Source organism: Macrobrachium nipponense, chromosome 31 (genome assembly GCF_015104395.2).
Source record: "Macrobrachium nipponense isolate FS-2020 chromosome 31, ASM1510439v2, whole genome shotgun sequence".
NCBI lineage: Eukaryota > Metazoa > Arthropoda > Malacostraca > Decapoda > Palaemonidae > Macrobrachium > Macrobrachium nipponense.
The window spans coordinates 58,001,826-58,073,914 of NC_061093.1; the positions used below are offsets into that span (position 1 = coordinate 58,001,826).

The 72,089-nt window shown below is 38.0% G+C and overlaps 1 protein-coding gene across 8 annotated transcripts; it reads right to left on the reverse strand.

The window, feature by feature from the left end:
• Positions 1-24,314: 24,314 nt before the first annotated feature.
• On the reverse strand, positions 24,315-60,518 carry LOC135207011 (deoxynucleoside triphosphate triphosphohydrolase SAMHD1-like). 8 transcript variants are annotated; one of them, XM_064238642.1, is made up of 13 exons: positions 60,400-60,431; positions 55,565-55,655; positions 41,140-41,292; positions 36,203-36,277; positions 32,995-33,178; positions 32,448-32,639; positions 32,203-32,283; positions 30,173-30,351; positions 29,993-30,049; positions 29,300-29,495; positions 28,624-28,829; positions 27,950-28,064; positions 24,315-25,704 (listed from the first exon to the last, which is right to left on the reverse strand). In XM_064238642.1, exons 3-13 carry the CDS (start codon positions 41,289-41,291, stop codon positions 25,594-25,596), a joined length of 1,548 nt encoding a protein of 515 aa, XP_064094712.1. In that variant the 5' UTR covers position 41,292; positions 55,565-55,655; positions 60,400-60,431; the 3' UTR covers positions 24,315-25,593. The 8 variants fall into 8 exon arrangements, with proteins under 8 accessions (XP_064094712.1, XP_064094706.1, XP_064094710.1 ...); XM_064238636.1 differs by lacking the exons at positions 55,565-55,655; positions 60,400-60,431 and adding exons at positions 27,744-27,783; positions 42,406-42,584; XM_064238640.1 differs by lacking the exon at positions 55,565-55,655 and having other exon boundaries at positions 60,400-60,518.
• Positions 60,519-72,089: the final 11,571 nt, after the last annotated feature.

Consider the following 72,089-nt stretch of genomic DNA (forward strand, 5'->3'; position numbering starts at 1 on the left):
ATGACATTACAAGTATTATAATCACGTTATGCTAAATAAAAATCAGACCATAAACATTGGATTTAAACTAGAAACTGAAAAATTACGTATTCAGGCTACAGTAAGCATGGCCACGGGTTTTTTCTTGACTGTATAAAGTTGTAAGTAGTAAGACAAATGCAGTTTTGCAACCACGGGGATAATTCCAAATCCTTTTAACCATTCTAGACTGCTATGAGTTTCAGAGCCGATGAAACAAGGTGAATAAGTTTCTCTCTGGTGGATGGGCGGAGCAACATTTGGTAAAACGGTGTGTTTACCTTGCTTACGTAATGAATGTTTTTCGACTCTTGGCTCGTTATCATTGGCCATGGCGTCGGCTAGATAATTTTTACTCTATAAAAATCAAAACTATCGGGTTTAGGTTATTGATAATGGTGACAAAATTTGTGTGTGGTTGTACAATATACACATGTCAACTTTCAGCTACATCCGATGCTTTGATAAGGAGCAAAGTCCAAAAAACCGTGTTACAGAGGCCCTGAGTCTCATAGTAGGAGTTTATAACAACTAGCTACGGTAATATTTTAATTCACATTCCTTGTATGCTCGCTGTAAAACCACCAACGGACGCTAAATTTAACCTCCAACTCATTGTATCAAAATATGTGAAAAATACTTTGAAAACTGTGTACCAGGTATATCATGGGGCCACAATTTTCAACTATTTGAGGTACCAGGGGCCATAGCCCTCCCGCAGCAGGGCATGTCAGCCAAAGTTAGGTTAGGTTAGGCTAGGCTAGGAACGGTATTTATCAACTGCCACATTTTCAGGCTTCTATTTGACTGATTTCTCATCCTGTGATTTTTAGTACGTATATGATTAGTATACACATTTGCTTCTCCTATCATGAGCATATGTCACCACTGCTGTTAAAATATACAAAATGGCTTTATACAGTAGCAAATGAAATACAGCTCACGTGACAACATACACATATTTCTGTGCCTTTAGTGGGGCTGGACACAATAAGATAGCCAATCAAATTTCGTACAATTACCTAACTACGCTTTTAGGCCTAGTCGAGTATTACACTGCGTACTTCTTATCAAATAAATATGTTTAGGTACTCTTCTGAACGTTGTGCTTCAACAAGTTACAGGTACGTCATATGCATAGGCTAGTCTCATGAAAAAGAGAAAATTGCTGCATTCCAAACTCACAAATGAATACTCGTGCTATGAATGAGTCATACTCCGTTTTATGCATAAAATCAAGCAATAATTACTTAGACTTTCAGTAAGATAGGTCATTTGGCTTGAGCTGCTGCTAACTGGGATGGATGTATGATATTTAGGGTTAAAGCCCAGGCACTGGGGCCAAGAAGGCCATTCAGCAACGTAATGAAGGTTAAATAAGTTGAATTATGGTAAATGAATGAATGAATTAGTGAAAGAAATGATTCATAAAATTAGACGTGACTAATAAATAAATTAAAAATATGAATTTTAATGAATGGAGTAATATATATTAAAAATAGTTTAATGTCTTTAAAAATCTGTATATGATTTATAAAAATTTATCTAAATATTATTAAAAATTTCTATACACTTTAAAAAGGAGATGAGAGCAGAAATGTCTGCTTCTTCTCCCAAGATATTTGAGAGGGATTTACCCTGGAAATATCTTTCCCTTTGGTTAAAATATCTGGGGCAAACCATCGGAATGTGCTTCACTGTTTGTATCTCGTCACAGTAAGCACACAATGGTGGGCTGCTTCCTTCTAAAATAAACTGATGGGTTAAATAAGTGTGCCCAATCCTTATCCTCGTTAAAATAACCTCTGCTCGTCTGTCAAGCTGGAATGACGAAGGCCACGGCTGTATATTTTTCCTGATACTTCTGTACTTACTGTTATTGGCAAGAAGAGGAGAAGTCCACCTTTCTTGCCACTTACTTAATACAAAAGACCTAATAGGACCTTTTAGGTCTGTATGAGGCACTTTCCTGAAGGTTGTTTCTGGCAGAGCGCTAGCAGCTTTTGCTTCCCTGTCTGCAGTCTCGTTTCCGTGAATCCCCACGTGAGAAGGAACCCAACAGAAAGAGACCGACTTACGCAGACAATATATACGAAAAAGTGACTCCTGAAGTTTTTGGATTAATGGATGAAAGCTATTAAATCTTTTGATAGCTTCTAAAGTGCTTTTAGAATCAGAGTATATGACAAAATTAGTGTCACTACTTTGAAGAAGTAAGTCTAGGGCAGAGACTACGGCTGTTAATTCGGCGGTGAATATTGATGCAAAGTCAGGCAATTTAGCTGTATATGTTGTATCACCAAGGATAACAGCACACCCAACACCACTATCTGACTTTGATCCATCTGTATAAATCTTCACATAATTGGCATGGGTAACGTCGTGCTCTAAGAATTTTCCCCATATCTCTTCTTCAGTACAATCCTTCTTCTTAAATGATTTCTTGCATACTAATGCTTCAGGAATAAGCCATGGAGGATTTACAGGATGTTTTACTTCCAGGACTTTCTGGGATTTGAGATGGTTATCCCTAACATCCTCATTCAGTCGAATTTGGAATGGTTTAGAAGCTCTTGTACCAGAGAAATTCCGCGAGTCTGTTTCCTCAAGTACTTCAAAGGAGGGATTTTTGGGAGCACTTTTCATTCTAGCCACGTATCGCAACCCTAGCTCTTGCCTTCTTAGATCAAGGGGAAGATGATCTGTGTCTACATATATGCTTTCAACAGGAGAAGTTCTAAAAGCCCCTGAGCATATTCTCAACCCCATGTTCTGTACAACTTTTAATTCCTTTAGCTTGGTTTTACAAGCTGAGGAATAGATCTGACAGCCATAGTCTAGCTTGGAGCGACACAGTGAGTCATATAGCCTCAAAAGGGATTTTTTATCAGCCCCCCAACTAAAACCAGAAACAACCTTTAAAATATTAAAAGATTTTTTTCACATTAATCTTTAGGGCATTTATGTGGCTGGCCCATGTTAGTTTGTGGTCAATAATCATCCCCAGAAATTTTACTTCACTTTCAAAAGGAATGATAGATCTTCTTAAACTAAGTGTGGGAACTTCTTCCACACGCCGGCATCTGGTAAATCTTACTGCAACTGTTTTGGAAGAGGAGAATTTAAAACCATTCTCATCAGCCCACTTAGTAATTGCGTTAATAGACCTTTGCAGATGTTTACATACTGACAATGAATCATATCCTGTGCAGTATATTGCAAGGTCATCAACAAAAAGTGAGCATTTAACAGGAGGCAAGATTTTTTCAACCACACTATTTATTGCCACTGAAAAGAGTGTTACACTTAAAACGCTTCCTTGGGGAACTCCTTCCTCCTGCACAAAAGGTTGGGAGAAAGAGTTTCCCACTTTTACCTTAAAAAATCTGTCCGTTAAAAAGGAATATATAAATCTGATCATTCTTCCACATATGCCCATCTTGTGCAATTTTTTCATGATGCCAATTCTCCAGGCAGTGTCATATGCTTTTTCGAGGTCAAAAAATACTCCAATGGTCTGACATTGTTTGGCGAATCCTTGCTGGATTTGGTTGGTCAGCCTCAGCAACGGATCAAGGGTGGAACGGTTTTTCCTGAAACCAAATTGAAATGATGATATTAATCCTTTAGTTTCTAAGTGCCAAACTAGTCTAGTATTTATCATTTTCTCCATCAGCTTACACACACAGCTGGTTAGAGCTATTGGTCTATAGCTGGTGGCTAGGGAAGCATCTTTATTAGGCTTTTTAACTGGAACAACTATGGATATTTTCCAGTCGTTGGGTAAAATTCCAGTTTCCCATATTTTGTTTATAATCTTCAGTAAATATTTTTTGGCATCGTCTGGGAGGTGTTTAAGCATTTCATATATGATTGTATCCTCACCTGGAGTTGTGGATTCACTAGAGAGCGCCTCCCGTAATTCTCTCAAGGAAAACCTGTAGTTGTATGGTTCAGATTTTCCTGAATCGAATTCCAGAATCATTTCAGAATTCCTAATTTTTTGAAATTCTCGAGAATAATTCTTGGTGCTGGAAACTTCAGAAAAGTGTTTTCCTAGCTCATTGGCAACTTCAGTTGGCTCTGTGATCAGAGTGTCATTTATTTTTAATGAGGGTAATGGGGACGCAACAAATTTCCCACTCAGTTTCCTTATTTTGCGCCACACCACTTTAAGTGGAGTCTTTGAGTTTATTCCATTAATATAGTAAAGCCAACTTTCTCTTTTGGCTCTCTTATAAAAGCGGCGTTGCTTGGCTAAAGCACGTTTGTAGATTAATTTAGACTGAGGAGAACCACTAGTTTTGTAACGTCTGTAGCACTTCCTAGTAACTTTCCTCAGAATACCACAAGTCTTATTCCACCAGGGAACTGCAGGTCTAAGAGGTTTGCCTTTTGTTTTGGGAATCGAGCCTTCAGCACTCTTCAGAGTAGATTCAATAAAGTAATCATAAGCATCTAGATGAGATTGAAATGACTCAAACTCCCTATCTAGTATGACGCCCTTACTGAATTTATCCCAATCTGCCTCCTCTACCTTCCACTTCGGTAAAACTTCAGATGGACCATTCACAGCATATTTTAAATGGATCGGGTAATGATCGCTCCCATTTAAATTTTCGTTAACAGACCAACTAAAATCAAGGTGGATGCTTGTTGAAGAGATAATAAGGTCCAGGGCAGAGAAATGATGATCATGAATACTGTGGAAAGTCATTGACCCATTATTATATAGGATAACATCATTCCTATCAATAACGTCTTCAATTAATTTCCCTTTACTGTCTAGAAACCGACTTCCCCAAAGGGGGTTGTGGGCATTAAAATCTCCTAGGAGAAGTAAAGGAGCTGGAAGTTGGTTAATTAAGGACTGAATATCTTCACTGTTTAAAACAAGATCTGGTGGAAGGTATAAGGAGCAGACGGTTATCCTCTTTTCTAACTGGGGAGGTAGGATATAGGCTATGACATGCATTTTTTTTTTCGCTGCTACTAACGATGAACAAAGACTTACTAGGCAGGCAATTTCAGTTCAACCATCATTATTGTCTTCTTTTGCAAACTCTGGCGGCAAATACACAAGGATAGCCGTACCATATATTTGCCCTTGTAACATTATCTTTACCTGAGGGTCGGCCAAATCTTGTTTACAATTCAAGAGCCACTGTCACTTATCAAACGACAGAACTTGAACAATCACTGTAAGACCTTATCGGTTACTTAGTATTATGCGGTAACTTGAGTACCGAGTCTCTAACGACTGCGAAAACAATTATGGATTTCAGTAACACGCCCCGATAGAAGTCGTCTTCGTCAATATTTCTTGATAAACGACTAAATAAAGCACTTGTGACTGTGATAAGGTCACTACGGAAAACAATAACAACGCTTTTCAAGTACAATACAAAGATAAAGATAAAGACTTGACAGACCTTGACACCTACAAAGATTACGTACTTTGTAAAATACGTAGGTACCTAGATGCGTTTTTTGTGAATGCGATCAAATCAAATAGTATTTTCCTCTATAGTAAAAATTATTTACCAAAACCTATCATAGTTTATTACTGCTGGTATCCAAAAGGCAGATCCTCTGCCAACAGGTATCGGACACTGATAGTTCCCTAGATATACTATCCCATAGATACCTACTATTTTATGATTATTTTTTTTACAGATTTCCTTTTAAAATTAAAATTAATAAGTTACAAAATCTAACACCGCCTTCTTGAGTTTTTTAAAATCAAAACACTGGGTAGATGTTGACTTGACTGGCCTGCAAATATACGGAAGAATAGAAAGAAATGTCTCTCGTACTACATCAGGATGAACACTTGAGAGTTTGGTCATAGCTTGGTAAAGCCAAGGTATATTCTATATACCTTGGGTAAAGCGAAACATAGATTACACTGAGATGAATGTTCGTTAATTTCCGAAACCTTTAGGCACACACTTACCACAGTAGGCTACATAGTCGAAACTAATGATGTGTGGTATAGCCTGGCTGTTATTTCAGCTGTTCTGCTATTCACAAGTAACGGCGTTTTGAACATGAAGAGCAGGTAAAAGGGATGTATTCAACTTAGAACGTGGTTCTACTATGTAGTACTACTTTGGAAATCTTTAAGCATTGGTGTCTGGGGAAACTGATACGTTATGCAACTTAATTAGGATATCTGAAGCTACTTTACATTCCGAGAAATCATGACGAGTCTTGGCGTTTGAGAGATTCAAATCACTAATCCTAATGGAACTTTCATTATTGATCAGACCCGATATCTAGGTTATCTATCTTTCTATATAATATATATATATATATATATATATATATATATATATATATATATATATGTGTGTGTGTGTGTGTGTGTGTGCACTATACGTATATATATATATATATATATATATTATATAGATAAATAGATAGATAGATAGCTATGCCCGGGGGTGTACATATACATAATCCAACTCTAATTGGTGGTAAAGGGGCAATTATCATAACGAATTCAGTGGGCTACCAGGAGTTAGTGGGTTGCGATGGGTCACAAACGGGGCGAAAAAAGGCATAATGCTGCCAAACTCACGTTAAAGGGACTTCTTCTGTGAGCTAGATCATCTTACTTTTCTGAAGCCACGCCCCTGTAATATGAAAAAAAATGTATGGTGTTATATATACTATATATCCAATGACAAAGATATACATTTATACTCACTAATATTAAATATGGCAGTCTATTAAGAAAAGGTACATTTTTCTCTTCACAAATTTTTCTCTTCAAGAAATGTCTCTTTATTGTTCCTTTTAATTCCTCTTTATTGGTGTGAAACATCCAGAGCTGCAGTTGTTTTTTCTTCATCTTATACATAGTTGGAGATCTGTTTTTTTTTTTTTATGTAATCTCGTTACTGTACGCCTTCCAAAATTTAAGGGAGAGCAGTCTGCTAAGGATACAGTATGTAGGCCTATGAAACGACCACTTCATGGAGTGTAATAGATAAAGAAAGTCATATCATAAAAATTCTTCGTTGTAACTTTGTAAATCAGTTTGATTATTAAAATCTCAGCCCTTACATGTATGATTTGTACTCCTTTTTATGGTACCTATACTTCATGTATGAATTTTTAGCATATACTACTAGTAATATTTTGAGTTTCTCTTTGACTTTTATGCGTTTTCCACTTTCTCATTTGCACTAAATGGTATGCTCATACTATATGCAGAATACATATCTGTTGTTTATTTGCCACAGGTGCTGAGCGTGTGGGCGAAGGAGGTGAAGAAGTTAGCGGAAATTCTTCAATACCATTTCAGCATGTGAGCAGTAGCAGTAGTAGAGGGTTTCAAGCCACTTGAACTTTACAGCTGTGTAATAATAAGAAAGAATAACGTGACGCAAACTTAGAAATGGAACACTAAATGAGAGTCCTGGATTTACACGTCATTTCAGGAGGACTATTTTGTACACATATACCAAAGAAATTCGTTCGTTACTTACTTGATCAAACAGGGTAAAAAAAACAAACAAAATGATACTAATTGTGGAATCAGCAAGGCCAGGACTGTGGAGTTACGAACCCTCAACAACATTTCTGGTTTACCTCTACCTCCTGTTTTCATTCTTTCTCCTGAGCCTAGAAATAGCTCATGTCTTCCATTCTACAATGAGTTTCAGTCCACAGCCCCAAGAGAATAATTCAGTGGAGCAGCAACATGGTGTGCAACTAAACACGTCCGGAGCGACACTTCAACTGACATTTATGCCTGATGAACAAGAAAGAAGCACTCACCCGAATCAAGATGATGGTCACTACATAGAACGATCTGATGCTTACCCTTCAGTGGAGCACCGGTCGCCTCCTTTAGAAAATACTAGAACTTACATAAACTCTGACAGTAGGTTAATGTGTGATTCAAAGCGCATAGCGTCATCTGATGGAGATGAACATATAGTATATTCCTTTAGTGATGGTAATCACGAAATCTTACCAAACAGAGTGAATGTACGAAGGAGAGCTAATGCTAATTGTGAACCAGGTGATAACTGTGATGAAAGTCAGCGTGTAAATGATGATGAAATCCAGGCAAAGACTTTTTTATACATTGAGGGGTTGTGTGGTAACTCAGGTTATAAATGTATAGTGACCAATCAAGACTTTATTAACAACGACGCTACAGCTACCTGGAATTCTCTTAGATGACATCACTTTGCACTAGCAAACAAATGAGCCAGTACTGCTTATTTTAAGCTATATTGTAACTGATCTCATCTTTTTTGGTTTATTAACACGTTCCACAATGGACGGAAAGTCATGGGGAGGGAATTATTAAGGATTAAATGTTTAGGGTTTTAACTGATGAGTTTATGTAGTAGTTATCATTGTCATAATGTGTTTATACTATTTTATATCCTTGTCCTATAGAAAAATGCCATGTGGGTGTACTCATAAATGTGATTAAAAGTTGTGATTTACATAAACATTTCCAAAGCCTTGCAATGTGCAGAATGCACAATATTTTCGTATGGTGCTAGTACATTGCATGAAACCAATGGTTATTCAGCAACGGGACCAACGGCTTTACGTGACTTCCGAACCACGACGAGAGTGAACTTCTAACACCAGAAATACAAATCTCTCGCTCCTCAATGGAATGGCCGAGAATCGAACCCGTGACCACCGAATAGGACGCCAACACCATACCAACCACGCCACTGAGGCGCTTGCCCAATATTCTACCAAGTTTAAATTTCAAATAAGAAATGCAATGGGTCTGCCTGAATTGTTGCTTTTATTTATTTTTCGATTCCCTACATCTTGTTAGGTAGAGTGAAAACGTTTTTACTGAGGAAGTAAGCTACTACAATCGCGTTCCCATAATTAGATTAAATTTCTCTGAAACATAATTACAGTATGTTTTAACATTTTCCTCCATTTTTTTTTACCGCATTACTCATACTTATTGTAATTTGTTTATGAATAATTTAGCTTTCTTGCTTTGGAACTACATTTTTGAAAATTACGTTCCTTATTGAATTACTATATATATATCCTCACTATATAACTACTTTATACAAATTATATATTGAGCTTTTGACACTTAATCTGCCACTCTAAGTCAGTGGCTCCCAAATTCGACAATACCAGGGACCCCCCAGATATGTTGAATCCCAGCCGAGGACCCCAGCCAATCAAAAGATAACATTGCCATACCTGGATACCCAGCACAACGTAGTACATTCAACATTTGCATGCTCCTGTACAGAGTAATATAGGTAAATATATAAAATATTGCAATAATTTGTTTTAAATGCAATACAGGATAAATCTGGTGAAAACAGCCACAATTTTTTCCTGAAGTTGAATAAATTTGATTTTTTTCATTGTCTCAGAACCCAAGGTGGTTATAAGTACAGATACCTTGGCAGAACCCCTAGGGCCTTCTCCTCGACCCCAAGCAATCCGCGGACCCCAAATTGGGAACCACTGCGTTCAAGTAATTATATGCTTCTTGGACATTTTGAGACAAAACCTACAAAAACTTTCTGTACTTTGATGTAGCAAATATTTCTGGCCAAACCTCGTTTAATTATTTAATAATATATTGCATCATAAAAGTAACACTTATGAATGACAAACAATTTAAGTTACATATTCTTCCTTCAACTCTTCAGTCCGTAGTACATAGTATAATGTCACATCATACGAATCTATAATTCTGGTCTAGCTGTCTATAAAAAAAGAATAGCAGTGCGTAATTACATAATTGCTCTTTATATTTTGAAACTGTTTCCATCACAAAACTAGTTTTCAAGTGTTTTTCATTTAATTTTAAGTCAGCGCCCAACAATACTGCATGGAACCATTCTGTATCCACTTGACTTGTAGAACTTCAAAACAAGACAACAAATTACCAAAGTAAGATTGGGAATATTGGAAACTGCAGCAATATGTTCATTAAGTTCCCACATTATTAATGCCTATGATAATTTCTGACCACTGAAATTAGCACCAGAAAATTCAGTTCATTGTTGCTACATACAATAACTCCATCCCACATACATATACAGATTGTAGTTTTTTCATCAACCAGACTAACTACTGGGTAGTCTGATCGAAACATTGCGGGATATTATACGTTTTACTCAATGGATGGCGGGAAATCGAAAGCTAATAGCAACAAACGCCCGCTTCCCAGCTTAAACAACAGGCACAGAAATACATTCATTATTTCCAAGTGATGTTTCTCATTCACTGGCAATACATACCATTCCTCCCTCCATTGGTAAAATGAAATGTCTTGTTCTATTAATGTGGCGGGATCACAAGCTAAAAACAAAAACTCTCAAAACACATGTACGCACCATATGCTGCACTGTCCGCTGGATACGGCCGTCGTCACACAACACACCAACAAGCAACCAAAGACTACAGCCACTTCCCTTTCAAACAACTCGGATAAATGACGCTTCCAGATTAAATTGCCATATACATTTACAAACACCCAATAATTTCTTCGACGAAGAACTTTTGTAACTTTTGCCTCGACCCATTCTGGTTCTTTACCAAAGTTCCTGGCATATCCATACTTCATAACCTACTATAAATTCAGAATCAACACAATCTGGAACTTCTTTTTGTTTATTGACGTAATAATGTCTAACGGGCCTTGAAATTTCCTTCCAAACGTTAATTCAGCAGGAGAGCAACTAGTTCTATAAGACTGCAAACATTTCAAACTTAATGCCATTTTTCTTTAAAGTAAATCTTGAGTCTCCTTTGACACAAGACAAATTGCATTATATGACAACTGAGTCAGGTATTCCAAAATTAGTAATACACTTTCTCAAACATTGAATGGTGCCTTCTGAATTTTCTACTTTTAAATGTAATAGTGGATATTTTACCCTTCAATTCTTGTTTCATAACAGCCCCAACTCCTATTGGACTTGCGTCCACTTCCAATATCAGCATATCCTCAGGATTAAAATTTTCTAGAATATTTGCTTGAGAAAAAGCTTCCTTAATAGCATTGAAAGCTTGATCATGAACAGCTGACCATTCTCTCTCTATATCTATGGGCAATCTGAAATTTATATAAACCGCAATCTGAGTGAGTATTCATAACCAAATATTTCTGCGAGTCTTTACTCACTGACAACTGTAGTTAAGCATTTTTTAGATCTAACTGACAAGGACCCAAACTTGCCAAAACATCCTCTAATTTAGGTAATGGAAGTGTATTTATATTGGTTTGGGTATTTACATATTTGAAATCTACACATTAGTCTTACATCACCGAATGGCTTAACTACTAGCTGGTACCTACAATTGGACTTGCCTAGTCTCCGGCATGCGCTACTTTACTATACTGTTTTTTTCCATCTGTCCATCCGCCTGTGGTGTTTGCGCATGGTAACACTGTGTCCCTGGCTTTAAATAATATCCTATTTCGAATATTAACGGTGTGATTCGCATATAATAAACTATTATAACACTTTTCAGTTGCAAATGTATACACCAAGATATTCTTTTATTTACCTAAAACTTACACATAGCACAGCTATTTAAAGCCCGGGATGCAGTGTTACCATGCGGGACAGATGGAAAAAATCAGAGTATAGTGATTTTACTTTCTTCTAATTCTTTCAATGACTTTTCAGTTTGACACTTATAATGATATGGTACAGAACATGCTTTGAAATATTTGGGTACGGCATTTCCTTTTAATTGTAAATTACTCCGACAAATTCTCATTTTCCTGATAATTATCAAACAATTCCATATATTTAGACACTGAATTATTACACTGTACAGCATCAACCTGTAGTACCCACTGATACTTCAGCTTCTTCTCCATGAACTTTTATTTCTAATTTATCATAATTAAATAACTGCTTCTTTGAGGGAAATGGAGACAACTGTAATTTTACTATATCCCTCTTAGAAATAGTAGAATCACCACTTCCAGTATCCAACTCAAAATCAATGGGAACACAGTTTAACTTTACTTCCCGGTGGGGATTATCCTCAGTATTGAAATATTCAATGGAGTTCAAATTAGTTTCCAAAAACTTACACAATTCATAAGGGTGTGAGAAACTTTCAACTTCACTAGGTACAGCCGCCCCCATTAAAAGAATGAACTTTCGAACCTTTCCTATTCTTACTAAGGCACAGTGAGCTAACATGACTTTTATTGCCACAACAATAACAAGTATCTTCCTTATACTTGCATTTATCTGCCCAATGATTACTACTACGTCCACAGTGAAAACACTTATTGGGCACTTTACCTGGTTGACTCTTGGGTTTATTCGTGGCACTAGAACTAAAATTTTCGGGTACCTATTCCTTGACTTTATTCGCAGTGCTTCTCGCAGCAGAACCATTCAGAGTAGAAGTAGACGTCCATTTCGTTCAATAAGCTGTCTTCAAAGTTGTAGCCTTTGTCAGCAAATCCCCAGAATATATTGTCTTAAAATCAAAAGGATCAGCTAACAGTACCTTGAGATAAACGTTTTGGTCTATTCCAACCAATTGTTCTTTCAAACGTCGGTCGAATTCTGTTCCAAATTCACATTGCTGGGCTGTTTTAATTCAACATAACCCTAAACCGTCTCATTTCCCTTCTTTTTTCTTTGCAAAAAATTATATAAAGCTCTATTATAACTAGGCTTAGTAATGAAACAAACTATCATTAATTTATATAAAGGTAATCTTGGTGCAGTTAACTCACATATTGTAGCAAAAGTACGACACCAATAGACGATCGCAGTTTGCTCTCTTGGCCTCCTCTTCTGTAATTTCAATGACAGTTCATTGTTAATAAACCTAACTAGCAGCCTAACTGCGGCTTGTCTGGGTTAAATTCAGGCATTCGTTTGGACGTCATCTTACTTTTGACAGGGCGTGGGGTATATTTCTAAAGGAACAAATTACGCCAGCACACAGCTGAACTGCAACAGACTAGACCTAGCTTAGCCTAACTTCTCACTTAGGCTAGATCAACTTCTTTCCAACAACCTGTAGTTTCCTGCTTCCCTCGTCGCCACTGTAGTATTTTCATCAACAGACTAACTTCAAGGTAGTCTGATTGTAACATTACGTGGCATTCCAAGTTTTATTCACAACTTCAAGGATTACATTTTCGCAAGGCCGACTCAATGGATGGCGGGAACTTGCCGGGAAGTCGAAATCAGGGTTGCCAGATGCTTTTGGCTAAAAGTAGCACAAACACACTTAAAAAGTCGCGAATTTCAGGTAAAAGTAGCCCAATTTATCATATTCATATATATATATATATATATATATATATATATATATATATATATATATATATATATATATATATATATATATATATATATATATATATATATATATATATATATAGCATACTACAAATTACTATTTATCATATCTATATATGTATATTGTATGCACACACATTTACAGCATAATAGTTATTACTTACATTTTAGTGGTTAATCCTGGCTATATGGTACACGTTTCTTTTTCAAAACTGAAGTAAATTTCTCTTTTCAAAACTCAAGAAATTTTTTCTTTTCAAAAACTTTTTATTGCCTTTTTAAACAAACTTAAATTGTTCCTTTTCAAAGCTAAAGTACATTTTATCCTTTCAAAATCAATAACCTTTTCTTGAAAAATTAGGACACTTTCTTTTTCGCAACTAAAGTAAGCTTCTTCCTTGAAAAAAAAATAATAAAGCACATACCTATTACTTTCTTCCAAATTTAATAGAGTACCAAGTCATTCAGTAGGCTTTCCACATTATCATCTTTCTCATTTTTACAGATTGAAGAGTCATATTTCAGCATGGATCGTTTGGGTTCAAATGTTGAACAGCTTTTGCCATTCAATTCCAGGCTGGTCTTTATTCTCAATATTGAGGTTAAGAGCTCTAAGCCCATTCGATTTCTCAACTTGGTTTCAACTCATGTAACTCTAAAGAAAAACCCTTTCAACTAGAGCATCACCTACTGGAAGGCTGTAGACTTTTAATGCATATCCTTTAAAACTAATTCACCTCCTGCGTTGGTTACATCAATTACCTTTGTCCAAAACTCAGTTCCTGATGTTGGGTATTTCCGAATGAAAATATTACTCCAGTCTAGGTTTAACAATATCTGCTATCTTAGACTGGTCATCAGCTAATTTTAGAGGTAATTCAGAAAATGGGGGTCGTGTCAGCAGTAGATCATTGGTTTGATTATTATTATTGGGCACAATTTTCCTTGTCGAAAAGGATGACAGGTTGCAGGTCCACAATAATACTGCATGTGAGTATTGTACTAGGTTCATCTTCAGTCAAGATGAACCTAGTACAAGGTTCGAAAGCTTTTAACAACCATTAAAGACCAAATACTCACATGCAATATTATTGTGGACCTGCAACCATTATTATTATTATTATTATTATTATTATCAAAATGAATGGAAGTAGCCCAAATCGAACAAAGGAGCCCAAGTCAAATCAAAAGTAGCCCAAAAGTCGCAAGTAGCAGACTGTGAAATCTGGTCGCCCAAAGGTGTAAAAGTAGCCCAAATAGTGGTGCCTCGACATACGAAATTAATCCGTTCCGAGGCGGCCTTCGTAACCTAAGCTTTTCGTATCTTGAACCACATTTTACATGTAATTGCCTAATTCGTTCCAAGCCCTACAAAAACACCCCAGTAAATTTCATAATAAAGCTAAATTGACCAATAAACAATGAAATACAACAATTTGGACCATTCAATATCTAACTTAATACGTACTACTAATATGTCCTACATAGTACCTGTAAATAAAGTGTATTAGTGTACATGGTATACAAGAAATACTGTACGAACATACATATGTATGTAGTAAAATGTGGAACCTTACCTTTCGAGTGAGGCTATCTCCAAAAGTGGCGACGGGGGAGGAGAACAAACGGCAGAAAACTTGTTAGTACGTACACTTAACTTTACGAAACACATTAAAAATGTCAGGAAACATCGACTAAACTTTACGAAAGACATTAACAAAACCGTTACACTTAACTTTACAAAAAAATAAAAATGGCAATTTGTCGAAAATTGCATTTTTCCTAACTATACAAACCTGAGGTCCTTTGCAATAGTTAGGTAACTAGCGGCAGCTGGAACAGTCGTAAGCTTCGAACAAGGGAGTTCAGTAGTTAACTGCTTGTCCGACAGTGCGCGCGCCGTGCGACTGGGAGATGAAGAATCACTTTTGCTTTAGGCCCAGGAAAAACCCAGAGTGAGGGGTGGCATGAGGTGGGACTATGTGTAAAGGACCTCAGGTTTGTATAGTTAGGAAAAATTCAATTTTGGACAAATTGCCATTTGTTCCGATACTTAATACAAACCATCGGTTCTTTACAATAGGAAGACTCACTTCTTGGTGGGAGGAATCCGAGTCTTAAGAACAGACTGATGTTCGCCCAACCTTGGATTCCCTCCCTGGTCGTAAGAGCAGAGGGAGGGATCCTAGCCTCTGCCCAATTGATCGGGGTATGTACCGCAGGATCAATGGTCAGACCTCTGGACCCAAGTAATAAGAGGGAGGCAAGCGTACCTCTTAAAACTAGCAAGCAAGAACTTGTTCCTGTTGCAAGAGGCAATATAAAGTCATGGGTTTGTCTCTTGTTGGCTTCCTCTTCCCCCCCTTTGTTGGGGGAAATGGTGGATATTCACTCCTATCCCTAATGAAAGGGATAGGATGGGGCTCGGTCGAGTAGCTTACCTGCATCTCCTCCTACTCCAGCGGGGTGACGACCGCGTCCCTCTGCCCACAGGTAGAGGGGAGAAAAAGATAGGGAAGATAAGCCAGTCACACTCTCATTCACTCATCCATTCTTGCAGTCACACCAGGATTCGATGCTGTTCTGCCTGTTCAGGTGCTGGGTAAGCTACACGTGTTGAGCAGTCACCACAGGTCCCAAGGAAAAAGTATCCAAGGACCTGTGGGCAATATCCCGAAGGTAGGAGGAGGTGAAGGTGGTCAGGTTAGACCAGACCCCTGCCTTTAGGACCTGTGCCACGGAGAAGTTCTTGCGGAACGCAAGGGAAGGACCAATGCCTCTGACTTTGTGGGCTCTCAGACGAAGGGTACGGATGTCGTCGCTACCATCAGCTTCGTATGCCCTCCTGATTATCTCATGCAGCCAGAAAGAGTGTGTTCTTGGATACTTCGTGCTAACGACTTCAGATAGCGCCGTAGCGCCTTCACAGGACAAAGCAGCATCTCATCCGTATCGTTGTCGGTGAAATCTATTAGGGAGGGGATTGTGAAAGATTCGAACCGGTCGTCAGGGATCGACGGATTCTGAGTCTTAGCTACAAAGTTCGGGACGAAATCGAGCATCACAGATCCCCATCCCCTGGTATGCTTAACATCGAAAGAAAGACCATGAAGTTCCCCTACTCTCTTCGCCAATGCCAGGGCCAGCAAGAAGAGGGTCTTGAGGGTCAGATCCCTGTCTGACGACTCTCGGAGTGGCTCGAAGGGTCTTTGAGTCAGGCTCCTAAGGACGAGAGTCACATCCCACCCCGGGGGCCTGAGTTCCCTGGGTGGGCAAGACCTCTCAAAGCTCCTCATAAGCAAGGAGATCTCGAACGAGTCCGAGATAGCCACTCCCCTCAGTTTCAGGACCAGTGCCAGGGCGAAACGGGGGAAAGGCGTAAGCGAAGAGGTTGTCCCATGGGTGTTGAAGAGCGTCTTCTGCAGCTGCCCATGGGTCCGGCACGGCTGAAAAGAAAATCTGGAGTTTCCTGTTGTGCCAGGTGGCGAACAGATCCAGTACTGGACGCCCCCACAGGTTGAAGAACCTTTCCGCCACGTCTGGGTGTAGGGACCATTCAGTCCCTATCACCTGATCCCAACGGCTGAGCTTGTCTGCTACTACATTCCTCTTGCCTGGAATGTAGCGGGCTGACAGCTCTATCGAGTGAGCCACGGCCCACTCGTGCACCTGCAGCATCAACTGGTGCAATGGGAGGAACACTAGGCCCCCCTGTTTGTTGACGTATGCCACTACCGTGGTGTTGTCGCACATCAACACCACCGAGTGTCCCATCAAGCGGTCCCGGAACGCTTGGAGAGCGAGGAACGCTGCCTTGAGCTCCAGGACATTGATGTGAAGGTGCTTGTCGTGATGGTCCCACACTCCTGCAGCCAGCAACTCCTCCAGGTGTGCGCCCCAACCCTCAGTGGATGCGTCTGAGAACAGCAACATCTCCGGGGGGGAGTGCGGAGAGGCACTCCTCTTAAGAGGTTCCTGTCGTCCAGCCACCAGGCTAGGTCTTGCCTCACCTCATCCGTGAGGGACACGGGGAAGTATGGTGGGTCCTTGGCCTGTGACCAACTCTCCTTTTGTCTCCACTGAAGAGACCGCAGGTGAAGACGCCTGTGAGAGACTTAACTTCTCGAGTGACGACAGGTGGCCGATCACGACTTGCCATTGCTGAGCTGACTGTTCCTGCCGAGACAGGTACCGGTCGGCTGCCTCCCTGAATCTGCTTATCCGTGAATCTGCGGGGAAGACTCGCCCTGTTACTGTGTCGATCAGCATACCCAGGTACTTCATCCTCTGCTTGGGTTCGAGATCGGACTTCTCGAAGTTCACCACGTTCCCTAGATTGTGGCAGAACTCGAGAAGTCGATCCCTGTCACATAGCAACTGCGACCGGGAGCTCGCCAGGACTAACCAGTCGTCAAGATACCTCAGAAGATGATCCCGGACAAGTGGGCCAAAGCAGACACCAGCGTTAACACTTGCGTGAACACCTGTGGGGCGGTTGAGAGACTGAAGCAAAGTGCCCTGAATTGGTACACCGTCCTGTAGAGGATGAAGCGGAGGTACTTCCTGGAGGATTGATGGGCGGGTATCCGGAAATACGCTTCCTTCAAATCCACTGAAAGCATGAAATCGTTCTCCCTGATTAGAGTCGAGCACGGAATGTGCCGTCTCCATCGTGAACCGAGACTGGCGAATGAATCGGTTCAGGGGGGAGAGATCTATCACCAGGCGCCAGCCCCCCGACAACTTCTCCACCAGGAAAAGGCGGCTGTAGAAGCCTGGTGACCAATCCCTGACGATCTCCACAGCTCCTTTGCTCAGCATGGTCTTGACTTCCTGTCAAAGGGCTACATCCTTTGATGCTCCCAGAATGTAGGTCTGAAGATGGACCGGGTTGGAGGTGAGGGGTGGCCGAGATTCGAAGGGTAGCAGATATCCCTCCCGAAGGGTGTCTACTATCCAGGTCTCGGCACCGTAGCGTTGCCATGTTGCCCAATGGCTCGCCAAGCAACCCCCCACTTCCGGCAGCAGGTGAGGGGGAACGCCATCCCTAGCGTTTCCCGCCTCTCTTCGACTTCTTCCCTGCCCCTCCTCGTGGAAAGGAGGGCTGGGAGGGGATCTGATAGCGACCTCCCCTGGCAGAAGTCGAAGGCAGAGTCTTTCCTCAGGGCTTAGACGAGGCAACCGTCATAGCAGCCGAGGAAGCGCTAACCAAACTCTTAGGCTTGGCCGCAGTTGATCGAGGCTGCCCAGAAGCCTTCGAAACTGCCTGGTGTACCAGACGGTCACTGTCATCAGTGCGACGTCTTTCCACCGCAGTGTCCACCATCTCTCCTGGGAAGAGAGAGGAACTCCGTACAGGTCCGTTGCGAAGTCCTAATGCCGCCTCACGCCCAGCTGCCCTGGACACTCGGGTGAGGACTGCGTCCCTACGCCTAAGTACTAGGTTGGCCCACAGGTTTACCATCTGGTGGGCGAGGTAGGAAATGGCCCTACCCCCAGACTGGCAAAGTCTCCTGAAAGCCGGGTCCCCTTCAGGAGTAATGTTCCCGGAAGTGGCCGCGACCTTGGACACTGTGAGGGACCACAGGTCCAGCCAGGAGACTGCCTGGAAAGCCGCCATGGCGGTGGATTCCAGGGCGAGTGCCTCCTGCTGCGAGAACCAGAGGTTCTCCGACAGGAGCTGCTGCAGAGAGACTCCCGGAGTTAGCCTGGCTAGCTCCGGGTTAACCTGTTTGGGCGGCATCGGATCCTCGCATGGCACGTAGAATTTTCTCTGTCGCAGTAGAGGAGGAGGAAGTAGCTTAGACGACCTGCCAGACCGAAGCGAACCCTTCTGTCCGGAGACGAGCGAGTCCACCTGGCCTAGCACTGAGTCGACCAGCTCCGATCGCGGCAGACCCACCGTCGCCCTGGGTTCCTTTTTAGACCCCCAGAACGACTCGAGCCAGGACGTGGGCTCAGAAGGTGGGAGCGGCGATCCTTCCTCGAGGTCATTGTGCTGACGAATCAGCGTAATAACCTCAGCAAAATTCCTCTGGATCTCAGGAGTGACCGCATCTTGAGGAGTAGGACCCTCAAGCCCCTCCAGCAAGAATGGCTCACGAGACCCTCCTCCTTCAGAAGGAGGAACAGCGACAGACCCCTCCCGGTCTCCTCCTGCCACTTGCTCATATGACCTGGTCGATCCGAGGACCATGCCTAGTACATAGGGTGTCGTGGCAGGATTGTGAGGGGCGCGCCCTTCGCGATCACTCCTTGTTGCCTTGTCCTTCCTGGTGTAACCCAAGGAAGTTGAAGGAACAGGAGAGGAAGACCTGACGCTCCCAGCGATCGAGCTGCAGGCCTGGTCGCGCTGCTCCCCTGGGGCAAGCGGCTGGACACTGGCAGAACCGGTGTGCTTGGGGGGGCTGCAGGCGATCGCCAACCCGCGGTGGCGATTGAGCTGCAGGCCTGGTCGCGCCGCTCCCCTGGGACGAGCGGCTGGGCCGAGAACAGCGGCCCTTGTCCCGTGCATCAGAGGAGCTGCTGCTGGTCCCCCTATCCATCCGGTCCTGGTGGGAGCGGCAGTCAGGGGACCTGCAGAGACCACTGTCGCGGTGGGACCGGTGCGTGTCCTTCGGCCGGGGCTGGTTCCTGCGATCGAGGGGACCTCTTACCAGCCTCAGCCCGTGACCAGTCTGGGACTGGCACGTTAGCGCTCCATGTCTTGGTCCTGGCGCCGAGCGAACTCGGACGCCTGGGCCTTGACTGCATGGTCACCCGTGGGCGACTGTACACTCGGTACCTCTCGCGATTGAGAGGCCGAGCCGGAACCCGGTGTTAGCCGGTACCCCTCTGGTCCCCGTCCTCTTCTTCCTTGCGGAAGGAGAGACGGGCCCCGCTCCCGAAGGAGCAGGAGGACCGGCGGAAGAACCCCCAGTCCCACCGGAGTGAGACGGGCCCTTAGAAGTTCCCGAGGGAGCCTTCTTAGCGGGGGGAGGAGGCAGCCTTCTTTTTCCTCGGCTTGGAAGCCTTGGAAGTTGAAGGGGAAGAGGCGGCAGCAGGTGACGAAGAAGACGACGACGACACCTTCCTCTTCTTCTTCTTCTTCTTCGTCAACTCCCTCAGGACAGACGTCAAGTCCTCCATCCAGGATGGAGCCGGGGCTGCTGTTGCCGAAGCAACAGCGCCCGGCTGCACCTGTCCGGAAGGACCAGTGCTGGGGCAGCAACATCACGGGCTGGAACGACGTCGGCAGGTGCGGGAACAGCAGGAGCGGCAGGTGCAGCAGGTACGGCAGGCAGGTCAGGTACAGCAGGAGACAGGCCAGCAGCCAGCGACATCCTGGGTACCGGTGGCAGGTCCAAGGGCGAGCTCTTCGGGCATCGGAAGTCAGGGGTTGGCAGCACGAAGAACCCGGGAGGGGCATGCACGCCTCTCCTCGGCACGGCAGCTATCTGTCCCTGCACAGTGGCCGTTGGAGTCACTGACATCACGTGCGGGGTGTAGACCAGGTAAGGAGGGGCGGCGTACCCTGGAGTCGAGACAGTGGTGGTAGTGGTGGTCACAGCTCCATGGGTGACCGGCACAGCACCCGCCAGATGCTGGAGCAGCCCCTGGATGCTCGGCGTGCCCTGGAGCTCCAGCGACACCTACACCTGGCCAAGGTCGTCGCCCGCAGCAGGAGCACCTGAGGAAGCAACAGTCGGGTAATTAGGAGGGGTTCCCCCTTGCGCGGGGGGGGCCAACCCCACCCCGAGCGAACGGAAGACCCCGAACACAACTGCACGTCGGGGTACCTCGCGCCCTCCTCTACACTCGACAGATCAGGTGAAGAGAAGGACCGAGAAACACCCCCCGAAGGGAAAGGTGCCATACGCGGGAGCCGAGTCGGGGACAGTTAAGACGACGAAGTGTCCGTAACCAAGGGAGTCGCTGGAGAGCTTTCCGACGACTCCTTGGCAGGTCTACGCTTCTTCCTAACCTCGTACAGCACCCACTGCACCTCCGACCAATTACAACAAATATTACATGGCTCGGTCCGCGAGCATTCACGCCCCCGGCACCGAGCACAAAGGACATGAGGATCAATTTCAGGGAAAGAGCGAAAGACTCCGCACTTACGGCCCTCCACACCAGGGCACACTCTGCGGCTGATGGGGGCCCGTGGGGATAGCTCCATAATCAATGTTTAATAAAAGAATAAAGTAAGTCACGTACTTACAATACACTTTCACAACTGACAAACCAAGTTGAAGAAACCAACACACAACCAAAGCATACGACAATGAAGCGGGCAGAGAGCGATGACGAACACGTCCTCCACCAACATGGCCGAAAGCAAAAGTGATTCTTCACCTCCCAGTTGCACGGCGCGAGCACTGTCAGACAAGCAGTTAACTACCGAACTCCCTTGTTCGAAGCTTACGACCGTTCCAGCGGCTGCTAGTTACCTTCCTATTGTAAAGGACGGATGGTTTGTATTATGTATCGGAACAAATTAAGTTCTCTTTTCTTTTTTTGATTTTTATATTTTTTTTACTTTTTTATACTTTAGGTTTTTAACAAAATTTAAATTTCTCCACCACTTCCAACTTTCGGGGTGTCTCTTTTCTACAAATGATTGCACCTTATGAAAAGCAGCTAGAGCATCCTTAATTTCTGCTGTTGTCATAGGGTCGTCGTCCTCCTCCACGCCGCTGCTAGAGAACTCTTCTTGAACGACGTTATGTTGCTTGGCCTCCAACTCCTTCAGGTCATCCGTCGTAAGCTCCTCTTGGTGCTCCTCGAGAAGGTCATTGATGCCGTCCTCGTCGACAATCAGCCCCATGGACTTGCCGAGTGCAACAATCTCATCAAGATCTGGTTGCAAAACAGTTTCAGGATCGCCAACTGCTTCTGAATCTGCACCAGCTTCACCCATGTCAAATACCTCGAAGTCTCGGGCAGATACAGCATCAGGCCAGTTTCCTCCATGAAGAATTCAAGGTTCGCCTTGAAACCTCCTGCCAAGCTTGATCGATGCATATCACAACATCGAAATGCTCCTTCCAAAATTCACGCAAGGTGAGGTTTGTGGTATCGGTGATGTCGAAACATCTCTTGAAAAGATTTCGTATACAGCTTCTTGAAGTTCGATATCACTTGGTGGTCCATGGGCTGGAGGAGAGGGGTGGTGTTAGGCAGAAGATAAAGAACCTTGATAAAAGAATACTCCGCTAGGATATTTTCCTCGAGGTCAGGAGGGAGAGCAAGGGCATTGTCCAACAACAACAGGACATTTCAGAGGGAGGCGCTTCTCTTCCAAGAATTTCTTCACTGTCGGGTCGAAACACAGATTTACCCACTCGGTGAACAAGTCTCGTTACCCAGGCTTTCGCATTAGCTCTCCACATCACTGGAACCTTCTCCTTTAGCAATTTGTGGGCCTTGAAGGCTCGAGGAGTCTCTGAATGATACACAAGTAGGGGCTTCACCTTGCAATCCCCACTGGCGTTCGAAAAAAGTGCGAGCTTACGCCTGTCTTTCATAGGCTTATGCCCGGGTAGCTTCTTCTCTTCCTGCGTGATGTACGTCTGACGAGGCATTTTTTCCAAAAAAGGCCAGTCTCATCACAGTTGAAGACTTGCTGAGAACTGTAGCCTTCCTTGATTGACATCTCGTCGAATGTCTTAATAAAGGCTTCGGCCGCTTTCGTATCCGAGCTGTGCGCCTCCCCATGCCACACCACCAAATGGATGCCAGTCTGTTTACGGAATTTTTCAAATCACCCATGAGAAGTCTTGTAGTCTGGGGTTGGTGTCGATGTCCCTTCTCCTCCATTGTCTTCGGCCTGGGCAATCAAATCGCCGAAAATAGCGCTGGCCTTGTGGCAGATTGCTGTCTCAGTTATCGTATCGCCAGCAATTTCTTTGTCTTTTATCCAGACAAGAAGCAGCCTCTCCATCTCGTCGTGCACGTGGCTCCTCTTGCTAGACAAAATAGTCACGCCCTTGGAAGGTGTAGCTGCTTTGATGGCTTCCTTCTGCTTAAGGATGGTTTGTTTGTTTGTATGGTGTTTTTACGTTGCATGGAACCAGTGGTTATTCAGCAACGGGACCAACAGCTTTACGTGACTTCCGAACCATGTCGAGAGTAAACTTCTATCACCAGAAATACACATCTCTCACTCCTCATTGGAATGGCCGAGAATCAAACCCCCGACCACCAAGGTGAGAAGCAAACACCAAACCAACCACGCCATTGAGGCGCTTAAAGGATGGTGCCTATCGTTGACGGATTTCGGCCGTATTCCTTAGCGATTACAATCAACCGCATGCAACCTTCAAATTTTTTAATGATCTCCATCTTTGTCTCCAAAGAAATCATCTTCTTTCCGTGAACTTCAGCAACTTTCTTGGGACCCATGACTACGTATATAGTGTACCTAATTAAGTTATGTAGTATACGTATGTACTAAAGTTCTCACACAACACGATAAAATAGTACTAAAACGAAATTGCTAACGAATTTACGTTAATAAACGAAATCGTATAGAACGAACAAATTCCGCGTGCTTACACAAACGAAGTTGCGAAGCAGTGGGCGAAAGACGCCTTTACGTAGAGCACGATGGGAGAGATGCTGACCAATAGGAGAGCAGGATCTTATGACGGTGACTAGCATCAGGAACCAATGGGAGAACGGGAGGATGGTGGCGAGTCTACTCAGTTGGCGGCGCGTGAGTTTTAAAATTGTTATCGGTGGTCCAGGCGAATCTCGGGACTTTACAGCAACAACCTTTCATAACCTGAACTATTTTCGTACGTAGAGCCAAAAACATCTTCGTATGTATTTGCTTTCGGATCTAGAATTTTTCGTAAGTTGAGACTCGTATGTCAAGGTACCACTGTAATAACAACAAACGCCCACTTCCCAACATAAACATGCACAAAAGAACATTGTTTCCCTGTGATGTTTCTCATTCACTGGCGATGCGTATCACAGATTATTGAAAGAATATACTGATTAGTGAAGGAAAATATAAAAAACTTTTTTTATTTGAGATTTCTAATCAAATAATAGCACTTACAGTATACTGTACAGCATAGGAAAATATATTTCTCCACATAATCTACTTGAGCTTATTTAGTGAAAGACCATATTTCAAGAGACTTGTGAATCTTATTACAAATCAGGTCAGCACACTCCAGCAAAGGATCATAATGGAACAAAAACAAGCCTTTAACAGTACTACCTAAAGTGTGTCACACTAACCACACAATAAGAACTTATAAAATATAATTTAGTATTCTGCTGTTACAATAAACTACACTATTTTCCTTTATGGTTATCTAGACATTACAAAACCATTTAAAAAAAAACTGGTGTAAATTCTTTTCAACAATTACAGTCCTTAATAAACCAAATCATTAGAACCATTCTATATCCCAAAACTAATATAATACTATTTAGCATCTGAATCTTAAGACATACCATACTTGTTTCAACAGAATAGTATTACAGTTTGTATGAAAAACTACACATCTGAATTTATTGTATTTTTTACCATACTATATTAAGTCAATAACTACTGTAAAACAGCTGAAAGCTTGCCTCAAGAAAAAAAGTTTCCATAATATAAGAACTATTTGTGACAAACAAGAATGGCATGTCATACTGAACATAATTATTTTACATAATCATGTTGGCATTATAAAAGTATACATATATACTATATCACACAAACATACTCTGGAAAATTATGTTGGCAACTTCTGTAAGGTAATACAAAATATACACTACATTCTTAAAATATAAAGAAAATATATTGTACTCGGATTGTAAACTATGTAGTAAAATTTAAAAGGAAAGGTATGTAAATCGCAATCCTGATCAATACAACTATGAACAGTTGTAACAGTCTGCATGCACTGGAAAATTTCTATTTTGAAATTAGATCACAACTTTCATGACCTAACGAATTCTGGCGAATAACAGCTACTGAACTGATCAAATACAATGACTATTCATAATATTGTACAATACTGTATACAGTGCAATACCATACAAAGAACATCAAGAAAATGGTGACTAGCAAGTACTGCATCAGAATAAAAGTAACAATAAATATAGAAGAAAAGTTTTGTTACAGAACAAAAAAAACAATTTAAAGCTAATACAGTACATGTGAAATATATTAGAAAAAACATTTTTTAACTATAAAATTCAATTTTTTATAGTTCACATAAATAAGTAATTCAGTGAAAACTATTACTTCTAAATACTTATGAAAAGAAAGATGCATTTAAAACTTCAACCACTGAACTGCAGATCCATCAACTGGGGCTCCTTGACCATTTGCATAGTGCCCATCATACCTTTTGACTGGAGTAAGATGTCTTGGCCAAGAATCAACCTGGAAGTGGAGTACATTCAAATGTTAAAAAGAAATGCATCATGAGTTTTACTTTTCAATAACACTGGTAGACATGAAAACCACACAGACATCAACATAACTAGTAAGTACAATGCTGATACCACTGCCATTTACTAAAAATTATGTTTCAGATAAGTTAAATAATTAGAAATGGCTACATTTGATCTGGCAGTAGAAGTCACTTTTGACTTTGGCATATCTACTGACAAATTCAAGTTCTTTGCTGCCTACTTGGGTAGGAACAAAAACACACTTCAGCATTTATACCAGGTTCATAAACTTTACAGAAAGAAGATTTAATTTGCTGAACACAAGAATTTTTATGACAATACGTGTACTCTAGTCTTGAAAAGCCCCTACAGCACTGTTATAATTATGGTAACTGAAAATGGCAAACTGCTGTTGTGGAATACTCTTCATAACCTTGAGAGACAGAATTTATTCTCCAAAGTCTGTTCTGTTGATAGAAAAATAGCTGGGCAAGCAGAATTTATTTGTTTTATTAGATATGGAAGACAATCCCCCACCCGTGAAAATTTGGAGCAAATGGTGAACCTCAAGAGTCCAAATATCTTGAGCAAACTGTACATGCATAATTTTTAGATAAATAGTTCAAGTGAATACAAGCTCAGACCTTATAGATAGTTCAAAGTGGAACAATTCTAATTAGCATGGTTGCCGATCCATTAAGCCAGTAGACTATTTCAGAAAGGAGAAGGGTGACTACGTATTCACAAATCTCTTTTGTCAAATAACCATTTAATAAGAATTTAACTTTCATTTATTGTAGATGTCAATGAGTACTGGATTAAAAATACAATAAAACATAGAAAAATAACGGGTGATAAACATGTTAATCTAAAAAATATAGTAAAAAAAAATACAAAATATGAAAAAAAGGAATGGTCCACAAGGAAAATTCAATTACGTACTATGCTAGCGGAACACAAACAGCAGAGCTACATGAATAACAATGCCACCCAGTATGCCAAAGGAACATGCAAATTCTAATTCTGTGCTCCTGTATAAAACCACATTTCACCCTATATCAAAGTGAGGGTCTGTAGGCAAGTATGTAAGAGAGTTAGCCACACCACTTGAATGCTTGCCCTCTTAGCCAGTGCAAAATAAAATCACAGTGCCAATCAGTAAAAAAAAATGTGAAACACAGATTTCATCCAAGCTGCATTGATTACCCTTTGGAGTGTTCAGTGACTGATGCTTAACTAGAAGGTCCTCTAGTGATTTCTCAGCCATCTGCCATTTTATCAGTGGACCTGGATTAAACATTGACCACTTGATCACTAGGTAACTGTATTTCATCATAATATCAAAAGGCCAGCAAGGTCCCAGTGTCCCTGGCCTTTTAAAAACAAAAAGGTCTCTTCATCTTTAATGATTGGGGTATGCCTATGATCAGTACTTAGTAGTCTCTTAGAAATACTGTATAGTATAGTACTAAAAAAAAACCAGTGATGGATTACTACTGAGTAGTAGGATCTATGAAATAATCTAACAAAATGCCTGAGGAATTCTAAAATGACAGGATAAAACTCTTAAGGATGAAGTAAAGTTTAAGGAACTATCTGTCAGGAATAAGTCAATGTCGTTAAGGAATTATCTGCCACAGACCAATAAATATATTGTTCTGACATGAACTTGAATTTGTTACATATGTTTATTACTATTAGAATGTCATCAGAAACTTAAATCTGATTAAAGCGATCTGATATGTTCTCTCACAGATAAGGTTGAAAAGTTCCTTTAAATCTTTAAGTCATGTCTTGGAAAAATCTTAAATATCAAAAGCCAGTTGGGTAGTTATATAATAAACACTTCCATTAACAAGCATTCAAAAAAATAAAAATATTATTAGCAAGACCATAAAAAATTGCATAATATCCTTGGAAAACTCCTAGCAATCTACAACATAAAATCATTTTTCAGGAAAGACATCAAAACAAAATCTATAAGCAAGGGACCTAACAGTTACAAAATCCATGCTTTAGTTCTCTTACTATTTGGCTGACGAGATGAAAACTTGCTAACCGAAGAAATCTGTAAAATTTTACACTTTACACAGATAATGCATTTCCACATTATGATTAACTTAAATATTCAGTTCGTCATTACTGTCCAAAATATACTCTCACAATCTAAACTCTTACTCCATCAATAGTCTTCATAGTAACTTTTATTATACATAAAGTGGATTTCAACTTACTGAGGGTTTCTTCATATTCAACTGCTTGCATGATTCTTTGAACATCTGTTGAGCATCTCTGTAATGTTGTTCATCATAGCTCTTTATGACAAATCTGTACACAACTTCCTGGAAACTAATCAAATAATTTTTTTTAGTTTTAAATAAAGGGATATACAGTAATACTACAATAATTAATCCCACACAGGGTATTAAAAGAGATCTAGATTTCAATCTAATGTTTAACTCACAATAGAATTATGGCAATAATCAATACATTGTAAAAAAGAAAGACATAAACCAGCTCCTGCCTTAAGACAAAGAAATATGTTATCAAACTGTTGTGAGAATGCCCAAGTTTCATTTGACAGCAATCAAAAAAATACTTTCATTTGACAGCAATAAAAAAAATACTATTTATTACAGAAACCTGCTTAAAAATTTTTGAAAGCTCTAGTAATACTTTCATGAATATGAATTAATTAAACTGGATCTAGTTATCTTAATCTGCCCTCTTCAAAGAACAATTGTTTTGGTTCAGGACTGACAGAGCTAAGATTTATAGCTCAGTGGCAAGGTTAAACTATTTTTATCACTAGAATTCAATCTAATCATTAGTGGAAAATTACAAAAGTTAGAATTAGACATATTTTAGACACTTGTTATTATTTTGCCACAAAATTAATTCTTCTTACCTCTGAGGCAACATGTTAGACACTTCCTCTCGTGACAAAGTCTTGGCATCAGTAGGTTTATTTTTACTGTAGAATCTGACACATTCAATTGGATCTTTATCACCCATCCCATAGTTTAGCCGGACCTCTTGAATATCCAAGTCTTCCTTTTTCAAGGAACCAGAAGGAATATTGCTCACTAAGGAATCCAAGAGTGTTTCTTTACTCTGAAGAAGGTAAAGAGAACTGCGGTTAGCAAAAATGTAATACTATTCTAAACTGTGGACACCCCACAGTAATTGTTCTTTTTCATCATAATCTTTAATGAACATAAAAAAGAACTTTGAGGCCCAACAACTGGATAAATTTTAAACATATCAGTTAGTTTACTTAGATAAGCAATAAAACCAAGATTTTTCCTGAATATGTAGTCTAAGTGATAAAACACCACATCTTAAGATATAAAACACTCACAGATCAGATCTATTTAAGCTTATGAAATATGCTGAATTATTCAATCTGGTAAATGACTTGGAAGATCTTATTTTGTTAAGTTTATGAGCACTGTAATTACATACAGTATTTTAAAGCTACAAGGCTCATATATACATGAAAAATGAGGTACGTAATGTAATCTAATATGTATTACATAAGCTTGTATGTAAAGCAAATACAGTAGAGTAAACTGTATACTTACAACACCACCAGAGACGGGCTGTGTGTGACCAACATAAGCATACAATTGTCTAGTAAGAATTCTATTAATAGTTTCTTTTGCTTTCAAGAGATCTGGATGATCTCCTTCTGCACGTATTATTTGGTGGAATACATCATCTACAAGGTTGGTAAAAGCATACATGTCATCACATACATCTGCCAAGTTGTACATTTTTCTGTGAACAGAAAAAATGAAAAAAGTAAGATATTGTACAGCCTAATAATTCACTTTAAAACATTACATCTTAAATACTTTTGAGAAGTACACAAACTTCTTTCATTCCTACATATGGCTCCAACTAGCTTTTTGGGGATTGAAAACACTAAGACTGATGTTTTATCTAGTCAGTCTCATCATGGTCTTACAACTACAATTCATCTGGTAGTAAAGCAAAATTTCCTTGTATGAAAAAGAAACCTACCTAGCTTGTTTTTTGTCAGTTTAAACACAATGGGATATAAAAGTTTTCTGGGACATGGCCAGTTTATAAGTGGGCATCTGTTTAAAGAAGCTCATTCTAGGGGTCAAATGATGCTAAAATATTCTTTACACCTATACATTCTAATCTTAAAACATAAAATTACCATACTTGGAAAAATAAACATTGAACAGTTGTCTCTACATTGTGTACCTATTCACTAAAAACTAGAGCAAAATTTAAAATCTGCTTACCCATTTCTGCCTTTATGTTGAATGTGCTCATCTGCATAACAAAAAGCATCCACTAGCCTGAAAATTTTGCAAATATAAATTAGGGAAATGAATAAATTTGTACAACATTCACACTATAGCGGGCACATCATGTCTGCAGGAAATTATGCACAATAAGTAAATGTCAGAACATTATCTTACATTGAATCAATGGTTTTCACAACACGATGTTGATATGCAGTCCTGTGAAGAGTTCGGCGTGCATGGAACATGTCGTAAAGGCTATCAACTTCCTTTTCTCTGAAACAGATCTGCAGTCCCTCTCCAGGAACATCTATCACCCGAGAGAATTTTACAAGGCGATGATAATCGAATGTCACCTGAAAGAAAGGAAATTGATTTTTTCTCAAAAAGTTTTCTTCACAGTCTCAATTTTATGTGCTTTTCTGGATATCTGCTAAATACTAATTACAGTACTCACTCATATCCTTATTCTATATAACTTTGACAAATTTAAAAATTAATTACTACACAAAAAATTTTTCCTTAATACCAAAAGTATCATAGCAATTTATTAATTTTGTACTTATAACTATCCTTGGGCTTCATTCTGTCAAAATTGAAATTAAGAACATCTATTGTTCTTACTTGAATACATCTTAGTGGCTAAGGGCATTCTTAGGCTGTTCAATACAAATCACCAAACCTTGACATGATTTAATAATTGTCAAGGTAATTCCATACAATCTCTTTGCCCCCTCAAAGGTACAGCAGCACTATTCAAGATTCAAGTGATATTGTTCTTAATGTAGGAGGGGAAAATGAACGAAGTTTTACTCAGTGAAGAAATTTGCCTACTCTTGAATAATATAAGGTTGTTATTGCTATGGAAAACAGAATAAAGAAAGAAAATGCAACCTTTGGGTTTTGGAAAAATTATCATCCACAAAACAATCCATTATGAGGGTAACTATTTCCAATTTATGCTAAAAGGGGCAGCTGAATGGGTTTTATGAAGCTTCCTAAGTGGAAGACAATTTTCAAACTAAAATGAAAAGTGGTTGCAATGGTTTCCCTCTTAAATGAACAGCGAGTTTGTTTGTATGGTGTTCAAAATGAACAGTGAGCCCACCTCGAGTGTAAAAAAAAAGATAATAAAAATAACTTATTAAATTGAACTATGTCTTTCCAAGACCTATGTCTTTCCAAGACAACTGAAAATAACCTGGTGACCTTAAATACAGATGGAAAGTGAAAGGCAGAATTATAAACATCTTCAATAACAGAATACAAATGAAATAAGTGGGAGACAAGCTACAAACTGATCCAAAGGACAACCTTACACTACGTAGTTAAAGTATATAGTCCCATGACAACTTGTTGGATGCTATATTTCATAAGTATGTAAATGTTTTCAGTGGATCTCATCTTTTAAGAAAGTGAGTTGTTAGCAACAGAAATGTAAATAAAATAGGGGGAGCATGAATGACTGAAACAGGCTGCACCAGTGCAAGTTTCCAAGAAGTTTAATATGTAGGATTAAATTGAAGATCAGAGTCATAGAAGAAAGATGACATACATACTGTAATCATGTTGTGGTTAAAAAGATTAACATTTTATCATGATAAAAGAAGAATACTAGAATCCCACTTAAGGTCTGAACCCCATGTATGGCACCATTTGCAGTGTAACTTAGTGGTGCAGTATAGATAGTACTACAGGTTCTCCAGAATCCATTTGACATCATCTGAATTGCTTTCTGCCTTGTACTTAGTATTAGTTTCCCGTTTCTAATAACTGTTTAATTTCTTTAACTTTACTCTATTCCATACAGTATTTTATTTAGGAACAAATTCTTTTGGGTGAATCATGTGATAACCTGACTTCGTTAAGTTGCTGAACTTTATAATGATCAACAGTACTACATACTACTTCGTCAATTAAGGAAATCTTACATATGCACAAGAGAGGCATCATGAAAAAGTTATGAATCACCGACTTACTACCTACTCTCTACCAGAAGACCAAAATGCAGGACCAGCTACCATGGGTCAGCAAGAAAATTTTAAGAGGGGACAGGTTTTGGTGATTTTGGTAACCAGTGAAGAAACATTCATAAGCAGATTCCATACTAAGGGCTTAAGACCTTTGTATGCCAAAGGTTTAAATAAACTATACAAAATATGATGTACCAAATATCACAGAACAGAAACACAGACTATCTCGCTTACCTTGATCCCCAAGCTATGACCATCCCTTAGGAAATAATCCCATTTGTCAACATCAACACCTGAGCGCTTATTGGCAACAATCTGCAACATACATGCAAAATGAGTTTTTAATTTTCCATTCTAGGATATGAGTATCTCATTTTCACAAACAATTTTCTAAGTTCATACTATATTTTTAATCATATTTCAGTATGAATTGAATTTTATTATTATTACAATAGGAAAATTTCACTATCCACTCTTACCTCATAGAGAAAGGCTTTTTCACGAGGCCTGCCTTCATACGGCCAATCCGCACCATCTGTATTCTTAGGTCCACCAATAAGTTCTTTGATAAATTTCAAGTCCTGATCATCGAGGCCGTACCTTTTGAACTCGTCATGAAGGTTGTTTGCATCCAAAAGGTAATCAAACATATCAATTGATGCCGATTCATGCTGAAGAAATAAAAATTTTGATTTTACTTGCCATTGGGACGAGTCAGTACAGTACTACCATCTTTATATTTGAAGTTCAAAGTATCTGCTATGCTATCAACATCATCATATTAATATTCATAACCCTGACAATCAAATCACTCATCTGATAAAAAAAAATGCATCTAAATTCCTTTTAGTTAACTACAGGTACTAAGGACAAAAATTATATCCTTTGCATAAGATGTATTTACACTTCAAAGAAGGGTGTTTCAGCAGCCATTAATATGATGTGGGATGGGTAATTATTCAACATTTAAGACGGTACTTCAGATTCATAACTGATCAAAATAATCAACAATTACTAAGAACTTACTCTCCACTTCTTCCCAGGTCGAGCTTTATTTACAAAAACTTCCCACAGATGACTAAATGGTCCATGGCCAAGATCGTGACAAAGACCAGCCAACTGGACACAGAGGATATCATATTCGCTTATTTTCAAGTTAGGCTGCCTAGCTTGAAGTGCACGTGCCAACTGTCCAGCTAGGTGACACACGCTGTTGGTCAAAGTGATATGAAATGAAAAAAAATTAGTCAGGATTCATTAAAAGGCAATGTAACAAATGTGAAAAATTTCAACAATAATCTTGTCATTCCTAATTTCTATTGAGTGAGTCTTTAAGAAAAAAAATTAATCAATTCATAAGGAAGATATGTCAAAAGAAGTTTCAAATAACAAATTTCAAAAATATTCAAAGTATAAAAGTAACATGAACAAAGAAATGAAACAGCATTAAACATGCAAGCATAATAAACAGTTTAAATGGCAACACTAAGAAACAGAACATTTTACTAATATGGCAAGGGCTGGATGTGCTGTAGGCAAAGAAGCATTTCTATTTTAGCACAGAGTTTATATTCTTTAAATTATTGAAAACAGGAATGCATTTACATCATCAAATTATCACAGTAGAAGGAATGAAGCCATCAAATCCACGTCCAAATTTTGTCTTAGTTTTCAACTGTAATACTATACTAATATCAACTACTTGGCGGTGACAGTGTTAAAGCTTATTTGGAAATGAAAAATTTATACTAGCACAGTCTGCCGCATATAATCATAACGCTGGCACCAATACATCTGTCAAGAACTTTTCCTAAACTTCTCCAGGTAAGAGCTGTCTGATAAAATATAATCTGATTCTAGGACTGAAACATCATTCACAGTGTTACATATTGGTCTTAAATGAACTCAAGAGTGAAATAAATTGATTGATACTTCTACATTGTGATTGCCATTACCTTGAGTTAACTTGTACTTTTTAATTAAATACCTCCAGTTTTATTATTTGTCTTGAGAATCCAGTGATGAAATATTTATTTCTCACTGAGGCTGACCTATTTCTACATGGAATACAGTACATATAAGGCAATGTAAAAAATTCAAACTACGATATAACTATGTCATTCCTGTTTTCTATTATAGGGCATTACACAGTCTATGATACAAAATTAATTAGATTCAAAAGAACTACATCTTACTAAAAGCTCCTAAAATCAGAATTTTAAATTATTCAGTTTATATCTTACATGAAAAAGCATGCGCAAAAAAGCACAAGTGTTAAATGAGCAAGCATAATCATTAAAGCAAGACAATGTTGTATGGTAAAAATGTGCAAAATGTATAAACACATGCAAAAACTAAATGCACAATTGTCAGCTCTCCATCCCCTGACTTTACATGCTGTCCCTCAATCACCCTACATGACAACAGAATATGAAGTGGCACACAACAGTTCAAAAAGAAGCTTACACACATTTGAAATATCAGTTTCATTTTGAGAAACAAAATACCATTTAACTAATGTGACAAGGGCTGGGTGTACTTAAGGTAAAGAAACATTTCTATTTTAGTGCAGGATGTGTTTAAATTCTTTAAATTACTTTTAATGAATTTACATTTCTCAAATTATTGATAGCAGAAGGAATGAAACTACTGAATGTGGAAAAAAAAAAGTTTACTACTCTTCAAATGTAATATAATACTATACATGTACGTACTGCTGAACATATTATTAGTAATGACACTGCAAGAGATGTACAGTACTGCTTGGCAATGGCTATCAAAACTTATTGGAATAAGAAAAATGCTTATTAGCCGTCTATTACATATGTACATGAAATCATTACACTAACACCAATACATCCATCAAGAACTTTCCCTAAGCTTTTCCAGGTAAGTTCTGTACAATAAAAGAAAAATCTGATTCCTGAACTGAAACTGTATTTATTTTGTTACTTGTATGCTGGACAAAATTGTTCTTAAATGAACTCAAATGTGAAATACATGTATTAATACTTCCTCCTTGTGACTGCCACCACAGTCTTTTCTACAGTAGTACTTGTCTTAAATTCAGCAGCACACGTGAGAACCTACTAACAAGGTGATTTCTTACCAAGGCTGACATATTTCTACAAGGAATACAAGAGCTAAAATACTGTAGTAAATAGGCTAGAATTTACATATTACAGAAAGATAATAAAGAGTGGGTCATTTCTGTTAGATGACCAAATTAACCAGCTTTGATATAGAAACTTTAGTAACTGACATATGTACTATATAAAACCAAAATCCCTCTCTCTCCTCCTTTTACAAATTCGATAAAAATAATTTGCTCTATTCCCAGTAACTGAAATAAATTATACAAAAGCCATGCTAATAATACACCCTACCAATGAAAGAATCATAAATGTTAATGATCTACCCTTACCCAAGGCTATGCTCAAAACGATTATGAGCTGCTGCAGGGAATACAAAATAAACAGGTCCCACGGTCTTCACAAACCTGAGTGGGGAAAAGAGTATCATTGATATAGAGGCTGGGGTTGGATTACTTTTAAACAGAGGGGCCAAAGGAAACACTGCAGAGACAAGGCTCACATGAACCTACTCGCACACGAGCAGATCTATCTACCTGTAAATCTTACCTACACATTGGGTTTGGTAGTTTGTTCCTAAACATCGCTTACTACTCTACATGTATGTCCTGTGCTACAACCATGCCTTGATGATCCAGAAGAAATTGTTAGTACCTTCATCATACATTTTTTACCCACTTAGTACTTACACAGGAAAATTTATCCTTTACCATACAATACAAAAAATAAGTACTCCTGTTATAACAAAGCTGTTTATGTTTAAGCTGCACCATTAAAAAAGCACAAGAAGCAACATCTACAGTACAAAGCCTTCCAATGGTTATAGCACAAAAGCAAAAACTGGGATTTTACCAAAGGGGGCCCAGCAATAATAAAATTTAGTTCTTGGCATAGTGGCGATTCAAAGCTAGGAAAGAAAATAAGGTTGGAAAAAGTTATCAAACAATTAATATGAAAATATACATAAACAATTGTCAGACAGGAAGAATCCCTACAGCTTTACACTTACTAGAACATAACGATAACATGTTTATCTAGACGAGACAAAAGTCGCATATTAGTATGCAAGCAATTCATGCATCCATCTCCCAATTACTGCGTAAGCAACAGTTTACATCATCTTCCAAAATAAAAGTACTTACCCAAGTGAATGCTCAAATCGATTAGAAGCAGCAGCTGGGTATACAAAGTAACTCGATCCAAGTTGTTTAAGAAACCTGTAAAAATTTAATCCAAAATCCTATAACACCGCAAATTAGGTAATACATATTCAAAAACTAAATGACAACAAAACAGTACGGACTAAACAATGTTATTAAAAACACACATTTCACAAGTTGTACATTAACTACACAAGGAAAAATCTCTGTACCGTATAAATTCTACATATGATTACACAGGAAACAAAAAACCAATTGGCTATTCAAACTAGAGACAATTCTAAACACTGATGCCCCCATCCAGTTTATATTTATGAAAGTCCTATAGAAATTATTAAGATGATTTCCAAATCCTAAAGAAACTATTATGATGATTTCCAAATATTATTACTTAAACAGGACATACTACAACATGCAACTTCTGCTCCATTTAATGTTGGGATACATTCAAAGAACAATGCATTCCCTGTTAAACTACATTTACTCACAGGACTAGAAAAGTACAAATAAGAACACTTATCACATGTCATGCAGTTTGAAATAGTTGTGGTTTACCTTTTTCAAAATTAAAACAAGTAAAGGTGAAAATAAACATAATACAGTATCATACAACCAGAGCTTAACCAAAATTCTTGGTTTTATTTGTAAATAAGTCTGATGAATAAAAAAAAAAAAAAATAAAAGGCCCAGTAATATAACCTGAACCTGGATATTTTCAAGACATCTCCCAGATAACACTAATTTCATAGTCTCCAGCCTAAAATCACAAATTGTTAAATCTTTTGTATTTTTCTTAGGTATGCATATCATAAACATTTGTGTACTAATATACGAATTCTTCAGCACAAGCTGGCTGGAATCAATTGTTGAAACTTGGTAACAAGATAGATAACCATGTGGATCAGGTGTGTGTGTGGGGGGAGGGGGGGGGGGGAACATCACTAATCACTATCCTACCATCACAAAGCAATTGTTTCTTCATTAACAGGGACTAAGAGGGATGGCGGAGGTGGGATTAAAATACAAGGCTCTGGGTTGCATACCTAAGAAAAATACAGATTACATTATAAATTTGTGATTTGTTCCCACGGAATATAAACCATTGCCTTTTAAGTAAGAGAGAGACTCCTTAGGTAGGAGGTACCCTATCAACTGACAAGCAAGATGAATCTCCAGCCAAAAATGTCTCCACTCCCAGTCACAATAGTGAATACGGGCGTGCTGAATTTTGTAACCTATTCAGTGTGGCCTACAGATGCCACAGCAACAAACACTGAACCTGGGTGAGAAGTATCATGAATCTATTTTGTAAAGACCCTGTGTAAAGGTAGAACAGAGAGTTGCATTTTATAACCCCAAGTTTTAAGGCTGGATGCTCGATTGTGCAGCTCACCTGCCTCAACATCCTTCCCAGCATGTATTTGAGCAGAGCTGTTGCCTCACACAGGAAGGTAAAGGATAAAAGAAAAAGAAGAGCCAGTCACTCTGCCACTCAACCTTATCCTTATACTCTCTGTGTACCTTATGTGAGTACTTTTCTGTCCAAGAGGAGGTTATTTGATTACAAAAGCTGCTGAGCAACCACAAGTCCCAGGCCAAGAATAAATCAACTGAAACATCAAGGAACTTGTGGGCAGCATTCCTCTAGTAAAATGATTGTAAAGGTGTTCTCTTGTCTCCAGACACCTGCAGTTATTTCTCTGAAGTACAACAGGTGGTTTCACCCAAACAGTATGACAGTTCACTCACCATTTGAGTCATAGGCTAGTTTCATTAATGGAGGAAACCAATGTATGTTCCTGATACTGCCTTTGGTCCTAGTTGGTACCAACAAAGAGTCGCCAATACTTGCCCAACAAGTTGAGTCTATCTTAAGTAATGCCTTTTGACTCACACCAGCCATAAAAGCATCTTGTACAGATCATCACCAACAGAGACCCAAGAAAAGGAACTAAGAAACTCATCTCTCTTGACAGGGATTGTGACAATTCCTGGGTTTTCACAACAAACTCAGGAGTGAACAAGAACAATAGATCCCTAAGCCTCATCAGAGTGCCAGGTGAATAAGAAAGACCATGCCCAAGCAACTGTCAATAAGCTTTGTCAAGGCTACGACCAACAGGAAGACTTATCTCCCCATGGGCTTACAGGTTGCTAAGTTAGGCTGTGAAGGACAAGTTCCACTTCAAAAGCCTAAGTTCCCAAAGAAGAAAAGACTGCTCTAAACTCCTCACAGATAACTCCACTGAGGCAGAAAAAACTATGCTCATCAGTCTGAAGAGCTTAAGGCAGTTTATAAACCATGCATGCACTGAGTGAGCAGGGATGCCAGCAAGTAACACTACCTTGACCAAGTGTGTGTTAAGAAAAATGCGAGGGTATGAGCCATGAATGCTCATGCCCTTCACTACATATCTTCATACTTTCATGTGGAAAATCAAATTATTCCAAAAATACAAATACCTGTCAAAGATCAAAATATTCCTTTGGAATGCACACCAAAACATCTACGCTTGATCAAGGCCAAAGAAAAATCACAAACTCTTGTTAATTTGTATTTTTCCTAGCTTTACTTACCTCAAACTACTTTCATAGGAGAATCCTGGATGTTAATCTGGTGTTGACCAGAAAAAATCCGGTTATCCTTTCTACACCTAGCCAGGTACATGCCCCGAGGGTCAATGGTCATGCGACCCACAACCTACTACCTCAGTCCTTTCCACTCCATAAGGTTCCTGCTCTAGGGTACACAGGGACGGTAGGGAGGGCCTGAAACCTAAGTAGTTCAAGGTAAGTATAGCTAGGAAAAATACAAATTACCAAGAATTTGCGATTTATTCCAACACCGTATGCTTACCTCAAACTACTTTCATAGGAGACTTATTCTTTAGGAGGAGGGAGTAGTTTAGGGAGGGAACGGACCCAGAGGTTGGTCTAGGGGCATACCCGTTGGGGTTTCAGCCCTCACCAAAGAGAAGGGTGGGGCTGGGAAGGGGTCCGCCAAGGGCGCTGGCTGGAATGGAAGGGTAACCTGGAAAGGCGACAACGATAAGGCAATGGTTGCACTAACAAAATGCCTCTTATACTCTTTGTCCTACCTGAGGGCACATTGGGCCCTATGAAAACTTGCCAGAGGCCCAGGGAGAGGATAAGGAAGGAGGGTGGAGGGGTGAGAAAAGGGGGAAACACCTTCATACTACCCCTCACACCCCTGGAGTCATATACTTGGTGGAGGTCTAAATCTGCTGTTGGGCACCCACCCAATTACAAAAGAATCGAGTGATTACAGGTGCTGAGCCCCAGGCAGTGAGCCGCAAAAGTGGATTGCCTGTTCTACCCTCCGGCCCTTAGGACCCGGCTGACCGCTAGGGACTTGGCCTAGGGCAGCCCTGACCCTCTTCCCAGCTTCTACCAAGGAGTCTCTGTCCAGTCTCAGGTGTATCAGGAAGTCCGCCGAGTGGGGAATTTTGGTCTGCAGAAGCAAGAGACTGCTTCCTCTACACCAGACCCCAACGCCGTCCATTTGTCCTGGTAGACAGCTTCGGACCACCAGGAAGAGAATAGAGGACCCGTGGACCTCAAGAAGTTCCTGGGACCCGCAACTACCTGGTCTAATCGGCCAGGGCCTGGGACATGTTCCCAGCCTGGGGAAGCCTCAGGGGAGATTTGGCCTCCTTCAGAGTCCCCCAAGAGGTAGTCCAAAACTACGGTACTCTTGGCATCCGCAGGGGGGGTGGGCTCTGCCAGAAAGATCTCAGCCCTAATAAGGGCTAAGACCCACCTAAGGTCAACCCACCATCCGTGCTGACCTGCCCCTCCCAGGCGCTCTGGGGCCCATCCTGGATGAACACCAAGTCTTCACCGTCCTCTAGGGGGCAAGCGGGGGGCGTCACGTGTGGAGGGGGAAGGTCAGAAATGGCGAGCGGCTCCTTGAACACCAATTAAACAACTTTTCTCCAATAGCTACTCAAGCTTACTCTTGGAAAAGAATAAAAATGTCCCTTTCATTTAAAAATTTAAGGCCAGGCTACTCTCCACTGAGAAATGTCTAGCTAATGGTCTAATTAAACTCTCTCCTCAAGATCAAGTTAGTCCATGAGTTCATGGTTTACTAGGTGAGGAATGTGAAGGCCCTTTCTCCTGAGACTACCAACCTCTTGAAATCACCTTCTCATCCACCAAGGAACACTCCTATCACAAAGGGAGTCTACTAAATCAAAATTCTTGTTTCAAGCTTCAACCAGCCCTGGTTACACCAGTAGAGCATACATGTGAAGAAAAAGGTTTGTATCCTTGTTGGAACGAAGGTTATCTAAGACGGTAATCTCAAGACAAAATGCTAAAAACTGTAGGCATTCATTAGATACAGTACAGTACTCCTTGATATTTTTTACATTCATTAATTAATTTGCTCTTCAAGTCTGAATTTTATAAGAAACTTTGCCTGAAAACAAGAGCTTTAAGGTAAAAAAAATTTTTAATAAGTGAAGCACCAAATTCAGGCATCAAGGAACATCATCATTGAAACAAATGAATATTTTATAATCTCCAAGCTATTTTTATCTTAATTTCAATCATTTTAAATATGGAAGAAATATAACACTAATTAGGGAATATCAAATATCTAAAAGAATAAAAGCTCATATCTCAACCATGCAATTTGCTGCCATATAAGACTACACTTCATATTGTACTTAGTCTACTAGTGTATCAAATACAACTGTACCATGGGAGATATTACCAATTAGTATTACTTTTATTAACCATCCAACAACAACAATTTCTGCAGTGCTTCAATTTTGGTCCCTGAAAGAATTTTGGAAGTTTTATCAAATGAAGAATTCCCTCCTTTCTCAAATATAAACTATGGCACTTAATTGCTAAAACTGTTTTAAATTAGATCCCATTAATATACGAACCTTAGCCTTTGAAACTGTGGTGTATCAACAACTCGAACACAGAGTGGATGAAGAGATATGGCTCCGTGAACTGCATCATTGAAAACTTTCTCAGTATCCTCCATGGTGCCCTGATCCTGAACAACGACGTCCCTTTCAAACTTTTGCTTCATTCTGAAAAGTATGTGTAAAACACTTTAAGAAGTAAATGCAAAATAAATAAATAAATAAATAAATAGTAAATAAACAATTTTAGTATATTATTCCAGGCTTAAAAAGTAAACAACTATATAAACTGCAATAATATAAGTAAAACATAGCAATCAGACTGGAAAAAAAATCCTATAGAAATTCCTGCTGAAGGTACTACACAGATCGGAGCTTTTGAAGAATAGCGTTTCCCATACGAACCTGGGACCTTTATTCTTCAAAAGGATAAAACTGGGGTCCGTATAGTTAAAAAGGTATTTAGTGGAGAACAACCGCCGAGGAAAACAAGTAACAACATGATTGGTTGTCAGTGGTGAATAAACCTAAAGATAAGCAAACAACTGCTTGTTTGATTGTCAGTACCAATGTTATATTCATAGGGGAGCGACTACATATCCGCGGACGATCGATTTGTGTGTGCTGTCAGTAAGGCCGTGGCGGAACGGCGCTTCGCGCCTTATCCGCATATTTAAAGATTCTTGGCAAGCACGGCATGTTCTGGCAAGAGGTAATGTTGCGCTGCGCGCGCTAGCCACAGGGGTTACAGTAAGCCTGTGGCGGAACTACGGGAGCTCCGACCACCGTGTCCATGGATCTGTATTCTTCAAAAGGCCCAAACTGGGACCCCTATTCTTCAAAAGGCCCAAGAGACCCCTATTCTTCAAAAGGGTTGTATGGGACCGCTATCTTCAAAAGCTCCCTCAGATCAATCGCAATTTCTGTTCTGCGTGTTAAAAACTCCGGCAAAGTAAAAATGAAAATCACAGGTTTACACTTCCACACAGGATAGAACTTGCATGAAAGCAACGCTGATTGATTGGTTAAAAGTTACGCAGCCATGCTGAAACCTATATAGTCTTAGAAACAGATATTCTAATAGCAAAGAGGTCATGAAAGGCACCATACCGGAAAGGAAAGGAGAGGCAAGTTCACGCCGAGTCGCCGAATTAAGGGATTGAAATACTGGCCGACTTGCCTGCTACGAAAATCAAATTAAACAATGACAACAGACTTGCGTTATTATCACAGAGGATAAAAAAAAATCGGCGCGAAAGAGACGTGTTTCATAAAACTTACCCGCGTGTATAAAAAAATAAAAATAAAACAGAAGCTTCATAAGCCGAGATACATGCTTCTATTACAAGGATGTCTGCTGAGGAGACGAATTCCAGCACTTCCAGGGATGGTGGAGTCTGAAGCAATATGAAGCTAACAGAGTTGGTAACTCGCCATGAACTACCAAAATGTGCATGGGAAACCAAACACTGTAAAACCAAGTGGCAATCTAGTATAAAACCCACTGAGAATAAACAAATAAAAAGGCATAAAATGTTAGTAAAAATCACACCGAAATAAAAAATATATATATAATTGCCAAGACTGAACAGCAGCACCAATATACAAAGAGGCATGCGCCTCGCTGCCAATAACCTTCTTAGTTCAAGCAAACATGCAATGCATCACTACCCTAAAATAATTCTCCTTCCATTTCAATATTTTACCAAAAAAATTGTTCTCTACTTATTTATTTACTGATTTATTATATTTTTCTTTGCTAATAACTGATCTCGTGCCTGCATTTCCCATTACCGTGTGTTATCTCTTTCAAATGAACGCCATATAGTAATTGTAGTAAAAATTTACTTATAATAAGCACAGTCAACCAATGCGTTTAAAATGTTTCCAAACCACCGGAAATCTCAGCCTGATAAAAGCTAATAGCCGATTATAAAATCGTCACTATTTGGCATTTATACATAGATCTTCATGAGTTCAGAGTACTGACAGTACTTAAGGGATGCACACAACCGAAATAATGAGACTTCGAAACGACTCCCTTCAAGAAGTACCTATTTCCTTTCGAGCTGCTAGCAGCAGGAACGACAAACTGCCACAAATTACTAACAATAGCTATATGCATTTTTCAGACAATTTTTCTCGATGCTATTCCTGGGTAAAACAATTTTCTATGATGAATATGAAGTGGAAGAAAACTTGCTAAGGCTTTTATACATGAACAGTTATCTCTTTAAGCATACTTACATTTTACAGTAAATTCTAGAATATATATATATATATATATATATATATATATATATATATAATATATATATATATATATATATATATATATATATATATAGGGATATATATATATATATATTATATATATATGGGATTTACTTTCTTCTGAAAATATAATTAGCAATACCTAAACAAGTTCGAACTCCTTTTAATAACTGAACAGTCAAGAGAGAGAGCACTTGAAACAAATTAAACACTGCCGTATATTGCACATAACTAGAATAACTTTTTTTTTTGCCATGGGAAATCCATTTCAAATTCAGACATTACAAACAAAAAGTAACAGTCCCACAAAACACTTTCTGGTGTTTCTTTTTACATGGACTGTTCCCATAAAGGAATGGCACGCGTTGGCATAAGGCCAACTTAACTGATAGCAGGACATTTACCCAAGAAGAAACCATTGTATTACTCAGTATTAGGCCAGACCTAACGATAGCAGCGTAATGTAACCGACGTTTTTTCCATCCCTTTCTGGTGCGAACAGCTCCCCCACCAAGGCAACACTTTCCACTTCGGTTCCACGGTAACCACTCCCCACGAGAGAAAGTTGTACACTGATGTTGTTTCACCATGCCAAATGGCAGCCAAGAAGAGCAGCATTGTCTTTTACCGATATCTCGCCCACCACAGGTTAATACACCAAGATTTAAAAGAAGAGAAGATGCAGTACCTACTATCTATTCCCATTCAGCAATGCTAGCGGGAAGTCAAAACTATGCTTATTGTATATTTGTCATAAGAAAGGTGTATTAAGTGCACTGATTTTATTGACTATAAACTTGAGACTGACTTTACATTAATATTACCATTATAATCATGTGTATAAATCTGCAATAGTCCATTTAGGCAACAAGCCAATAAATAACGGTACATGTTCGGTAGTCGCATCCACACCAGTATCCGTGTAACCGCAGTCCTTTGAAACCGCACTGGTGGTTGCAGATAGCATACAATGTCTCGAAGTAGTGGCCTTTACCCTCCAGTATAAGTCACATTTTACCCGACCTACATTAACTGTGTGCTGTCTGACTGCTTACTTTACTGGCATTTTATCTAGTGCCACTCCGGGGAAGGTGTTCTACGGAACCAGCACTTGATTTTATCATACAAATAAACAACATATACTATACGGAGGCAGATACACTTGAATCATCATACATCTGTAACTCCATAAGAATGGCTAAATCCGAGAAGCAAATGACAAAAGAAATAGAAGATGAGTTGCGCTACAACCATATAGTTAATATTCGGCAAGAATTAGTTACTTGGAATGGATATAATGACAAAGCAGACAAAACAGACCATGGGATTTTTCCTCCACGCAAAGACAAGACAGATATGAAGTAAACATGCTATGCGCGACTCCATATAGTCTCCGATGTAGCATGCACCCCGGTGTGAAGTCAGTTGATTTGTTTGTGCATTTCTTTACCAAACAAACAACGCTGGGCTAATTCAGGAAGACATCTAGCGAATAATGCTTCGTAAAAATCGCCAGCCTCTCTTCGTATAGGACAAAACAAACAAACCGAGGCCACAAGGCAAAATGACTGTTGCGGAAGTAAAGATAAGGGAGGGAAGTATCCGACCAAGGTGATACCCACCATGAGCCCGGAAAAGTGAGAAACGCCAACACGTACTACATATCAAGCGCTAAATATGTGTTGGATTCCAAATATCAAATCTAACGGACAGCGCTCGCGTGTTAGAACTTGTTCAATACAACTCCCAGGACTGTTGACTGTTGTATACGATTGACTGGCGTTATAAGAAATCTGATAATAAACTATGTTTATTATCAGATTTCTTAAAACCCCACTAATATTTTATTTAAAAAATAACTATATATATAGATATATATATATATATATATATAGTATATATATATAATGCGTGTATATAGAATCTACTGGTTAATTTTACCAGAAACATAAGTAAACGTATTAGCCACAATGCCCTCTTAACTTCTCAAATTCTTTGCTCTTTTTTGGATACGTTCGTCACTGCAAAACCTCGAGATCCAACTTCAAAGAAAAATATGATAGAAATCATGATGTCCAGTACGTGGTCAGGTCGGTAAGGTGACCTCGTCGTGATTATTGTATCGCAGGTTCGTTTCTCGCCACCGGACATCATGATTTCTTTATATTTCTTTGAAGTTGGATCTCGAAGCTTTGTAGTGACAAGCGTATCTAAAAATGGCAAAGAATTTGAGAAGTTAAGAGGGCATTGTGCCTCTAACATTTTAGCCCGATATAACGTACCTAATTCTAATTTTCTAAAAGCAGCAGCTTTCTTAAATATTCAAACAGTAGCCTACCGTAACCATCTAATATACCTAAACCTAATGCGTACTTCTAGGCTATGTTTCATCCACATCCATAAGCTACTTTGAAGAATACAAGTCGCCTCATTATGATTCCGAACGTACCGCCTAATAAAAAAAAACATACTTCATTATTGAATTAATGAAATCTGTCAGGTGCTAGACCACGAGTCAATGATGCCAGGTGGCTCTGAGCCAACACGCGACGAAGAGACAACACACTTCTGTTAGACGCTGCATCTAAACGTTTGGGCTAATGGAAAAGAAATTAGGAGTGTAAATTGCTTACTACTATAGGCAAAATAAATGTTATCTCAAGCTACAGTAGGTATCCATGAAACAGACTATATAGAAAATGAGCTCTTATGCTACTTTGCAAAGAATGAAATGCTGCAATTACTAATATCACACGATGAATAGCATCAGTTGAGGATGTGCAAAATAGCATTATCACGCTAGACTTGACTCAATTAAAGGATTAGATGTTGCATTGGTTGCGTCATTCGAAGCCTTGAAGTTGTCAACTGTTTCTATGTCGGAAAAAGGTGACAATTCTCGTATTCTAGGGCTGAGTAACTCTCAAGAACACCACACCATAGCCTGTAAAATATTGCCAGAGAGAATGATCGGAAAAATGAAGTCGTTCTATTTTCCGGAAACCCAAATTCTTTCAGATCAATAGACCCCAAGGTTGGCACTGCCTATTCCATCTGCAAAACTGGTTAGTTGACTGATGATCATATCTGCAGAAATAAAAGTCGTCTTACCTGTATGGTGAGTGAGATGAAATTCTTGGGGAAATATGTAGCTCCAACAACAATTCAAAGGAGAGCAGCAGAAAATAGAAGAACCTCTATTCGAAACGGTTTGGCAGGTACTGACTGCCATATGATGCACTTGTGCAGACGTCACTTTCAACGTTGTGAGTGAAGAGTTGCAAGAAGTTTCTTTTTCACAAAAGGTCACGGTGTTTCCATCATTTTATAAAAAAAAATTTAATGCTCCTTGTGTATTTATATATCAAATTGATAAATAAAAATTCTACACACAATTAATTGTGTTTTGTACGAGAAAATAATAATAACAATTAAAACTCGTTGATAACGTTGGTATTGGTCTACATCGCTGCCAGACCGGATCAGCTGACCGTGTGCGTAGTCATGCGAGCACACCCATTTTTCTTCTTTTTTTTAATCGATTTTTTCTACATGAAATGTGTTGTAACTTAGTAACAATTTCAAAAATACGCCTTTACATGTTAATGGAAATCAGTCGATTCAAATGGCAGATCCTAGGATATGAGGAAAACAGTCTGCGTAAATAACTATTAGCAACATGCCTTGCTACTCGGCCTAATGTTTGTGTGGGAATTCAAGATATAAAGTTATATAATTTTCTCATTACGAAACCACAGACGTTCCTGTAAGTGAGCTCATGTGTATATTTATGTGTTGGGTTATCATCGTTGTGAAGTCTCTCTCTCTCTCTCTCTCTCTCTCTCTCTCTCTCTCTCTCTCTCTCTCTCATTTACTATGATTTTGTTCATCGTAAATAGCCAGTAAAGAAAATAATTAAGATGTGTGAGTTTCATTCTTCGCAAAGAAAGGAAATTCCGTAGGCTTTCTCTGCTGACACTTTTCTGGGATGAATAATGGCAGTGGAATTAACAACAATGTCGTGTTCTTGACGGTAAAAGAGAAAAAACTTGATGGTTCCGTGTTGCTATCTTACATAGAATTAGAACTTCTTGGATGTACTAATCCTGTATAATTAATCAAGAGGACATAATAATAATAATGCTCTCTCTCTCTCTCTCTCTCTCTCTCTCTCTCTCTCTCAGGGAAAAAATAACCTTGGTTACAAAGTTGCAACATTTAAATTACAGGGACAGTGCAAACAGGCATACACACGATTGAAAAGCAAATGTCTACGGGAACATTTCAATAGAAATGAATAAAATATAAGTAAAAGACTGTAACTTTCAATACAACAGGAAATTTTACCGTCAAAAGTAGTAGATTTAAATCCAGTGTTTACAGAGAACCTACCAGTATTCTTGCCTCGTACTACATTTTTAGTTTGGCTAAAGCTATATGGTAAAAAAAAATCAGTTTTCACAGCTACGTTTTTAAGCGCATTTTGGGTGTGTAGCCTTGAGTAAGCTGATCATAGATATATCTGGTAATACACGCAAGAAATTCAAATATCTTTTTCATGTTTTAGATTATGGTTTTAGTGCGGTGAATTACTTTTCAGGGAAACGAAAAACTCATATTCTTACTACGTTATAGTACTAACCGAAAAAAATGCTTCCACCACCTAAGAACGTTGGAGTTCATGTGACATTTAAGGACAATAATACAATGAAAGAAACACTTATAACGGATCTTACGACGATAATAAAGGATGTGCATATCAAATCACATATAAGTGATGTGATACCTTTTGTATTGGCCAAATGAGAAAATCATTGGGAAAGAGAGAACGTAGGTGAACAGCGAAGTTTTAGTTCAGGCCGGTAAAATCGATCATTCCATTAATTAACTGGAAAGGAGAAAAAAAAAATCGTTCATTCGAATAATATAACAAGTCCAGGTCTGTAAAAGAGTCTTTTTTAAGAACATGAATATCAGGCATGGAATGTTACAAATGTATTGATATGAAGAGTGTAATTGACATGGGTCAAAGAGGTGTGAGCCTACCTACTAAATAAACAAGACCTGTCAACGGACCACTGACCCGGAACGCTAATGAATTTGCTGATACTCCTCCCTTTTCCCCATTGTCAGCTGTGAATACTTATTTTTCCAGCCCTTTGTACGCTCGTTCGTACTATCACCATAACAAGTGAACCTCAAATTTGCGCCATCATGTATCAGAAAAAGGGCGGTCGGACAGACAAAGGTATCTCAACAGTTTTCTTTTATAGAAAACTAAAAAGAAAAAGAAAATATGTTGGTTTGTTTTATACATCTATTGTAATATTTGGATGACCTTAACTGTTCTAAAGTGAACTTTATGTTCGCTTGAACAAAAATCTATCACGACCTTGCTTATCTAGGCAAGCCTCCTTCAGCGGATTAAAGCCATTATACAGCACAATACTAATCGTTTATTTGCAAAAAAATATCCTCTGTATAAATATCTAAATGTACTATGATATTTACATTTTTAACTTGCAATATTTTATCTATATAAAAATTAGTCCATAATTACTCAGATTTTTTTACATCCTGGTATGGCCATCGTAATCTGGAACACGAACAAACAAATATTGTATGATCTAATCAAAATTCTAATTGAAATTCTCAAATCAATACGTTGGTGTAAATCATTTCTATGGCATTCCTATATGAATATCGAAATGTAGAGGCACAATATGATTAGGCCTATGTGCTTTTTGGGTTTAAAGTATAATGAATTATTGAAATAAAAAAAAGCACATAAAAGATAAAGGAATTAAATTTTATTGTTTTTGGGAAGAAAGGGAAGATAATTATACGTTATCCCTGATCTACGTCAGATGTCACTAGTTTTCCTTCCCGCGGTTGTGACGTTCATCCTGTGAGTACCAACCTCAAGTAAGCCAGTTGCTCCTCATTTTCTTTGTTTTCCGCTCACAAATTTTCCTCTTTCAGTCTTCTGTAAAGAAAACTACTGTGCCGGTTTTGTCTGTTCGTCCGCAGTTTTTTCTGTCCGCCCTCAGATCTTAAAAACTACCGAGACTTCATCCACCCTCCAATAATCAAACATACTGAGTTGCCGCCCTCTAGGCTCTGGCCTCACTAACTTTTATTGTATTCAAGGTTAAAGTTAGCCATAATCGTGCTTAGGCAACGATATAGGATAGGCCACCACTGTGTCGTGGTTCAAGTTTCATGGGCTGCGGCTCATACAGCATTATACCGAGACCACCGAAAGATAGATCTATTTCCGGTGACATTGATTATACGCTGTAGTGGCTGCACAGAAACCTCGACTGCGCGTAAGTCACCTCGGTGCATTTTTTACTTTATGTTTTTACGCTTATTTATTTATTTATTTATTTATTTATTTAATTCTGACAACATTTTCGTGCACATTCAAACTGCGAGTGACCATCCAGTGAACAGGAAAATACCGGTCAGATATATGCGGCGTAATATGATATCCCGTCTACGTGGTGACGTACTACTGTTAAATTATAAACCCGAAATTTTTGTTATTGCTAGTGGTGTACAAATTCCGTTATGTTGTTTTTGTAAAACACGTTCTCTTCTGTCCATTTGCATTATATATAGATATATATATATATATATATTATATATATATATATATATATATATATAGTCAAGATTAATTATATTCGACGGTAAGAGATAATTCAGAATGAGTCTCGAGGCATCTTGCCTCATTCTAAGTGCATGATGAGTTCCTGATATACTAGAAGAGAGAGAGAGAGAGAGAGAGAGAGAGAGATGAAGAGAGCGAGAGAGAGAGAGAGAGAGAGAGGATGGTGTTGTAGTCTCTTTAGCGCGAGATAATAACAATTGAAATGCGTCGGTTTATAAGAATATCTAGTGTATTCCGACCAACAAAATGAACACTGACACTAAATGTCAGACTAGAGACATATCCGGTGCAAAATGTCTTCGCTAAAAGTCATGGAGAGCCTTCTGCTGGCAGATAGCACTAGACCGATTGGTTTGTTAAAAGTTCCCTGGCGTCACTCATTGAAGGCCACTGATACGAAGTTATTAGCAGTCTAAGCAAGGGACTGACTTGCAACTGGTCAGGATTAATCGCCGAAGTTTCTTCGGCACAATAGAATCTTATGTACGGCGTATAATACTGTACGAACCACTCAGCCATGGCCCACAAAACTTTCAGTCACAGCCCGGAGGTGGTCTGTGTTGTTGGCGACTATAGCGCTGTCAGACGCAGGATCATGGCTGACTTGTCCCTCAAAACTACTGAGGCTAGAGGGCTACAATGTTGTACGTTTGATGATTGGAGAGTGAATGATCTACTAACCAATTTGCAGCCATTAGCCTTAGTAGTTTTTAAGATCTGAGGGCGGACGGACGGGCAAAAAACCATCTCAGTATTTTCTTTTACAGTATGCTAAAATGGCTGGCTTTAGAAATAAACTCCAAATCATAATACTGTAGATCTGAATCGAAATTTTAAATGCACAAGTTTTGTAGGTGATGCTTAGCTATATCTTAGATTACTGAATCCTGCAAACATAGATAATATTTTTTAACGTGCACGAGTCAGTAGGCAACTCAAGCAATAAGCTGCTTCTTGTTATCTGACTCTTGCAATAGAATGTACAGACGGCCAACGAAGAATTGGCGTAGTTTCTTAATTCATTGTTCGTTATGGAAATATTGCCATATGCAGGTGCCTGATTATTTACTTAACAATAAATAACATCCTTTCAAAGGTGCTATACTTGAAATGAATTACATTAGAATAGAGTAGGACTAATCAACGTATTAAAGATAATTATTTTGCAAAGTAAGGAAAATATATACCGACGGGTCCACGATTTCTGATTTTATTCTCAACTCTAGCTTCGTGACAGCATACCGAAGCATTTTGAAGTTGACTTTGCTGCCGCTCTAGTCTTGACTCAACGTATCGTACTGCAATGGGGTGTTGTCATTTCGATAAACAATACATCAAGGCGTTAACATGCTTTGAAAACGATGTTTAATTAAACTAATTTTGTCCTTTGATCAATAAAATAATTTGCATGACATAATATTTATGCCTAAATTGGACCTTAAATGATCTTCACACATGATTAGCCTAGGTCTATTTTGAGCAGTATACTCTCTCGATACGTAATATAAATGAATATTTAAATCGACAATATATATAATATATATATATATATATATATATATATATATATATATATATATATATATATATTAATCTGCTTTATTTGATTATTCCGTTATTCTTGTTTTATTAGCCATGTTCGCCTTTCTTCTTATCCTTCTCATAATTGCTTAACATAATTAACTCAGACCTAGCTATTAAAAAAAAAAAAAAAAAAAACATTATAATTCAGTCTTATTTTTTATCGAATTCCTTGCATATCACCCTGTTTCATTTCGACACGTTGGAAAGCTGTGGGAGTTAAAACTGATGAATACATTAAGAAAGGCTTACTTTCATTAAAGCTTTCTTAGGTTGATCTTTCTGTAGCTATTCATTTCTTCTAACTAGAAATTAATTCAAATTAGTTTCACTTGTATACCTCGACCTACTACCATAAGCATATTATAAGTAGCTGAAAGGATAAGAAATATGGAAGGTGACGTTCTCGTTTAAGTCTATTTCATGTTTTTATTTTATTTTTTTTTTTCAAGACTGCTTTAATCAAAGGTTGCTCTTTGACGGCTACAGGGTGTAACACGAGTGTATGCACATATTTTAGGGAATGAAAGATAAAAGTTTCTTTGAACAGAAAATATTTTATAAACATGTATTTTAAGGCGCCCGTTGTCGGTGCGGGGAATTTTAAAATAACCGTTATCATTACTGATGCTTTCAAGCGATGGAGTTCGTAGTGAGAACTGAGAAGTCGGCTCGAGTCGCCTGAGATGTAGAAGAGAGCGGAGGTGGCGTATAGGAGTGATGGAGGGATTAGGTCGATGTTAATAAAGTATCTCACAACAACATGTATTCTTTAGGTTTTGAAGAAAAAAAAATGCATGCATCATTGAAACTGTTTCCCTGCCTATCCGTGGTATTCACTGCCACCGATAAAAAACAAAACAAAAAGAGTAACCTAACTGAATCTCTCATCCATCAAAGATACGTATGCTTATTCATTAGACTTATTCATTACACACCTATCAAAGATTTCAAGTGGAGATTTAAAAATCTCTTCCTCTCCATCTAAAGTATTCATCAGACACCAGTCATAAGCGTAGAGCTAGTTATGATTCCTGGTTCAGCAATGAATGTTGCTCAGCAACGTTTACACTACTGTATTCACTTGCTCTGTTGTGGTGCTTTGAGGTGTTCCACCTCTAGGCCCATGTTCTAAATTTTGCCGTTCTTTAAACAATTTGATTCATCTATGTATGATTCTCGCCGGTTTATTAAGCTTTCTTGATATCTCTCCAACAGAAACTTGCACCGAATGCAGTGCAATAATTGTGTCTCGCTCATCGAGGGATGTTTCTTAGACCGATAAATGACACAATGACATTAGATTCCCGTGCACATAACATCAAAAGCAATAGAGTGAGGTCGCCTGGTTCACACTGTTAGAATATCGTTATTTTTTCTTTTTGTTATTAAATTTGATAGCATTTTGTGAGATTCCAATGTTTTCTGTAAAATTTAACAAATGGAATAGTTTAACTACCTTCAACTTGATATTGAAATGATAATTTAAGGACTATGTTTATGCGATACTACTAGTGATAGGTGTCTCCTATCTATTTAGTAATGTATATCTATGGTTGTGATATGACGTTTTTTATCACTTCGTTTCGTTCACGTCAATTTTGCTATATGGAAAATAGTTTTACACACTAACATACCATAATGTTCTAAAGATATCAGTGACTCTTTTTAACGTCATTACATACGATTTCTTCCATCTTTGACAAGAAAAATCGATAAATAAGACATGAATCGTGCGTCAGGCAAGTGAACGAAAAATTATGAAACTCTGCCACGAGTTTTTTGGCCGACAGTACAGTACAGTGATGCTCAAATCTTCATGCGACATGACTCCATAGGATTTCGTTCAAAATTCACTAACTGGCAACTATGATGCTCCATATTTATCTATTATTTCAATGCGGAAACGCCAATTATTGCATACAATATAGACATGATGTTTCATAAGAGTGAAATCTGTCATATATGTCAAAACTGTAAGAAAATGTCACGTGTAGCAAATTTCAGAAAAAAAAAAACTTTTTCGAAACATTTTCAAAACTAGTTCACACATCGCTGAAGCATTTGACAAAAATGAAGTCGTCATCAAGCATCAGTTCAAATGTTAAATAAAAAAAAAAAACGACAAAAATTGTCATAACATTAATAATGCTTCCAAAGCCAACATAACATTTGAATTAGTCTTTATTTTGATTGCTTTTTACACCTCAATGCTGAAAAAAAAAAATGTTACAATATATAAATATATTATATCTATTAGAATTATATATATATAATAGATATTATTATTATAGATACTATATAGTATATATATATATTATATATATACAAAAGTAGAATGCGCCCACCGACATCAACGTGTGAGGGGAGCGTGTGTGACGCACCATTAGTGTCAGTGCAACAACAACCACCCGGTGTAACATAAGTAGGTCTACACTGAGTAGCGACAATTAAATTATCTTGAAAACACTTACTTTATATGTGTTAGAGGAATATTTGGATTTTCATACATAATTAATTGTTATAATTCTTAAATATTAAAAAAGTGATGGCATACTAGCAAATATTCGCCTATGCAATTATTCTTTTGTCCAAACCAAGATATTGTTCCTAGGCCTAGGTGTTGGATTTCTTTACTTTATAATTAACAGTCATATCTCTCTATGAACAATTTCTGGCCAGAAAGCAAATGGCGTTATCTACACATTCTTGTTCTTCAAGTTAACAATTATGAAAGAATAAATTATACACCAAAAGCGAGGAGAAAGACTTTTAAGAAATTAATATTCCAAACCAGTTGTAAAACAAGTGTTCCATACGCCTTGATATTGATACTTATGATATTTCGATTAATAGTCGTCTTCTCCATATAATCAAAATCATCATCTTTTATTCCTCAAAGAACAGGTAATCTCTACAAATAAAAACATTAGTAACATTACATCTCATAAGGCTTAGATTATTCTCTTAGGCATAATTTTGCAATATGTAGGCAGCTTAAACGCAGCCTAAAACTTCAACATTCAAAGAAAACTGGTTGTAATTCCTATTCCTAATGTATTCGTCAAAAAACAGATAATCTCTACTAATAAATTCATAATAACAGATTATATCTTAGAAGGCTTAGATTATTTGTTAGGCCTATAAAACATTTTGCAACGCACAGGCAGCTTAAACACAGCCGGAAGCTTCAACATTCAAAGAAAACTTGTTTTAATTCATATTCCTACGTTGAAAATGTTGTTATGACTGTTGAGCTTATTAGGTCTACTGTCATAATGCAGCAGACGTAGTTATATTGATCAGACCGAGGAGCATGTAAAGTGTGCTTTCATTGATGGCACAGCTAACCTTATCACACCGCACTTTGAACCTAGCAGAGTGAAAAAAAGAAAATCAGTTCAAATCACACAGATTACGAATTATACCAATGCATAAATGGGATCATATCTGTATAACCATAAGGAAAATAGGGCTAGCGGTGAATTCACAAACTTTTCGACATGTATGACATTAGAAAAAAAGTATAACACTACTTGGCAACATCACGTTGAGTCTGAGAATCTGGGCGATACAAAAAGAATCATGTCACATTAGATTTGAACACCACTGTACACATAACACTAAATACAAATTATGGTACATTTTGCACCGAACGTTATTTCATTTCATGGGTTCAGCAACGTTCTGCAGCGCCAAAAACGAACGTCACTTCTTCATAACCATCATCATAGGCCTATGATTTGACTGCTGTTACAAGGTATAGGTTTTTATCCCAAGCAAGACATTCTTTGGACCTATTTTTACCTTGTTCATATCTAGGTCGAATCGTTATTTTTAAGCGCTAACAGCTAGGAGACCTGGTTAATAATAATAATAATAACAATAATCTGTATTAACAGCGCTTACCGTTAACATCACGAAAGAGTTCCATTAATTAATCAAGTTCCGTAGTCGCAAGCGTCTTCTTTCAGCCACTCCTTGCGACTCTTGGTGATTTCTGTAAATTTGTGTTGGTAGTTTGAATTCTAGATGATGCAACCCATTTCCAAGAGTGTTCACTTGCAAATTAACAGATCTAACTGACTACTTCAAGTGTGTTAAGGAATGTACAGCGTCTGCGTAGTGAAACATGGAGGCTTGCTTACGTCAATATTGGAAAGTTCTTACGAATCGTAATTCAATGCTGAATTCGGCTGGTACGAAGCTCTCGAGCAACAATGAGTAGGTGTCTGTGGTAAACAGGAGAGAGAGAGAGAGAGAGAGAGAGAGAGAGAGAGAGAGAGAGAGAGAGAGAAGAGAGAGAGGCGTGTGGGCGGGGGGGGGGGGGGGCGATGGTAGTGGTGGAGAGGGAGTGGTGGTTCTACTGATACTATAGGCATAATCATTATAAAACTAAACATGGTAAAAAAAAAAATTATCTGGCTCTTTCCACCAACCCTTTCATGTTAAGGACAACCAACTGGGTTTCCATCGCTCAGGTATTTTTATGATTTTGAAGTGAATAGAGATATGAATTAACCTTTCCGGAGGAGCAGATGTTGCTAACCAAACCGTTCGTCAGCCTTGATGGCTCTCAACGTCAAATTAATTGATAAGGGTGCTTTATCAACAGATAAAGCACTATTGTTGATAAGGATTATAAACAGTCCGTCCATCAGTGATATAAATGCAGCTCGTAATTGCAGTTAAATGTGGATTATTACAATGAACGTATGAAAATATTAAGATAAGGTGAGGTTTGAATTCAATGGACCTTTGTAGGTAGCTGAATGGTCCCTTTGTTTATGTGACCACTGATTTGTTTGTATCTGTTTTCATGCGTTTGTTTGATAGTTTATCTTTTCTATTTGGTTCTATCAAATCTCTGTTTGGTGTATAATAATAATTAGCTCACAGTCGCTTGTGTACATTTCTACCTCGCAGCAGGGTCTTAGGAAGTTAGATGTGCACGTTTTCTTTAAAATAATAATAATAAAAATAATAATAATTAATAATAATAATAATAATAATAATAATAATAATAATAATAATAATAATAATAATAATAGTATAGAAACTAATCCACATTTATGTATACGTACATATATTTAAAGATAAATCTGTACAGATAGCCTTCGGGAATGTAACACCCCAACAAGTAAAGATAAAAGAACTCGATTAGTTTATAAACTATGGAACCGGTTGCCAAACATAACTTGAAATGATTTGTTTCTCCATTTTAAGACTCATGCTACTATGCGTATTTTTTAATTTTAATAATAAATAATAATAATAATAATAATAATAATAATAATAATAATAATAATAATAGAGGCTTATCGATTAAAACAATTCTTCACATGCCAAGTGAACTGGCAAATAAAGAATTCGCAGAAACTTTTATTAGCGCATTTTTAGAATTCGCAGAAACTTTGATTAGCACTGTCGACCCAGATCCGTCCGTGCATTAGAGCACTCGAATTTCTCGGGAGTTCCCCAGCCTGAAACGTTCATGGGGATTCCTAAAAGGATGTTGTCTTCGTTACCATGCCAGGGTGATAGTTGAATCAAGTGTTTCTTGCTGTTCGTTTCATTTGTTTGTTACGAAGCATTCTAGCGAGAGGAAGAAGAAGAAGAAGGAAAAGAAGGCCAGCTGCAGGTTGCTTGACGGTTCGGGCTATTGCGTAGTACGCGTGGCCTCAGCTCTGCAAGCTATTAAAATAACTGTAGTGTGGATGAAGAATGCAAATAAAAAGAAGAGAAAAAAAAGAAAAAAAAAGTGCCGAAGTTACTTCTGCCCAATCGAGTTTTCTGTTCAACGTATAATGCTGTATTAAACCACCAGCTACGCCTACGAGGTCTACGAGCCTATGACCGGACGAACCGGTAGCGCTTCAGTTGCTTCCCAGTTGCGGTAGAGTCGGGATGTGTCCCACGCCTCCGGAAAGCGCTGCTAGATGGACGATCCATGGTTAACTTGAACATTAAATAAAATAAGAACTACTGAGGCTAGAGACCAGCAATTTGGTATGTTTGATGATTGAAGGGTGGATGATCAACATACTAGTTTGCAGCCCTCTAGCCTCTGTAGGTTTTAAGATCTGAGGGGGAACAGAATATAGTGCGAACGGATGGACAAAGTCAGCATAATAGTTTTCTTTTATAGGAAACAAAAATTGGAACCGATAGTTGTTGGCTTTATATATATGGCAAAAGAGGCACTAAAACTGTGAGAAATGTAGAGATAGGTGGAAGTAATATAAAAGAAAAAGAAGTTAGATTGTTAGAAGGATGGATATCAGTGTTTTGAGTCGCTCTGGCCACGTGGAAAGACTAAAAGAGGCTAGGGTAGTGCAAAAGAGTGCAAAATTCGGGAAGGGAATGTGTGACATCTATAGGAAAAAAACTCATGTTAATGTCAATTTGATTTCAACAACCCTGGAGTATTAACTGAAGTCTAACACCTAACACAATTACAGATACATACATACATATATATTTACATATATATATATATATATATATATATATATCATATATATATATATATATATATATATACCCCAGAATATGCAAGATCTTTTGGCCTTACGTAGTACAACAGAACAAATGGTTACACAGAAGACTCTTTTGTATAAACGACAAGTAAAATTAAAACGGGATTAATTTATGTACCTGAATTGACCAAGGGGAGACAAAAGACATTGACGAGTGGTACTGAGATTCGCCGGTATACGCTTTTCAAATCTCCTTCGAACACCTTATGCAAAATAGGTCAAGTGTATAGACCTAGATTAAACTGATGCTATTTTCCCGAATGAACCGTATACTTGCAGACTCAATTAGATTTCTGGAAACAATATGTTTACATCTTGATTATTATACTGATATGGGAGTTATCGCTTCTATTTGATTTTTCACTATTATTCTATTCAGTTCCTTACTTTTCTGACACAGACTAAATGAACCACAGTCTGCAAATGCTATTTTAAAAACAGTCACTATGATGTAGACAGTTTCTATATGTGTAGTTTTTTTTTTTTTTAGTTCTCTGTAAAGGAAAATGATTAAGATAGCATTATCCGTCAAACTATTTCTGTTCGCCTTCAGATTTTAAAACTTACAAAGGCTACATGACTGAAAATTGGTATGTTGATCATCCACCCTCTAATCATCAGACATACTAAATTGTTACCCTGTAGCCTCAGTAGTTTTTATATCATTTAAGGTTAAAGTTAGTCCTAATCGTGCGTCTGGTAACGATATAGGCCAGGCCAGGTCTAAGTGGGTTCGAGAGATATATTTTCCGTGGCCTTGATAATACGCTGTGCAGAAAACTCGATTGCGTCGAAGAAACTTCGGGGCATGTTTTACTTTTTATTTTATTGCTATAACTTTACTTTTTTTATTGCTATAACGAAAAGACTACATCGCTGATTTCATGGATTCGAAGCCAATGAAATAAGGCAAAGGAAGAACGAGTATCCACAATAGGAGCTTGATAACGCCAAGTCCCTACTTATGCTCCTGATGTTCTGTAGTTTGCTATTCAGGAATTCAGGACTGAAAACAGTCAGAAAAGTAACTTACAATAATCTATATATATATATTATATATATATATATATATATATATATATATATGTATATATATATATATATATATATATATATATATATATATATATATATATATGTAGTAAACTTACAGCGAAATTGTCCGGGTCTGATAACAAAGTCTAAAAAGGCCAAGGCATCATCTTTTTTTTTTTTTTTCCTCTCTACCATGAATTTGACTGGCTTGACTTCTTAATGCACTCTCTAAGTCGTTATTTACATTTGCGTTTTTAGACAGATGACATTTTGGCTATTATATCTTCAGTGCTTTCCCTGGAAGCGTTGTCTCTTACTTTTTTTATGTTTTATGAGAGAAAATATATAATATTTTACAATTTTAACAGAATTACATTCAGAATTTTATCCGATGGCAGTATTATCATATTTCTCGTAACAATACATAGCCAGCTTAGACTCTACACTCCTTTTTTTTTATTTTAAGTATGTTACATACTTGAATTTACTATGTATATACATACATATACCCATAAACATACTCATTTCACCTACTATATGTTTGTATATACTAGAATTCCAAGTAACTACGTGCAAAACGAGAATAAAAGTTTTTAAATGAGTTACACTATACATACCTATTTCTGAATATACTTTCTCTTATTAAAACAATTATCTCTCACTAGGTCTGTCGGTAACCCGGCCACTATCAGTCCATGGAAAATCAATTCTGAACTTCGTGGTTGAGGACTTGGTTGACACACCTTACTTACATAATTCTTGTGATTTTCGCGATATTAGTCACCTGTACGAATTTGTTGTCTCAATTACTTGTTTGTTTTGTACTTAAAAACATAAACACATTTTGAATTGTGAATGGCCAATGACAGAGTACTAACTGCCCTGTGTGTAGCGCTAAATAGCAGACTAACAGGGTCAATCATTGTTGTATTTTACAGCCATAAGTTACCTCTTGTTTCACTCAATTTGCCTTCTTATTTCTTTTTCATTTTTCCTGTTATTTTCCTTACCTGGGAAAAAATTGCTGAGTTCTTGACTACAAGTTATTAAACTTTAAAGAATATTCTACTCAAATTTTAAATCCTCTTAATTCAGTAGTGATGTTAAACGTAAGGACATTGGAAAATAGAAGAATGTCAATACAATAAAACTATGCAATTGCGAACTCACCAGTGGCACAGCTTAAAACAGTATGTCACGACTTTACCACAAACTCTGCAGTTGTCTCGGACGTAACTGATAGCCGTCGGACCGCGCAGACTCATATAAGAAGTCGAAGGGATACGCAGATAATCGGCTGTGCGATACGTGTCTATTTCGCTTTGGTTGTACAAGGCGGGGTTTCACGTGATAAGTCTAGATTCCGGGATATCTGAGACCTATACAAAGTAGCAAGGTTTAAAATCTTTACTATTTCTGATATTAAATTGAATAAACAGTTCACCTAATTTGATTGAATCCAAAAGTATCCCCCGACCCCACCCCTACCCCGACATTCTCTCTCTCTCTCTCTCTACGTTACGGGAGAGCGCCAGGCTTTTAACCCTGGATATCGATCGCAAGATCGACAAGGAAAAAATCAGTATGGCTAAGTTGATCTCAGCTGCGAGATAACGCCTGGCTATAAGTACAATTAAATCAACTAAAAACGACAGGATTTCATACTCAGATACTCAGAGACTCTCTCTCTCTCTCTCTCTCTCTCTCTCTCTCTCTCTCTCTCTCTCTTCTTTACTGTCGTTTGAAGCTCAAAGCATTCCTTTTTTTTATATAAATGAATATTAATCCAAAGTAAAAAAAGAAATAATTCATTGTCGGAATACTGGAGCCAAAGTTATATATATATATATATATATATATATATATATATATATATATATATATATATATATATATATACACACACACTTCTACGTGACTGAAAATGAATAGTTTCAAAGTGACCATAATGCAAACAGAATTTCTGTACTGTCAAAACAGTGCAGTGCGAATCATATAGTTACTGCCCTAAGGCAAGCATACGTATGTTATCAGAAGAGAACCTCAATTTTAAATCCCTTACAATGTTATCCCGAGTCACTATTCGAGGATAATTGTTTTCCCATGTGACATTGCAAGGTGACATATATCTTTTCCTTATCAGTGACTCTATAAGTATCGCAGGGGTTTAAAAAAGAGGTTATCTGCTGATAACCCATGGTTGGCTCAGCGTTGTAACTATGATTCATACTGCATTGTTTTGACAGTGCAGAAATTTTGTTTGCTTTATGGTCACTTTGCAATTATTCATTTTTAATCATGTAGAAGAATATATGTATATGTATACACATATATATGTGTGTATATATATACATATTTGTATACATATATATGTATATATATATATATATACATATATATATATATATATATATATATATATATATATATATATATATATATATATATATAGAATTCACCTTACTAGCAAAGCGCAGAAGCATTTAAAAGTTACAATTCCCCTTGGATGTATTTTATTTCCTAGGTATTGAGATTTCGACTTTAAACTATGTTTGTGGCAATGTGACCCTGCCTTGGGAATAAGACGAAAGTACTTAACACCTCACTTTTCCTTCGTGGCTGTAACTTGGTTCGTATAGTCATCACCTTATTTACCTTTCCGTGATTTAAAATTAAACATGTTTGTATATCTTTTTACTGTAATACAACAGTATAATATGAAGATAAAAGGCCCATAAAACACTATTTAACGTTGCAACCATATATTAAGAGCACTTCCTTCTGTGCTCCTGATCACTATATACAAAAAAACTTATGTAGGTATCCACACCTACATATGTTTATGTATATATATACTCTTATAAGACATCATCTATGTCCATATTTTACCAGTGATCAGGAGCACAGAAGGAAGTGCTCGAGAAATATGGTTGCAACGTTAAAATAGTTTTATGGGCCTTTATCTTCACATGTATATATAACTGTAATAGCCACAATGCCCTCTTAACTTCTTGAATTCTTTGCTCTTTTTTTTTTTGGATACGCTTGTCACTACAAAGCCTGAAGATCCTACAAGCGTATCCAAAAAAGTGTAAAGAATTCAAGAAGTTAAAAGGGCATTATGGCTATTACAGTTGTATATGTATCTGGTAAAAAAAGTGACCAGTAGATTCTACATATATATATATATATATATAATATATATATATATATATATATATATATATATTACATGTATCTAATAAAACGAGCTCATAAAAACGCCAAAATATAGAAAGTAAGTACTATATTTCAGAGACTGGTTTCTCTCTGTTCAGGTAGGTAATGAATGAGAAAAGTTACAGAAAAGGTGGTATACCAAGAGAATCCATCAGTAGGTAAGCCTTTTTAGCTAGGCTACCCCGGTTGCATGTATATATATTAAATATAAATATATATAATATATATATAGATATATATATATATTATATATTATACAATGTATATATCATTATACATATACATAAAAATGTAGGTAATGAAATGAGAAAAGTTGCAGGAAAGATGGTATTTATACCAAGAGATCCATCAATAGGTAAGCCTATTTATCTAGGCTACCCGGGTTGTGTATATATTATTATATATCTATATATATATATATATATTATATATATATATATATTTATATATACATATATATATGTATATATATATATATATATATATTTATATATATATATATATATATATTATATATATATAGAGAGAGAGAGAGAGAGAGGAGAGAGAGAGAGAGAGATAGATAGATGGAGAGATTAGCTGGAAAGCTCTTCACGGATTTAGTCTAGTTCATGCGTGCTTTCCGTCTGTCCAGAAAATTACGAATATAATTCGTAACTTTCCATTTTTTTGTTTGTATTAACCGCATATTTTGACTCAAAGGGAGTAAGTGGTTGTTTGATAGTTTTAAGTTGGTATTCAATTAGATTGTTTTCATTTTTAACCCTCTTCCATTGGTTCCCTTATTACCTTGTTATACTATACAAGCCGATATGGTTATGTACTGAAAGACAGGAGAGTCATCACTCAGTCCGCAGTATGGCAGCAACTCCTCCTCCTATTCCTCTACGCCTTCTGTGAAATTATTAATCTTCGTGTTCAAGTGTTTTTCGCAGATGTGTTTCTTCGTCGATAATTATACAGTGAGGAATATAAACAATATGTGGAAGTTGTAAAACCCTCACTGGACCACTGGATAGCTTCTTCGATTGGTTTGCCACGACCATGTGCCACGTCGAGACGTATGCAGTTCTGAAGTCCTCGTCCTCGAGTTATGACCAAGGGCTTACTTTGATGTATTCAGCATCGTTGTGTGTGATTGAGCCCAAGTGGAGTCCTAGCTTGATGTGTCGTATAATTGGCTCCTTTGTCTGCAACTTGCTCTTGTGGTGAACGTCTTCGTCACTTCCACTTATATGCCTCTCTGGACAATAACAGGTATGGGGTTCAACTGAAGGAAGCGGGTTTTAGTTAGATTCCTTGTTATTGCCAGTACTTTCATTTACATTTAAGTAAAGGTCTTGCTAAACCCTTAATTATTAAATAACTATTCTTGGTCCTTTTGAGTCAATTTATTCATATAAAATTCCCAGGTTATTTGCGTTAAAGGTTGCATTGTTATGAAGTTTAGGGCTTTGGTTAATTTTATTTTGTGCGAAACCCTGTAAAAATTTATGCAGCTTAATTTTGAGTAATTCTGGGTTAGTTTAATTTGACTTACTGTTTCCATGTCACTAATAGTGATATTGTTCATATTTTAGGACAGAGTGGTTTACGAACTAAACATATTCACTGAAAAGGACTTTCTCGCTTCGTCTACGTTTTGGATGAGGTCCTTTCGTCGACAGGAATTCCATTTAACTATATAGCGGTCTAACATACGAATGTACTATTTGGTTTGCCACCTTCAGCGTGTTTGTTGTTAATTGTAAGGTGTTAATAATTATATTAATCTGTATGTTAAGGCTGTTTAAATTACTTTCCTAAGTTTTGTTTAATTGAATATGTATATATAATAAAAAAGTTTAGTTCATGGCGCCCAACGTGGGGCTTTTAGCGAGAAGGTGGCAAGTGTTGACGGTCAGGTATAGCTCGTTGCGGGATTTTCCAGTGGTCCAGTAATTTTACTTAGTTGTTGTTAAACGCTAATATAAATAGATCGCGAAATATCGTGTCGTCTTGTGCGGTGAGGTAATTGGCATTTTGTAACGTGCTTGTTTGCATTATAGTTGTAGTTCGCCGAGATTGTAGTTATTTCTTACGTGTCTATAATAATTTAGCACTTTTTTGTTTTCATGTATTAAGTTTTGGCGTACTTATATTTAGCACGTGTTTAATTCGGTGTATATTGAATGTAGCAGTTTGTTTGTTTAGCTCCATTTACAGGTACCGCGTTCAATTAGTTTTATATATAGATTTACGCGATCTGTTTTTTGCTTTTGTATAGGTAACTTTATTCAGCTAGATTAAAATGTCAGATTTAAAAGCTGTAATTTCCAGGCGCAAAACGGTTCGTAAAAAAGTTACTGTTTGTTATGATAAACGTGATAGTTACAGGGGTTTAGATCCAGCCTTGCAAACGACCGAAAAGGGTCTTCTGCTTAACTACCAGAAGAGTTTATTGGAATTGGACAAAGAATTTTTTGAATTGAAGTTTTCAGATGACGGGGTAACAGAGGCGGCTTTAGATGCCGAGAGTGATTTATGTCAGGAATACCAGGATAGAATCCAGACTTGCTTGTCTTTGCTGCCTGCTTCTCTCTCTAATCATTCTAATGTTAGCATTGATAATGCTCGTTCTTTGTTAAAGCAGCCCACTGCTCCTTTACCCAGGTTTACCAGTAAAGAAAACGAGGACTTCACGTCATTTCTTAAGGAATTCCGAAGTACCACTAGTTCCTTTACATACCCAGATCGTGATCTTTTGTTGTTGCTCAAGCAGCAAGTAGACGGTCGTGCTAAATTGTTGTTAGATTCTTTAGAGGCGGACAAGCAAACCTTTAATGATGCAGTAGAGCTTTTGAAGGCAGCATTTGCTTCGGAAAGCACTCGTAAGGTAAACACGATCAGGCAGTTGACAGAACTTAAGTTAGGGCTTTCAGATGATCCATATTCATATATTTCAAAATTCAGGACTATACTTCAGTCTGTTAGTACACTAGAAATAACGGCAGATGATTTTATACAGTACTTTGCCTGGTCAGGCCTTAATGAACAATTTAAGAAAGAGTTGGTTCAGATTACCAATCAAACTCGTCCTAGCTGTAAGGATATTAAGGATAACTTCTTTACTGCCACTGAAAGGTATGAGAATGCTAGGAAAATTTCAAAGTTTAAAGGTCCCGCTATTTCTGGAAATATTCAAGGGAAGAATCAGGATACTTCAACTAGTTTGGCTATCAAAGTCGACTCTAATATTAACAATGCATTAAAAAGCTGCAGATTATGCCAAAAGGTAGATTCAAGGTATAATCAATCTTTATGTCCAAATGTCCAAATTTCCCTACTGCACAGGAGAAAGTATCTAAATTGTCAGAGTGTAATGGCTGTGTAAAATGTGGAAGTTTTATGCACCCGACTACTAAATGTTCTTTCAGGTTTCGCAAAAAGTGCTATCATTGTGGCGGTTGGCATTTCTCCTTTTTATGCATAAAGACAAGCTCCACCCAAAGTAAAAAGGAGCAGTCTAGTTCTGTTACAGTTAAAACAGCGACGAACAGTGGAGTAGCAATACTACCTAATTGTAGTAGTAGATCTGCTCTTCCAACTTTTACTTTCCAAGTTTCAGGTCAAGGGAGATTATTCAGAGGGCTCAAAGATACCGGTTCACAAAGCACTTTTGTATCGGAGAGACTAGCCAATTTTGGTAAATTTAAAGTTATATGCAATGATGTTGACTCGACAGTTAATGGGTTTAATGGGCCCAAGGTCTATAAAACTAGAATAGTACAGTTGCCTATTACTTTTACCACTGGTGTAGTTGAGGTGTTTGCTATGGTTGTGCCTTCAATAAATATAAAGTTGTCCTTACCTGGTTTAGGGAAGGTTATTAAAGCCTTTAAAGATAAAGGTTATTTCTTTGCTGATGCCTTTTTAGACCAAAAATCTAGTGAAATTAGTGACATTGATGTCTTGTTAGGTTCAGATTCCTCTCATTGTTTGTTGGGAAAAGACGTTGGATTTGGCAATAATGCCTCATCTGTATATATTGATACGTTGTATGGCATTATGCTAACAGGTAATCTTGACAGATTGATCAATAATGTGGATTATTTGCAGACTCGCGACAGTAATTTCTATTGCATGAACACTGATTCCAGTGAGCCGTTGTTATCTTTCCCAGTTGTGGACTCTTCTGTAAGTATATGCACACATTCTTTTTTATTGGGTTGTGATGATGTTAGTCCCTCATTTAGTGATGAAATTAAAGACCTTGATTTTGGTAATATTGCTACTAGTTGTAACTTTAATGTATTGAACACTAAAGGCAAGGTCATAGAGGAAAAGTTAAGAGAGGCCACTAACCATATACTTGAGGCAGAATGCCGTAATTATCTTGGTTATGATCAGCCTGAATGTGATGAGCAGACAACTGATCTGAATAGGAAGTTAATTGACTTCACGCTAAAGAATCTTTTCAGGGAAACAGATGGCAGGATTAGGGTTCCTTTGTTGTGGAATGGTAAACTATCTCATTTACTCGCTAAGAATGAGAGGTTAGCTAAATTAATTTTAAAGTCTACATTAAAGAAACACAAGAAAGTTTAGTTCACCGTCGTCCAGACAAATATTATTTTGATTCAAGTTGTCTTCTAGGAAATCGCTGTAAAATGAAAACACAGCGTTTTCTAAGAATTCTTAATTCAGAGTTTTAAGAAACAGTGACGGGAAAAGGAGATTTGCTCTGTGGTTCTATTGTCGAAGTCTTCAACTGGAGTGTAGTGGACGAACTTTTGGGATTGTTGACAGATGATTCGAGTTCGATTATATTTACAGAAAATAGCAGGCTAAGAACAAACGGGTTAAAGCTTTCGGTGGTCTCGGTGTAATGCAGTGTGTGCAGCGGCCCATGTAACTTTAACCACGGCTGGTGGTGGAGTATCCTATATCGTTACCAGTAGCACGATTTTGGTCAGCTTTAACCTTTAATAAAATAAAAAATTACTGAGGCTAGAGGGCTGCAATTTTTTATGTTTGATGATTGGAAGGTGGATGATCAACATATGGATTTGCAACCCTCTAGCCTCAGTAGGTTTTTTGTTTGTTTTTTAACGTTAAAGTTAGCCGTGATCGTGGAGCATAGCACCGCTTTAGATGCCAACAACACAGTCCACCACCGGGCTGTGACTTAAAGTTTCAGATTAGTAGGTACGGCACTGAAGGCGCGATCAATACAGGACTCTGATTAGGCCTTGACCGAAATAGGAAACTCTCGTCTATAGCTTATGGTTATCGTACACGTATGTATGGCAACAAGGATTGACGTCATAGCGGGGAATGGTTTTGCCTAATTCCGGTGGTTTTCCTAAAGTCTGGACCTACATCATCAAAGATCTTCCGTTATTTGTGGATAAAAACCCAATTATTAGCTTCTTTTTTTTTTTCGAATGACGTCGTTGTTTAAAATGTGGGATGAGATGTAAAGCTGTGAGGTCACTGACAAATGCTGATATTGTTTTAAAACATTGACAATACGTTCAGACTGTCATTCGTGACACTCCTACTCAATTCCTGTGCGAATATGAACGTGGTTCTTCCTTGGAATAATTCGTTCATTTTTACCTTTTTCGAAAAGAGCGTCTAACTCCTTTTTTGCGAAACTTCTCATTTTCCTATAATAATATCCGTTCCGTAGGGAATTTTCATAAAATACGAGGGCTGGTAGCAGGAGTATCGCTTCAGCGTTGTAAAAGGCTAAAAAAAATTGCCAGTTAATGAAATGCTTAAACAAATCTCAGCAGACTGAGTTTAAAATCTTACAAAAGAACAGATCTGCGGTTTTTTTTTTTTTTTCAAGCGACCATTTGTTTCTATGCTTGTAGGCACTGGGATATGACGTCATAATAATTACTTCTTTTCGTCTGAATCTACGGTATATCATTTATTGTTTATCGTAGCATTCAAAGCCAAATCTCAAGGAAAATCTAGAAGCCTCACACACATGCGCGCGTGTACACCTGGCCACAGATGTTATATGCCACATCTGTTGCAGTTAACCTAACCTGTGTCCATTTGTTTACGTCTGATTTACTTATCACTGCAGCATTATGAACAGCTCTTTTTCGTTTTCTGAAAATAAAACTAATCGGTGTTTTGATCATCCACCCTCCAATCATCAAACATACCATTGCAGCCCTCTATCCTCAACAGTTTTTATTTCATTGGCAACGATATAGGATAGGACGCCACCGTGTCGTGGTTAAAGTTTCATGAGTCGCAGTTCATATAGTATTATACCGACACTACCGAAGGATAGATCTATTTTCGGTGACCTTCATTATACGCTGTGAAGAAAACTCAATTGAGCCGAAGAAACTTCGGCTCATTTTTAAATTGTTTTATCTGTCACTGCTCACGTCGAGTGAAGTGAGCCTGCGTGTAGGCCTAGTGCGCCACAGACAGATGTTTGAAATCTGACTAAAATTTGACGTCATCTGAACTGACTGTTAAGAGATAAAATTATGTAGTAGATACAACGTACTTTAACTCTGGTCTTTATATAGAGACTAATAAAAGGGATATTAGCAATCATAAATATGGTTTTGTTGAAGGTAATTTTGATGAAATTTTAGTTAGGATATTTTTAATAAAGTTAACCAATAGTTAAATAAAGGAGCCAGCAAATTATTAAGAGGTTTATTACGATAAAGAACGTTCAAATTTGTCTAGTATAGAGACTAAAAAATAAAGTCCATTAAATAATTAAGAAAAACTATCTGCTGGTGTCTTTTCGTGCAAAGTATAAATTTTCCAATGTCTTTGTTGGTATTTAGTTAGAATTATGGCCCACCTTTGCAAACAGTTAGCATTAAATTGAGAGAGAATCTTTCTTAATAGAATAAAAGAAGAAATTATAGCCCAAGGGTCTCTGTGGCTAAAACCAGAGCCGTGCTAACACAAGGCGCTAGGCCTAGGGTCTGATAGAGAACACTATTTTTCCTACTCCGGAGTACAACAACACCCAAACCAACGTTAACTTCGCTGGCCTTCATGATACGCCTTTGTCGTGTCTCCGGGGTTCCCCAGGAATTTAGTCCTCAACATTTCTAGAAGTGAAAGAACTCGATTTCAGGAACCAGGGAAGAAGGAGAGAGAGAGAAAAAATATTTTTATCAGTGGTTTTGCGGCATATTTCTGAGAACTGTTCCGGGGCAATCAGTGAGTTCCCCAAACATTCTATACTGGCAAATGGGAAGCGTCTGCCTACTTGTGATGAAAAGTGGGTTTACCAATAATCATTTATATTTCATTTTTATTTCGTGAGGGCCTGACGAACTCGTTTCAAGACGTCGGAGATATGGAAGTTTACGGACAATGTTTCCTAGCTTTCCTTAGGAAATCTTCGGACCTTAAACAAGAGTTTTTAGTTTTCTGTTAACGAAAACTATTGAGATGGATTCTTGCCTGTCCGTCTGCCCTCAGATCTCAAAAACTACCGAGTCTAGAGGGCTGCAAATTGGTATGTTAATCATCCATCCTCCAATCATCAAACATATCAAATTGCAGCCCTCTAGCCTCAGTAGTTTTTATTTTATTTAAGGTTAAATTTAGCCATAATCGTGCTTCTGGCAAGATATAGGATAGGCCACCATCGGGCTGTGGTTAAAGTTTCATGTGCCGCGGTTCATATATATACCGTGAACACCGAAAGATAGGTCTGTTTTCGGTGGCTTTGATTATTAGTTGTAGCGGCTGTACAGAAAACTCGATTGCGCCGAAGAAACTTCGGCGTATTTCTTATTTGTTCATTGTTGTGTATCTTCGTTTATAATTTAAGTAAACTTTTATATTTATGTGCAAAATCTAAGAATGACAAATTAGGAAATAAGACCCCAAGTGAGTTTATATAAGAGAGAGAGAGAGAGAGAGAGAGAGAGAGATCTAAACTAAGCTGAAGTAATATTCTACACATGCATACGCGCACATTGCGTGTGTGCGTGTGTGTGTGTGTTTACCCGTATTGTATTTGATAATTGCTGGCTGAACTAAAAGTTTTTTTTTACCTTAATAATACATTATTACATTATTTACCATTTATTGTTTTCACATTATATTCTATACTATTTATATCATCTTAAAATTTATTTGTAGAAACACTGATGCCGTTCTGCGTATAATGGAGCAGTAAAAACAAACAGCGCAGCTTCTTAGAAGTTCGTTGTTGGGTGGGGAAGCCCAAGTTCCAAAGAATATGGTCAACGGCAGCGCGATCTAGTTAATACGAGTCTCTGCTCCTGCGATGACTTCCCGCAAAGTGGTGTCTGCTAGAGATTCATACAGTGACGCATTTTAAAAGCGTAATTTACTTCTGTATACTTCGATTCTTGGCTGCAGTTGTTAGGCGATCATTTCAAATCAACTATTCCTTTTGTGAGGATATTGCGACAACGTTTTTTCTTATTACAAATTTTTACAATAAATCATTAGAATCCTCGTACGTCTGATAGTTGACCAACAATATTCAAATGTGGCGACATAGGAAAGCTATTCGTCAACAGGACTCTGAATGGTCATTTGTGGCCGAAGGGTTTACAGGTCATGTTTTTTATAGGACATTATGATATCCGTGATCAGCGCTAATCAACGTATCGGCCCTGCCAGTAACAGTGTTTTATGTTGCTTATGGCCGTAAATAGTCTCACAAAACTTCGCAATATATTCCAGATGTTACCTTCTCGATACGATCAACATTTGGTTAGGAGAAAATGGCTTTGAATCCTAAAAGAATTTCCTTACTAATTTAATTCACAAGTAAAGGGTCTTAAAGATCAAGGTCCTATTATTCATATCAGTTAGGCTTACTCATAAGGCAAAAACTACTAAGGTCTGCTGGACGTACAGCTTACTATAAATTTAATAGCACAGAATACTCGATCTGAACAAAAGTTCAGTAGAACATTGTAAGGAAAGAAGTAATTATATCCTTTTTTCTAATAATTAAACTGATAATAGAGAAAAAACTATAATTGAGATTATCATAATAACATACGTGAATATGTAAGAAAAGTACGACATCGATCGAAACGTACAGTGATGCTTAAATTTCATGCGATATGACTCCATACGATTTCGTTCAAAATGAACTAATTGGCAACTAGCATGCTCCATATTTATCTATTATTTCAATGCGAAAACGCGATTACTGCATACAATAAGTCCATAATATGTTTCATAAGAATGAAATCTGTCATATATTTCAAAACTGTAAGAAAATGTCACGTGTAGTCAAATTTCAGAGAAAAACTCTTACAAAACATTTTCAGATCTTTAGTTCACACATCGCTGAAGCATTTGACCAAAACGAAGTCGTTATCAAACCTTAGTTCAAATGTTAGATAAAAAATATAAAAAATTATCATAACATTAATATTGCTTCCAAAGCAAGCATAAAATATGAAATGGTCCTATTTGATTGTTTTTACACCTCAATACTGAAAAAAATGTAAATGTGTAAATACAAAAGTAGAATCCGCCCACTGATATCAACGTGTGAGGAGAGCATGTGTGATGCACCATCAGTGTGCAACAACAACCACCTGGTGTAGCATAAGTAGGTCTACAATGAGTAGCGACAATGAAATTATCTTGAATACATTTACCTT

Excerpts from the sequence above, each read along its gene's own strand:
- LOC135207011 (XM_064238637.1), bottom strand. The coding sequence starts at position 43,988 with ATGGTGAAACAACATCAGTGTACAACTTTCTCTCGTGGGGAGTGGTTA. Across the intron at positions 36,278-41,139 it reads CCACAGTTTCAAAGGCTAAG|GTTTCTTAAACAACTTGGAT; the intron begins GTTCGTATATTA and ends AAATTTTTACAG. Across the intron at positions 30,352-32,202 it reads GTCATAGCTTGGGGATCAAG|GTGACATTCGATTATCATCG; the intron begins GTAAGCGAGATA and ends CCTTTCTTTCAG.